Raw genomic sequence first — 72089 nt, 5'->3', positions numbered from 1 at the left:
TAGTTGACTGAAAGAACCATGAAGCTACTGAGCAAGTGAATAATACCTAGAGTTTCACTTCCCCACGCCATGATCTCATTAGGAGAGATGCCGCAGTGAAGGGCATGAAAAATTTTCACCATTTGGTGTTCTTTAACATGCACTAACATTGCACATTGCGCTGGCCTCAGCAGTTTTGTCTCAACTGAAATGTGACTGCCACTGCCGCTTAAACCCGCAACCTTGAGGTCAGGACCCGAGTACTGCAGCTACTGATCTGGCGTGGCGGGCAGTGTGCAAGTTAACAAAAGATTAATGATAAAGAGATTATATTGTATGAACGAGAGTGACTATCCATCTCATGGGGATACGTCTTTAAAGATGAGTGCACACGCAGCAATTAGGATGAAGATAAAGGTTTCACATTGTATAAGCCAGAGTAAACATTCACGTCATGACGATATGTCATTTAGAGACGAATGCGCACGTAGAAATCGGGTTAAAGATGAAGAAAGTACATTATAACCCAGAGCGACTACATATCTCGCGAAGATATGTTCTTTAAAGACGAATGCACACGTAGCAATTAGGTTAAAAATAAAGAGATTACATTATATAAGTCAGAGTGACTATCATGTCATGACGATATGTCATTTAAAGACGAATGCACACGTGGAAATTGGGTTAAGCATAAAGAGAGTACATTATAAAAGCCACAGTGACTATACATCTCACGAGGATATGTTCTTTAAAGACGGGTGAACACGTAGCAATTAGGTTAAGAATAAAGAGATCACATTATATGAGTCAAAGTGACTATCCATGTCACGACGATATGTCGTTTAAAGACGAATGCACACGTAGAAATCGGTTTAAGGATAAAAAGAGTACACTATATAAGCCAGAGTGAGTAATCATCTCATGAAGACGAATTTACACGTAGTGATTTCGTTAAGAATAAAAAGATTGCATTCCATAAGCCAGAGTGACTATTCATGTCATGACGATATGTCATTTAAAGACGAATGCACACGCAGCAATTCGGTTGAGAATAAAGAGAGTACTATATATAAGCTAGAGTGACTACCCATGTCACCAGTATATGTCGTTTAAAGACGAATGCACCCGTCGTAATTAGCTTAAAGATAAAGAGAGTACATTATATCAGCCAGAGTGACTATCTATCTCATGAGGATATGTCATATAAAGAGGAATGCACACATAGCAGTTAGGTTCAGAATAAAGAGACTAGATTCTATGAGCGAGAGTGACTATCCATGTCATGACGATATGTCATTAAAAGACACATGCACACGGAGAAATTGGGTTAAGGATAAAGAGAGTACACTATATGTGCCAGAGTGACTATCCATTTCATGAGGATATGTCATATAAAGACGAATGCACACGTGGAAATTAGGTTAAATATAAAGAGATTACATTAAAATAGCCTCCATGACTATCCATCTCATGAGGATACGTCATTTAAAGACGAATGCACACGTAGAAATCACGTTGAATATAAAGAGATTACATTATATAAGCCAGAGTAACGATCCATCTCATGAGGATACGTCACTAAAAGACGAATGCACACGTAGCAATTAGGTTAAAGATAAAGAGATTACATTATATAAGCCAGAGTGTGCATCCATCTCATAAGGATACGTCATTTAAAGACGAGTGCACACGTAGCGGTTGGATTAAAGATAAAGAGTTTACATTATATAAGCAAGAGTGAATATCCATCTGATGGCGATATGTCATTTAAAGATGAATGCACACGTAGCAATTAGATTAAAGATAAATAGATTACATTATATAAGCCACAGTAACTACCCATGTCACGAGGATATGTCGTTTAAAGACGAATGCACGTAGCAATTAGGTGAGTGTGCTAGATGTTTTTTATCTATTATTGAATACACATAGAGTTAATGATGTTTAGAGGAACTTGTTGGTGGCTGAGTTGCGCATATAACCATAAAGGGGATAACTGCGATACACACGTACAAACGAGACACATAGGAGCAGACTTGCAACTAATATTTATTTCAAACAGTCCACCTATAAGTACGTTTTGCAGAAACCATCACACATGCGCTTATCAGTAAGGTACCACCACAAAAATCTTCGATATCATAAGGTGTCACTTTAACCACACTCATCTCTAAATCTCATATCTAAGGTATGCATGATTACACTGAGGACTCACTGAAGCATTCACTTCCCTTCTTCCTATGTAGTACGTTTCACAAATTTCCCTTGTTCCATTGTCGTGGTAGTGGCTCAATACATTAACATCTTTCAGTTTCGGTTCGCCCTTGTACTCCTAGCTGTGGATGTTAGGTACCTGCTTGTATTTTCTTTAGTGAGAATTTATGTTTACGCGTGCGCACGTTCACACAACAACCGGTCTATTTAACATGACTCATCTGGGACTGAAAGTGTGGACTGAAACTGAAAGATGTTAAGATATCCAGCGGCTGGGGTGGTAATAGAGCATGGGAAATTTATGATACTTTCTACATAGGAAGAAGGGAAGTGAATGTGTCACTAAGTCATCAGTGTTTTTGCTTAACTCAGAGATGAGAATTATCGGTGAGCGTGGTTGAAGTGATGCTTTATGACTGCGAAGATTTTTGTGGTGGTACTATCTCATAAGCGCATGTGCGGTGACGGTTTCTTCGAAACGTATCTAAAGCTAGACTGTGAAATAAATCTCAGTTGCAAGTCTGCACCTGTGTGTGTGTGTGTGTCGCTTCTTTGAGTGTGGCACAGTTATCCCCTTGGTGTTACTGAACTCTATGAGCAGATTAAACTACCACCACGTGGTATCTCTCTGCTGAAACGCTGCGCTTTCGTAAATGGATCAATCGTCAATGTTATCACCAAAGCTTTTACAGATCCCGACATCCGGAAAATGATGGAACTTACAGCGGCTACTTTGTCCAGTTCACTGGCAAAGGGAGGTACGTCGTCACGGTTCACGTTTCGGGCGATGAGAGGACACGATTGGGCGATCCGTGGAGGCACTACTACCCCACCAATGTGATTGTAGAGTCATCTGGTAAGCAGCGCTCGTGCTCTCATTGAAGTATCTCGAAGCGCCCAAGGAAATCATAGTTTCGCTGCAAGAATCAAGAAATACATGGGATAGCAAAAAAAAACAAAATGCGGCACTAGCCTTCGTAAGCTGTAAGCTTTATGAAGTAATGTTTGCGTCTTAGCAACGGTTGCGTAAGTAAATCAATAAAGTGTGGGTTCACGCTAGTTGGTATTCCACGAGAACCCACTTCTAGAGCAAATTGTTTTACAAAACAGACGAAGCAGGAGCGGGCGCACACTTCCAAGTGAATTTATTATTGAAACGGGGCTTATCTTGGTATATATGACAAACTAAACCACCCATGTCACAAGTGTGCAGTAGGACAGTGCGTACCACATGACGCTTTCTCCAGATGTAGTGCCAAGAAGGCCATTTTCTTTTTTTTTTTTGTCAGCGAAACTTACGTTCTGCTCACGTATTTTTCCACCCTCCCGTTCATGTCTGCCCCTAAACTATTGTTGACACCTGAAACTGAAGAATACGAAGTGAAACACCATGACAAGTATGTTAACTCCAGGAAGAATGTGTTGTACAAGTTGCCACTCTCGTAAGGACGACCCTACGTTTAGTGAACAGCTCGGTGTGTACACCACGTGCACCCCGAACAGGGTGGAAAGGGGCACCGATAAAAGTTCGGCCATTTCATTAGATCAGTGTGGCATCAAGCAGTTATACGAACTCTGCGCTATTGTTTTCTATGACAATGATAAGCGCGCGTGAGAAACTGTGGAGGCGGTCTAAATGCAATGTGAAGGCAGCAACTGGCTCACCATGGCGTCTATTTTATTGGCAGCAAAGGAAATTGCCTTCTTGGAAAGGGCACTACAGTTAGGGAAGGGACTAGCAGATTCGTTCTGTCGTACAGCGCACCTGTTACATCAGTGTGTTTGTCATACATATATATATATATATATATATATATATATATATATATATATATATATATATACATATACATATATATATATATACATATACATATATATAAATATATATATATATATATATATATATATATATATATATATATATATATATATAAGATTCGCTTGGATACTAAATCCACTAAAATTTCATGCAAGAAGTAGGTGATCATTGCGTAACTCAGGCTTGCGACGACTTAATGCTTCCTTGGTGTCCGACCTGAACAAACACGACAAAACCTTGATGTAAGAAGACACGGTCGCTGCAGACAGTGACCCTACATTTGTGCTCTCTTTTAGCACTGAAAACAACACAGAAAACGTTATCAGCCATCCGATGACTCCTGCCACAGTAGGGTGCCCACTGCCTTCCCACGCTTACTCAGCCCACTACCAAGCGAGTCACAGTGCATGGCTGACATACTAATAACTTGACACAAGGTAAACCAGGGACAAACTATTTGCCAACTAGGTCAATTTGTCTCGTTATTACTACAAGTAACGAGTTGCTTTATAAACGTTATGGCGAAGCAGCACCAAAATGCGAGGCAGCGAACACAAAGATGGAGGCGGAAATGTTGTAGGCCCGTGTGCTCAGATTTTGGTGCACGTTAAAAAACCCCACGTGGTCAACATTTCCGGAGTTCTCCGCTACGGCGTCTCTCATATTCAAATGGTGGTTTTGGGACGTTAAACCCCACAAATTAATCAATCAATCAGCGAACACAAAGAGCACACAACGTGATTTACTGCGTGTGCGTTGCCCTCTCCAGTCTGAAAGACAAAATGGTCAGAAGAAAGGAAAGACGTTATAGACGCCGCCTATCACCAAAACGTGCACACAACTGCAAAAAAGCACAAAAACGTATGTGCGTAAGTTCAAAGACGAATCTATCAATCCAACACGCATGAGAGTCTACATTAAAGGTTAAAGCACATTATTTCTTCTTTGCACAAGCTTATCGAAGATTCGCTTCCACATGCGGAATCACTGTTATCACTTGCGTCAAGCATTAGTCGTGTGTTTTCATTCCTGCGAACGTACTAAACTACGCATTCATGGAATTTTGTGGTGCACCAAAATAAGGACAAATTACAAAGTGTGCCTCAGGGTAAATATCTATTGTGTGCCAATAATCTCTTGTTAACACTGTGGCCCGCCAGTCCAGCGCATACAATCGTCGCATCTTAAAGGGACCATATACACCACACTTGCAACGGCAATCAATGATTTAGTTGGTGATTTGCCAAACAATGTTTAGCCCATTTTGTCTATTATTGCACAAATTTTATCTGGCTTATTTTCAGCCGTAAAAACAACGTTCATGTCGTATCCAGCACCCACGTCCTTTAACCTGTGGGACACGCAATCAGTTCTCGGAGCACCTACGAAGACACATGTCCTTCATGGTTGACATTCGCGACGCGCTGAGTTGCAAACAAAAAAAAAGCACACGGTAGGCACCGGTAGGACACACACGAGCGCGAACTAATAGCTGTTTAGTTGTTCATAAGTCCACTAACCAGGTTTGGCAACTTTGAGCTGAAGAGCGCTATGCGTAGATGTGGTGTTCGCAATCACGTCTGCCAAAATTCGCAACGCCATGCGCCGCGGAAATGGGTTAATTTTCAAGATGAACGCTGCTCCCCCTTCCTTTAGCGAGCTCGCGCCCAGAGAATGAGTGCACGACGCGCGCGTATGAATGGCCCTACTTACGCAGCATTGCAGTGACGTTGGTCCTCTACGTAGACGACTGTGCTCTGGCGGGGCCAAAGGAGGCATGTGACATGGTGAAAAATATTTAACGTGACATGCCTAGTTTATGTAATTTGTTGCTCGAATAGAAAAATAAAACATTAGATAATAATGAGACGCAATAAAGGAATGTGCGCATTTTTGTTTTAATTTTTTCCCGTTATTCGCACGAGATGCGGGGCTAATGTGCCGGCGTTTCGCATGCGTACGTGTCCCCGCGGTCAGCGGATCGAGCAGACGACCGCCGTGGAGGAGGAGGAGGTAAAACTTTATTAGACCAAGGGATTTGGGCACTTACGTCCCAGGGTCCCCGCACGACCCCACTGCGCTTTGCGTTCATGAGTTCATGCAGTTCCATGACGTGGGCGGCCCGGTCAGTGGCGATTTTCTGCTTGGCCGGGTCCCTCGAGCGCAGCAAGGTCTCCCATTCCTCCCATGTGGTCAGTGGCTCCGGGCCCCGCGGGGGAGGGTCCGCCGGGCATTCCATGAGAATGTGGGTAAGGGTAGCGTGGGGGTGAGTGCATTGAGCACAGGACGGGGCGTACGCTCCCGGGTAAATGCGGGAAAGAAAATAGGGGGAGGGAAGGGTGCGGGTCTGAAGGCGACACCATAATATTTGGTGAAAATTTTTGAGGGATCGGTGGGGTGGTGGGTATAGCTGGCGTTCGGCGCGATATTACTGAGTGATCTCGTTGAAGGAATGCATGCGCTCCCTGGAAGAGCCCGACTCCGATTCCGCCGCCGCCCGGTTGATGAAACCTCGGGCGTGGTCATTGGCGGCTTCGTTGCCGGGATTCCCAGAGTGCGCAGGCACCCAGATCAGCTCCACATGGCGGGCCGAGTTTTTGATGGGCGAGCTGAGAATTCTGAAAGCGCTCTCGTGGACTCGTCCTCGCGCGAAATTTAGGATCGCGGTTTTCGAGTCGGAAAGGACGTATCGGGCATCAGTGTGTGCGAGGGCAAGCGCGATCGCCGCTTCTTCCGAGGATTCCGGGGTGGATGCAGGAGGAAGGTGGAAAGTTGCAATAGGTTGGAGTGTGCGATCAACGACTGCAACTGCCGCGTCGTCGCCCGTGCAAGCTGCATCCACCCATACGGTGTCCTCTTCAGAGCCGTAGTATTTGTGGAGAGCTTTTGCACGGGCCTTGCGGCGGGCCGAATGGTAGGTAACGTGGGTGTTTCTTGGGAGAGGTTTAACTATTATCTGTGTGTGTATGGGTCGGGGGATTGGTAGAAGTGTGGGGTCGGCTGCTGGTATGTGAATATTGAGGGTGTTAAGTATGTAGCGTCCGGTGAAAGTCTGAGCTAAACGAGTGTATTGCGCTCGTCTGTGGGCCTCAATGAGTTCGTGTGTGGTGTTATGGAGCCCAAGCTGAAAAGTGGTCTGTGTGTTAGGGGGGAGGTGTAAGGCCACCTTGTAGGCTTTACGAAGCATGGCATCCAGGGTGGCTATTTCTTCTTGTCGAAGTCGGAGATACGGGATTGTATAAAGGAAGCGGCTCAGTATGAAGGCATGAATGAGACGACACAAATTGTGTTCCTTCATGCCATAGTGTTTTCCAGAAACTCTGCGGACGAGGTGCGAGAGCGCATCCGTCACCCGCTTGAGTTTCCGGATAGTGAAAGTGTTACGGCCGTTATTTTGGATGTGAAGGCCCAAGATTCGGATTGTGTCGACCTCTGGGATAGGGCGCCCGTCCAGAGTAACGGTGATGGGGGCAGTGGGAAGAGTACGTGGTGAAGGGCGTATGAGAAGCAGCTCAGATTTTTCCGGGGAACAGGAGAGACCAATGCTTTGTGCGTGTTGTTGTGTAATGTTTGCGGCGGTTTGTAAGGTTTCCTCTATGTCGCCATCACTACCGTGGGTGGTCCACAGTGTGATGTCGTCTGCATAGAGGGTGTGGTGAAGGTGAGGGATATTGTGAAGAGCGCGGGCTAAGGGAATGAGTATGGCATTGAAGAGAAAAGGGGAAAGGACCGAACCTTGCGGAGTGCCTACACCACTGAGGGTATATGGAGGGGACGCATGGGGGCCCATATGAACCTCGGCCATGCGTCCTGATAGGAAGGCTTGTATGTAGGCGTACATACGAACGCCCACATTGAGAGGGGAGAGAGCCGCCATGATCGCTCGGTGTTCTACTCGATCAAAGGCCTTGGTTAAGTCCAGGGCCAAGACGGCTTTAGTATGAGCGGGGATGAGAGGATCAAGAATGCCGTGCGTCAGTTGAAGCATGGCATCTTGGGCGGAGAGACACGGGCGGAAGCCCACCATGCTGTGCGGGTATAGGTTGTGGTCGTGCATGTGTTGAGTCAGTCTGTTTAAAGCAACATGCTCGAGAAGCTTCCCGAGACACGATGTGAGTGAAATGGGGCGGAGGTTTGATATGGTAAGGGGTTTGTTAGGTTTAGGGATGAATACAATCTTGGCATGGCGCCAGGATTGCGGCAAGGTGCCTTCCTTCCAGCATTTATTAAAGTAATCTGTAATCTGTGCAATCGATTGATCATCCAGATTACGGAGCATGGAGCTAGTTATCCCGTCTTTCCCCGGTGCAGAGCTTGTTCGGATGTTCTGGAGGGCCATACGGACCTCTTGCTCCGATATGTCGTTATCCAGGGCTTCACTCGGGGCTCCCGTGTAGGGCGGGAGAGGGGAGGAGGTGCCGGGTGCCGTGTGTGTTGTGCGTAGTTGGTCCAGAAGGGTGTCAGGGGAAAGCGTAGAGTTGTGAAGTAGGCGGGTAATGTGATGTTGTGACGTTGTGCGTGAGTGTGTAGGGTCGATAAGGTGCCGTAGGAGGTGCCATGCGTACTTGGTAGAGAGGTTGCCGGCTATGCTGTTGCACACCTGACCCCAGTTGGAACGACACAACTCCTCGGCGTGCGCAGTTATTTGTGTCTGTAGCGTAGCCAGTCGGCGTTTTAACGTTCTGTTATGTTTCTGTCGTTTCCATCTCTCCAGTATGCTGTGGTGCGCCTCCCAGAGGTGGGCTAAGCGAGTGTCCAATGTAGGGGTGTTGGGTGGTGTGGTAATCTTTTGTGTGTGTGCGGTTATATCATCTAGGAGAGATGAGACCCAATGATCAATGTCTTGTATCGGGGTATTGGGGAGTTCCCGACGAGCGGATCGGATAGCGTCCCAGTGAATCAGATTGTGGGTGCGTAGTCGAGGTCTGTGTGGTGTGTGAGGTATTTGTATGGCGATAATATAATGGTCGCTTCCAAGTGTGTGTTGTGTACGAGACCATGAGATATCTTTGAGAGAACGGCTGAGTGTGAGGTCTGGACTAGTGTCCATTGTTACGCTATTGCCGATTCGGGTTGGTGTGAGAAAGTTGTTATGTGTAGTGAGGCGCAAGTCTTGAATGGTAGTCCAAAGCCTGCGACCCCGTGCTGTGGTGTACCGATAACCCCAGTCTGTATGCTGAGAGTTAAAATCGCCACCTATGAGTAGGGGGTTTCGGCCCACGATGCGGTGAATTCTCTGCAATAGCGCATCGAGAGTGGCCATGGCCTGGCGTGGGGTGTGGTAGATATTGGCTATAAAAATCGGAGGTGTGTTAAGTTTCGTGGAGATGAGTTCTATGAGGACGCACGGAGTGGAGGAGGTGATTGTGTGTTCTTGGTAAGTAAGGGTGCGATGAATAAGTGTGGACACTCGGGGAGTGTCAGTGGGGTCTGAGTGTACTGCATGGTAACTTGGAAGTTTGGCTTGGTGTTGCGTGTCCTGTAACAAAAGAAGTTTGGGTATGGCAGGGAGGGCAGGTATTAGGAGCTGCAGCGGTGCGCGCTTGCCCCGAAAGCCGCGGCAGTTCCATTGGATTAGTGATAGGTGGGTAGAAGTATCACGACCCGCCATATTGGAGCGTGGGCGGAGCTAGAATTGGTTGTTGTTGCTGTAGTGGAAGTGAAATAGAAGGAGCAGGTGTGTGTGAGATGTAGGTAGAAGACCCCTCATGTGATGAGCTGGTAGTTTCGAGCCTCTGAAGGCGGGTCTCAAATCGCGTAAACCTAGTTTCTAGAGTTTGGGTTAGGCGTGTGAATAGTGCATCCATCTGTTGCTCAAAACGAGTAGACAGCTGCTCGACTATCGTTGAAAATTTAGCTTCGATGCGCGCCTCCAACGCTACCAATTTGGCGTCAAATTTGGCTTCCAAGTTTCTTAGGTCAGCCTGATAATCGTCGACTGAGTCTGAGCTGCGTTTCTTTTTAAGGGGGGGTGAGGAGTGTGTGGCGGGGCTGTTGGGTGACTGCGCAGTGGGTGGGGTGACTTGTTCTGGGGACAGCTGTTGCGAAGGAGGTGAGGGGGGAGTAGGGCTTTGTGTTAGAAGGGTCGTGAGACGGCTTACCTCCACACGCAGGGCCCGGAGCTCCTGGTCGCGGGGGTCCGGGGCAGGCGGAGTGTTGGTTGCCGGTGGTCTGGTCCCATTGGGCGTCTTCAGCTTGTCCGCCCATGTAGGTTGGTCGGAACTCTTCGACTGCCCTTTTCGTTGGCCAGCATGTGGCTCAGAGCGTTTGGTGCTTGCACCGCGTAGTGAGTGGTCTACTCCTTCCTGTGATCGTGGTTCACGTGGTGACTTGGGCCTGGTTACTTTAGGTAGGTGCCGGTGCTTACACTCCCGGGTCCCCGACAGATGTGGGCCTTCGCAGATGATGCAGACTGGAGTACACGTTGGATTTGCCTCCTTCGGGTGCAATTGGCCACATCTGGGGCACCTGTGCGTCCTAGGTTGTATGCATACATCCGCGCGGTGTCCTATGGTCCGGCAGTTACTGCACGTCTCGACCCTTGGTGTATAGGGCGTGCACAGATGCAGTCCTCCACCATAAACAATCTTTCGTGGGACGGTGGCTTGTCCAAAGGTAATGAGAATCGATCGCGTGAGTCCCATTCGTCGAGCGTCTAGTATAGTTTCGTGGGGGTTGCGGGAGATCAAGTCCGCGAGTAGTTCTTGTGGTGATTCCTTCCAGTAGGCGTTTGTAATAACACCCCTGACTGAGCCATCGGGGGGTGCGATGTATGCCGTCATGGCATACTCATGCTTGTCGTAGGTGATGTGCTGTAGCTGCACAAGCTTGAGCGCGTCCTTTTCATTCACCGCAGACACTGTGCAAGTGTTATTGACAGGGTGAATCCGGAGGGTCAGCGTAGATGGGTCGGTCAGCGCAACGGCCTGCATGAGAGCGGTGAGGAGGTAGCGTGGCTGGAGCGTCGTAAGGTCAAGGCCTCCCTGGGAGCGGAACACCACTTTAAATCCGTCGGGTGGAAGGGGCGGTAGTTGCTTGATCTTTTGGGCGGTTGTATGGAGAACGCGCAGCTGCGTCGAAGAGCTCTGTAGCCCGGGAGTTGTGGCGGTCTGCGGAGTCTCGCGCGACTGGCTCGGCGTCTCTCGCACAGAAGGATCGGCGTACCGTGGCTCGCGTTTCGTGTTTCCCGGAGGTTTGCCTGGGCTCTGAGGACTTGGGTCCAGTCGCGAGGGTCATACTGGCTTGGGTCCATGTCCGTGCCTTGTACTCGAACCTCCATGCTGGCCTAAGGTGAGGAGGCTGCGGCGCGACGCGTCGCAAGGCCTAGCACGGCGGTGGCGCGACGGGGCCTGGTTTTTTGGGCCTGGTGGCCCTCCTGGGGCTCGCCGAAACCTCAAGAGGGGTTAGTGGAGAGCGCTCACCTGTATGAAGGCGTTCGTGTTGTTGAGAGCACTCGAGATACCAGCGATTGGCAATTTTCGCTGTCACGGTACGGAGCCGAAGCGAAGTGCTGCTGCACTCCAAGACCCCTAGCGGCCAATCCCGCCGTGGAACACTCCTACGCGTGTTTGCGCACTCGTTGTACTCGTATATTCTACCGCGTCTAAGCCAGCGTTTACAATCCATTCCGCATAAACAGGACACTCATAGACTGTCATACAATAATGCCTAGAGGGGAATCGGGCGCTAGTGTCTACGCGGGCTCGTTCAGCGGCACTTGTAGCCCCATGGTATAATGCCTGGAGTATACTTTTCTAGGCACTATATCCGTGGGAAATATGGGAAGTGCAGGCTTCGGATCCGCTTCGGATGAATCACGTTCTTTATATTATCGAAGTTCTTTTCCGAGTATAAAACAAAGCGATATGAAGTTGTATTTAATTAAAATTTGCTTCAAATATCCGTACGTCATTTTTATTGCGAAATTTGTTTGTGACCAGGCGGCAAAAGTGATACCTGGCCAAATTCATTCTAAAGGATATGCATCGCTTGCCATTGCGTTCCAGATTTGGCATCAAGGTTTAATGATTTACTTTTTACAACACTTGAAAACAAGCATGCTTCTTTTTCTCTAAAAATAAAGTGTGTATTCTATATTTATGGAAACAACAATACACTGTTATGTAAGAAACACGTATCGTTTCGTCTCCTGCGACGCTAGGTGCGTCTGTGCCAGCGGTCCCATTGGTCTGCCTCTCACGCACCTCTGGTTTTGCTGTGAAGTCGAGTCAGCGGAGCGTGACAGTGCGCCTACTGAGCTTCGTCATCGCTTTGCAGGAGATTTAAAACAGTTTAGGCAAGAAGTGCTCGCAAAAAACATTAACTCGAAGCAATATTTAAAACAAAGTAACTACTTCTAGGCTGCGCTGTTCCTGCATTCAGTTATGTCCTACCAACTTGCCCAAGCTTCCACGCTTCAATATTTTGCACTGGCATGAGACGCTACATCTATGCCCCGCAGCGAGTGAACGACGCTTCGTTCAAACTGTCAAATAGAACTCGTAAAGTTCCAACGTCCCAGAACATTAGGAGATCTAGTGGTCATCAGTTTTTTCGAACAACAAAGGCAATGTTTCAGCTTTTCTCCCCGCACTCCACTACCCGGGCTGCGCTAGAACGAAACTGAAACTGTAGAAGAAAGTCCACAGACAGTTCAATAGCTAACCCTATCCAATCCGAAGCCTGTACTTCCCAGAATTCCCATGGAGGTACACGATTGCAGCGCCAGATTCCTCTCTAGGTATTACTGTGTGAAACTCTATGCAGGCAGTAGGCCTCCAAACAACGCTGGTAAAAAAATTGGCAGATCCCACGTACAGTGGGAATCGATGATAAGAAAACAATGATAGCGCTGATATCAATATCAAATAATACACAAAATAATGGAAAAGAAAAAGCATGTTATATGGTGCCTTCGGGAGCATTTCGAGTACAAAGAAGAGGTATGCTTTAGTCTACTTTTGATTGGTAGGCGGAATATAGAACAGATCTATTATCAAATTTGTTTTTACACAGTCACTTTCTTTGTGAGGCGTCTGTGCAAGTATAGGTAGATCAGCGTCAGCTGAAATGATATTCATTTCCCACTCCCTCATGCAGGAGGAGGAGGAGGAGGAAAGAACTTTATTCAGAGTCCGGCGAGTAGATGGGGTGGGCGATTGGCCCCGCCTAGGTTACGGCCAGGAGTCCTTGAATCCTGGCGGCTTCCTCGGCCCGCTGGACGGCCCACATTTGGTCTTCGAGGACGGAACTGAGCATTGCGGCTTCCCAGCGCGCGCGAAGGCTGTCAGCAGAGGCCGCATACTTGTTATGAGTACTAATCCCTCTACATTCCCATAACATATGCTCCAGAGTGGCTCTGGAGTCGCAACGCTTCCACCTGTCCGTTTTGTATATATCAGGATATATTATGTGCGATAGCGCAGGATTCGGATATGTCCTAGTTTGTAACTGCCGCCATTTGACAGACTGTCTTTTTGTTAATTTTGGGTGAGGTGGCGGGAATATGCCCCTCTGTAATCTATAATGCTTTGTAATTTCATTGTATCTGGTCATTCTGTCTTCCCACTCCCACTCGTCTGCCACGCCGTAATCACCGGAGGAGGTTGGGGCGGCACTCGAGAGGGCAGCTCGGTCGGTGAGCCCTCGATCTGCGTCATGTACAGCCCCATTGTTGCTGTCCCCCGCGATGGCATGAGCAGGTGTCCATATAATATATGTATTTCTGGGGCTTGTTCGACACCCTCCTTTGAGAATACGTAGTGCCTCCGGGGAGATGCGGCCGTTGGCAAAGTTTCTCACTGCCGTTTGAGAGTCACTGACTATCACGGTTGCGTTTGTCTGAGCTACAGCGAGCGCTATGGCTACCTCTTCCGCTGTCTCGGTACTTGTGGTGCGTATCGTCGCGCATGTCATACAGCGTTTGTTGCTATCGATTACGGCTGCGGTAAACCCCCGTTTGCGCTTGTATCGAGCAGCGTCTACGAAAACTGCGTCCTTGTCATTACCGAACTTTTTTTGTATTTGTTTTGCTCTTGTCTCTCGTCTAGCTTTATTGTGTACGGGGTGCATGTTTTTTGGCAAGGGTGGTATCATCATTGTTTCCCTGGTCTCTTTTGGAATTTCCACCTTAACGCCGTGTTGCGTGTGATACGTTATACCTAGTCGCTCTAGAATATGTCTCCCTGCTCGTGTCTTAGAGAGACGTTCATATTGCGCCGTACGCTGCGCCTCAATAAGCTCATCTATTGTATTGTGCAGGCCTAGCTGTAACAGTTTGTCGGTGCCTGTGCTAATCGGTAGCCCTATAGCTAGTTTGAATATTTTTCGAATGAGGCAGTCTAGCTTGATCTTTTCCGCGACTTGCCATTTTAAGTATGGCGCTACGTATACTATTCTGCTAATCACGAATGCCTGTATCAACCTTATCGTGTTTTCCTCCCGCATGCCACTGTGCTCAGTTGCTATTCTTTTTATGAGTCTCATTATTTGGGCTGCAGTTGCATCCAGTCGCCTGAGGATTTCTCCATTGTTGCCCTTGGCTTCGATGGGCGGGCCCAGTATCCTGATCCTGTCGACTATGGGTATGGTTTTTCCATCGGCTGTTCTTAACTGTACTACTTCTCTATGAGCGAGATCTTGCAGGTAGTTGCCTGGTTTGCGACCTCTACGAGTAGGTCTGTACAGCAACAGCTCTGATTTTTCCGCAGAGCAGGCTAGCCCAGTACCTTCCAGATACCGCTCGACCGTTTCGACTGCTGTTTGAAGCGTTTCCTCTATTTCGCCATCACTACCACTTCTCACCCATAGGGTGATGTCATCTGCATATATAGTATGATTCAGTCCTTCGATTGCTTGGAGTTTGGTTGGCAGTCCAATTAGAGCCAGATTGAATAACATAGGTGATAATACCGAGCCTTGCGGCGTACCTGCACTGCCCATCTCAATTTCCTCTGAAACTAGGTCCCCTATCATGATCTTTGCCTTCCTTCCCGTCAGGAAATTACGCACGTAATTGTACGTCCGTTGTCCCAGATCTAGATCGTTTACCCTTTTTAGCACCGTTGCATGGGTTACATTATCAAAGGCCTTCTTGAGGTCTAACCCTAGAATGGCCTTTGTCGCTGTTCCCGGATTATCTATAATCTGATGTTTTAACTGTAGCATTGCGTCTTGCGTTGAGAGGTTCCTCCTGAACCCTATCATTGTGGGTGGAAGCGCATCCCGGTCCTCTAGATAGGTAGTTATCCTCTCCAGAATCACGTGCTCCATGAGTTTCCCCACGCAAGATGTGAGAGATATGGGTCTCAAGTCCGCAATCTGCACTCACTTGCCTGGCTTGGGTATTAACACGATTTTTGCCGTCTTCCATTGTTGCGGAATCTGTCCTGCCTTCCATGATTTGTTAATGAATTCAGTTAACTTAGTTATGGACTCGTCATCCAAATTGCGTAGCGTTTTGTTAGTTATGCCATCTGGTCCAGGTGCTGATCTAGTATTGAGTTTTTGCTAGACGGCCCTCACTTCTGCCTCCCCGATCTCGTTGTCTAAATCATCATTTGCTAGCCCTGTGTAATCAGGGTGTGTAACGGGAAGCGCTTGAGAGATGTATGTTTTCTTGATTTCATTCAGGAAATCCTGCTCTGTACCTTGATATCTTTGTATTAACCAATTAATATTGTGCCTTTCTGCCAACTTGTTTCCGTCCGGGTTTAACAAATGTCTAAGGATGGTCCACGTTTTCGCCATTCCTATCTGGTTGTCCATGTCATTGCACTTATCCTCCCACGGTTGTCTGCACAGCTGCTGGGCGTATTGCTCTATATCTCTGTTCAATTTAGCTATCTTTCTACGAAGTGTCCGGTTGTGCCTTTGGTTTTTCCACCTCCGTTGTAAACCTTCCTTAGCTTCCCACATGTGGAGAAGCTTATTGTCTACATACTCTAGCTGCGCCTCCGGTGGCACCGTTTGCGTAGCGGCCTCCACGTCTCGTTTTAACTTTTCGGTCCATTCCTCAATACTCCGTATCATTTCGTCGGGCTCCTCTCTGATGTTTCGGAACTTGTCCCAATCGACAAGTTTAAGTTGTCTGCCTTTTGCCTTCCGCGGCCCTGCCCTCACCGTTATTTCAAGTATAAAATGATCGCTTCCCAAGTCATGTTGCGTATTGGTCCATTGCGTGTCCAGTATATTTTTGGTGAACGTCAAATCTGGCGTGGTATCCGCGCAAACGCTAGTACCTGTTCTTGTAGGAATGGATGGATCGGTCACGAGCGTCAGGCCCTCCTCCTGTGCGTCCAACCACAAGTTCCTGCCTTTCTGGGTTTCGATCCTGTATCCCCATGCACCATGTGGGGCGTTGAAATCTCCTCCAATCACTAGCGCCCGGTTGCCCGTTATAGCGAGGGTTTTTCGAAACAGCGTGCGGAATTTGTGCTTTCTGCATTTAGGACTGCTGTAAATATTCAATACGAAAAGACTGTCCTCTGTTTTTCGCGTGGGTATGAGTTCGAGGAGAATGTGATTTATTGCCTTGATTTCCGTGTCATGTTGCACCACCGCGTGATTTCGCTTAACCAACGTTGCTAATACCTTTGTCTCCCCATCAGCACTTCCGAATGACTTATATCCCGACAGTTTGACCAGCCCGTGCGTTTCTTGCACCATTATAACATCCGGGGTGCTGGTGTCTTTAAGATGTTGTTGCAAAATGTATCGTTTTCGATTATATCCTCGACAATTCCATTGCCAAATCGTGTAGCTATTTTGTCTGTCCATGGCGGCGTTACAGGCTCTCTAATTCCTCGGTGGGCACCGATGTCCTAGCGTACGGTTTAAAAGACGTCTTAACTGGGCCCCCACCACTTGACTGCGATCCCCATATTGCTAGCTTGGCGTCGAATTCAGCCACCATTTGCTGCACTTTCTGCAATATCGTCTTGCCTAGCTCCTCAATTTTGGCCTCTATGTTTCCCTCAAATCTAACTCCCTCATGCAAAAAAAAATTATTTAAAGTCAGCGTTTGTTTTGCCCTAACTTTTCCTCGGTCCTCATATTTGAATGCTGAGAAGTTCTGTTATCATGTCTTACGAAACCACCTTTGTATTTTCGCGCTTCCAATAGAGATAGTATTGCGCATCGCCTGATCTACATTTATATGGAAAATTTTTTTGTGCGTGAAGCCACCTACTCCCTTCGTGGCAATAACATTCCGCATCTTTTCCTAAGGATCTCACCTGTTCTGTCACCTCCTTGCAGCGAGGCTGTAATCAAGAGCAAATGCTGGCTTTGTGGTTTAGTTGGTCAAGTGATCAGTGAATGTTACTCTTCGTGTAATGGGGACTATGCATAAAACTATAACCAGTGTGTTATTCTTCCCCTGTATACCACCCTGCAAAAGGCTCCGAACTCGGCATTTGTTAGATTCTTTCCTCATAAACTAGGATGAAGGTATCTGACTTTAGGTCGTACTGAGCACTGGTACTGGAATGTTTCTCAACATAGTCTACTAGGTTTGGGGATGCGTAAAATGTTGCCATCTACAACGTATTAGTGGCGCTTCTTTAGGAAGAGTTTCAAAAACTTCCATTTACCTTTCAGGCCATTTCGCGGGCTTTTGTTTCCACTTCAGGAATATAATTCTTGAGACTTTGGGCTCCATTTAAAACTGGGTTTCAAATGCAGCCGCTTTAATACATATACACGAGGAATGCTGTGATGCTGAACCTGCCTCTCTTAAGGTTCATGTAGTGCTCCCAGTTGACGTTCTCTTGAATAGCAACAACCTATTTCAACATGAGGCACAATCTGTCATGTTTTTTTTTAACTCCTTATATACAATCCAAGATTTTTCTTTGAGGTTTCGAGTGCAACATTTTCATGAAGAGCGTAAATCGACACCTGCTCATTACATCTACAAATTCAGGAATCCCAATGAGCTGTTTATAGAATCGTGCATTCTTTCATGCCGTTTCCGCTAAAAGCAATGCATCAATAAACTGACGTAAAAAAGGAGTTCTTGCGTAATTTGAGGTTCATCGTAAAGGCAAATGTCGGACCAACTTGGTCGAATGAAACAGCAGTAGGTATAACGCCTTCTCTTCACTACAATAACATTTAGCAGTTACTAATTATAGCACAAACATTATAGAATACCACACGCAATCTGATAACTAAGCTAATTCAAATTTCTTCATATCTTAAGTGAATGTAATCTTTTATCACTTTATTAGGTAACTGTAACTTTTCGGCTCCAACTCATTTGGTTTATTCGGGATAATCATGGAATGAAGATCAAACAATAGCGAATAAATTATCTCAGTGGAGCGCTACAGAATTTTCCGGAATCAATAAGGGCTTCCTCGAAGCAGTACTTGTGGCAGCAGCCTCCCATGACACACTGATTTTGATGTGTGGGGTTTAACGTTCCAAAACCACCATATGATTATGAGAGCCGCTATAGCGGAGGGCTTCGGAAATTTGGGCCACCTGCGGTTCTTTAACGTGCACCCAAATCTGGGCACACACCCAGATTTTGTAATGTGATCCAGTCCACTGAATGTGTGCTTTTTACGGCTATTCGTATTATGACAATAGTAATGGGGGAAGACGATATTGCTGTGCGCTCTCGTAGCATAATTAGTCGTAGCATCATTTGCTTTACTGTGCGTGATGCAAACATTGGGTGTTAGGTTTGATTACATAAAAAACTAAGGATGCATGTATGAATTTACTCAGCCGAATTATTAGGACGACTCGGTGTCCAAGAAAACAAATTTTACTGAAAAACACCTTAACTTCAAAAACTTCGTTATTGGTGCATATTGTCACGGGGCGTCTTCGTAACCGGAATTCACAAAAGACGAGAATGTGAAAGCCAAGCTTATTTATTATTTGGGTGAACTAGTGCCTCGTACAAAAAAAAAACAAGCCAAAGCAAACTGGCAGGCACATGCACGGCTGCTGCCGAGCGGAAAGAACAACCTGCAGCTTATGTGCTAACAGTTTTCAGGCTCAGTGTAGGTACACAAGACATGCGCTCCCGTGTCATAAGAAATATATTACCCTCCCCAATACGATGGGCTCATAGAGAGTCTAAAGCTTATCTCCCCCTGCTATAAGCTAAGTAAATCACGTAACGGCTGTAGTTTGATGGCTCAAGGTGCGAAATCTGGCGTGTCACGTGACAATTTGGGGCCGAATTCACAAAGCTTTCTTTTGGCTACGCATTTTCTTAGCCAAAAAGTTCTCTTATCTGGAGGGATTACTATAGCGCGGGTACGAATTTAACTTTTTCGGCACTTAAGAGGGTGAGGAAGACACACGATAGCCGATGAAACGACAAGGAAAGAAAGAAGTGTGTGCCGATAATATCAAAGTAGCACGCAAAGCGTCTAGCATCGAGAGTATACGATGATAGCCAATGATTTGCTGCATCCAAGTTTAAGTTCCCCGAGCGTCTGCTACAGCGCTTACGGGATGCCGCGTACGTTGCAATAGACATTTTGGTGTGTTGTGAAAGCCAAGCACTCGCCGTTCATCAACGACTGTAGCTAAAAAAGAATTTGCTCGATGGCCTTAAGGCCATCGAGCAATCCTTGCACTATCTCACCAAGTATAAGTAAACAACACTCCAGGTGCACCACATCAATGAAACCACGCATAAATCGATGCATGCAATGTTTGAAAATGTGCCTCAAATGTCTTCCCCTGTTTAACGCGACCAGTTACCTTACATTTTAATGAAGCTGCGCTGCTACTCAACTAATCCGGTGTAATCGAGCACGCTATAGTGGTGAAGGTAAGGGTGTTTTGTACCTAGACGTAAAAGGTTGCCTTTCTTACAATATTCTTATTACAAGACACAGGAGCAACTTTTGTGCCTGCGGACAAATTGTGCAGAAATAGAGAACAGCAGTAATCAAATCAAGTTGTGAGTGGTATTTCGCTGGTTTCATGCACATCAGCATTTTTATAATGCCGAAATGCGAGAACGTGCATACGCTTACGCTTAGACATGTGTCTACGTAAAACGAGGGAGACTCGTCGGGAGGTGTCTCAGTGCTATTGCTTTTCACAAAACACGGTGCAAATATTTCGTCGAGCGTTGTTTGAGTGATCAAACAAAGCAAAAGACGTGTATACGAGTCTTAAAGTCGAGAGACGTTATCACACGTGCAAAAAGGACGGAAAAAAAGTGAAAGAGAGACTCGTTTCGTCTCCACGAAAGCTTGAAATCGATAGATAATAAAGACAATTTTCTGGCCCAGCAGCCGTCAAGAAAAGTTTCCGCAAAGCAGCGTCGGATGCTTGGAGAGCATAAAAAAGTGGAGTACGCATTTTATGGGAGCGACAGCCACACATAAAGCGAGATGAAGTGCGACTGTCTTTAGATGTGACAAAATCAATGCTAACTAGGGAAGTTGTGAGTTAATGAGCCAAATCTTCCTTAAATAACGATAAAGGAAACAAACTGAGTATTCATCTAGTGAAAGTGACACTAGTGACAGTGAATTCATAATAGTTGATTAGCGTTGTCGCCGGCCGATATATATTTCTATTTTTTTATTTATACTTGGCAAACTATGAGAAGGTAGCGTGCGTTAGAGCCGGCTATCCCAACATCATGACAGCAATGTACAAGATAAATAGTGCTTGGTTATACAGTCACACGTGGCGGTTTCTATCTTCTAGTAGCCTTGGGCAAACGCATTACAACTATTTTTTCTATTTTTGACCAAGTTTCACCACACGTTTTTGCATTTGGCGTCATTCGAAGCATTGAAGATCTATCAGCAATATAATGAATGCAAGCAGTGCTGCAATGGACGAGCGGTTACAGCACTCAGCTACGCTCTAGGAGGTTCTGGGTTCGATCCGCAGTGTCACCGAGCACTTTTTTTTAAGAGGTTGCCCGGCCTAAGATCATGCGTTGCAGCGGGTACTAATTTTTTTTTAGAAAGTGGCTTTTGCGCTTTCTTTTTTCACTCCCCTTTTGACCCAAAAGCGCTATGCCGTGCTCCTTCATTACATAACTCAGGGTTCATAATTTTTCCTTCCATCCTCTCTTATCGCAAAAGTGCCCAGTGCTGAAATACCAAAATCATGCCTGGTATATTACTTTTTACGTGTTTGGATATTCGACCAGCGATCAGTCGTCACGGTGTTTTGAAGAAAATGTCCACGTGCAGCGAGCTAATTGCTTGCGGCCAAGTTGACTGCTTTTGTCGGAACACATTTTCGTGCTAATTTGGTGGGCATCATTACATGCAGCAAGGCCAAAGAGCACGGACAGTTAGAGAAGACACAAACAGAGTGATTAGTTTGTGTCTTCTCTCCCGCTATCTGTCATGCTGCGCGATTCAGTGTAATGTCGTTAACAATAATTAAAAATTAACTATAGCAGGTAATCGAGTTCTGCTGAAAGGTTCCCCTCTTGTCCAGAACGGAACAGAACAATGACAATTTGATTTGTGTCATAGAGAGATACTCTGCTTTTGGTTACTACAATAAATGTTTAAACCAAAGTTTATTTTTTATTAACAACAGTTCCAGTACAGATGTAAGGTGCATGGACAAAATTCGTGTATTCAGCTTGACTAGGTTTGTGACATTATAGTATTTACCAACCGGCATTACAATATGCATAAATATCACACACATGTACAACGACGGGTGATAGCTTGCTTATTCTGATTAAAAATGATATGTTGAAATCGACATGTTCGACCAACGCAATGTGTACAAGATATCCCATGTAGAGTAGCTATGATCTAAACTAATCTTCGCTGGTTGGTTCCGTTTTACCCCGTTTCTTGCTCATGACTGTACGTTGGCAAATGAAACATTTTTTTAATGCACATATTTTGTGTGAGGTTACATTTATTTTTATGCAGTAAAAAACAAATTTAAACGTATAATGGCTCAGAAGAAAAAGAACTAGAAAGAAATTCAGCTAAATCAGTACCAAACTTACCCATCAATGATAAAGAAATTATCATTTAAAAGATACATACATACATACACACATACATACATACATACATACATACATACATACATACATACATACATACATACATACATACATACATACATACATACATACATACATACATACATACATACATACATACATACATACATACATACATACATACATACATACATGCATGCATGCATACATACATACATACATACATACATACATACATACATACATACATACATACATACATACATACATACATACATACATACATACATACATACATACACAGATACACACATACATACATACATACATACATACATACATACATACATACATACATACATACATACATACATACATACATACATACATACATACATACATACATACATACATACATACATACATACATACATACATACATACATACATACATACATACATACATACATACATACATACATACATACATACATACATACATACATACATACATACATACATACATACATACATACATACATACATACACTGAGGTGTAAATATTAGGATGAATGGCTATAAAACAACGATTCTAATACACTCATTTTGAATATGCAGAAATGAACTTACAAGAGAAATCCACCAGCACTGTTATGTCTGAACTCGGTGTTACTTCAACCATCTCGGAAAAGCTTGATGCATAGTTTCTGCTGCTGCCCAATGACAAGCAGTTGTTTAAACAAACACAAGAATAAAGCCCTTGAAAATGTCATGCTAAAGAAAAAAGCTGTGCACCAATATTTCGTACATGTCTGCAATATTACTCTGTTTATTTACATAGCTTGGCTCATACACAACACACTAACAAAGCATGTTAGGACACATGGCTGAAAAGCGGCACAGTGCAAAGAAATTCTTGACAATACATGAATAATACAATTCTAAGCTACTACACTCCTTGGTGCAAACAGTGCTTATATTCACAACTATAGACCCTACTTCGTTCCCTGAAAACACTCCTCTAAATGACTTCAAAGTTTGCACATCAACACATTTCCCATACAGCTGTCTGTTCGTCTGCTTGAAAAAAATTCATTTCACTGGTGGGTAAAGGCTGTACACTAATTATGTGAGGTGATGCTCAAGTGCACTGCATGTAGGTCTTGCTACATATGTGGCAAGACTTGCAGTGACATATATACTATGCCACTGCAAAGTAATTATGTGCCATTTGCATGAAACAGGGACCACAATAAAAACATAACATTTACTTTCACACAGTTCAAAAAATGTCAATAAATTTCCATAGAGTTTTCACAGCACATCTGAGGATAGTAATATTGGTTGTAAACACATTGTTACTTCCACTAATAAACTATTTTAAGATGCCAGCTTCAATATTAGAGTATACCAGTACCTTTGTAAGGCTAAACGATTGTACAGGCACCTAGAAAAAGATAAGTAAATGCATGCTATAGCTACATATAAATAAAAATAACTACTTTTATTTTTAGTCTGAGTAGAGCTGCATAGATGATAAGTCACTTGCATTACATTACGAACAAACCTATGCGAGGAAAGTATACATTGAAAAAGTTTCACTTACACAGTAGGAACAGATATATAGACTGTTGAGGGACGAACAGGCAGTGGGATAACAATACACAAGCACTAAAATCTACTGTTAAGATATACTAGGAGTAGTGATGATCCTCTTCCTTCCAAATACAATAATTCACATAGATTCACTTCCCAGAGCTTATACACTCATGGCATCATTGGTGCTATACCAATGAGTGTACACTGAAGGATTACATTGACTAAGTTCAAGATTACCGCATCCAAGGCTTTACTTCTTGTACTACAAAGAATGCAAACACCGTTACCATTGTCGACCATGGATGCTGTGATTTATGACAGGTAAATGCAGAGACACACAGGCACTTAACACGCATGTTAAAAACTTCAGCTCAAAAATAATTGCCCACTAACACTACATCAGCCTTTAAATTAGTGTCATAGTTTGGCATCTTCCATGCAAAATTTAAATAATTTGGAATGCAAGCAAACGAACTGCTGAATAATGCACTGCTAAGACGTTAAGCTGCAGCTGTGCAGAATGTTACTACGTATACAATTCAAACTGCTCCTGACATCACAATGTGCTCTTTCTGCTGTAGTAAACTTTGAGCAGGAGAACAGTCACTGGCAGTCCCTTTATACTTGTTGGTCTTCTGTGCTCTGTTCTTGATACACTGAACATGACCGTGGAGCACCGAACCCCTTGTTACTGCTGGAACTTAGAAAAATACAGATCATTGTTACAACCATGCTACATGCAAGAGTGTATAGTTGTCAATTATGTGCTCATATTTACAGATATTGTATTTTCAGAAGCCAATGACAAGCCTCAACACACACACGCACAAACAGTGAAGGCTGAAAATATATTTAATATGATACAAGAGCAAAGCTACAATGTTATAGTTGAAGGCATGAAACTTCTGCCAGCCATAAAAAGCCAATAAAGTTTCTTCTATTTTGACTTTACACTAGGTGCGAGAAGCAGACCACAAATAAGTTCACTAAGAAACACAAGTTAGACTGCATTACAACACAACAGCCAATGTTCATAACTTTAAGGCTGTCTAACATAGCCAGCTCACCATACTGCGTAAAGGAGCAAATGGGCAGTCTAGAAGACACAAAGCACTTGTGGATTATGAGTGTGCTTGTTGGTGACATCTATTATTTTAAAAGAAGAAAACCTTTCAAAAATGCACTTCATCAGGGGAAATAATCATACGCAACAAACACAATGGGCTCCTATAGGTGCCACCAACACTCACCATTATTGTTGATACCAGTCTCTTCCTGGATGGATATGCTGCGTCCTGCACAGAACACCAAAGGAGTGCTCCATGACTTGGCTTTTATGTGTGCTGGCTGCATCGCACTGCTGCTGAAGTAGGCTAGCCACAGACAGATGAGTAGCCATGGCTTTGAAACACACTGAACGTCACGTTTAGAGATCAACACTGCATACTTAGGTCAGGTACAATTTGTAGAAAAATATATATCAATATGCAATCATGGAGAACACGTTCAGCTGAAACACAACAAGCCACATCACTGAGAGAGAAAAAGCTACATGAAGTAAAAGATGCAGTTACTGGCCGTATGTCGTCTGAGGCTTGTTCAATAGGTCTTTCTCCTTGCCAGTATTGAACAGCCAGGCGATTTTCATCCACTCGCTATTTCCTTCCAGAACACACGATTCACAGAGGGAGTCACAAGCTCGAGAGCTCAATAAGGAATCAAAGTATTTGTGCTCGTTTAAAAGCACCAGCTTTTGAGTTTCAGATGATTGGAGTTTCATTCATAAGCTGCAGGCTTTCAACTTTCAACATTCTCGATTATCTTGCTATTTAATTCTATAAATGTTGAATAAGAATTATGTGTGAGAATAATACAGGTATTCACTGCAAGCAACCATGTTTGGGTTTTCAATTTGTGCACAGTAAGTGGTGTTCACTTAATCGTATGTATTAAAGAAAAACTAACCTTGCAGCCAGCCGTTAGGCAGTTTTGTGCCCTCGAAGCTCTCAAGCAGACCGCAGGCCTTCCAGATGAGGCTGCCATGCATGCTTCCAGGCCACATCCGCTGAATGATAACAGTCCCAGCAGTGACATAGACTTGCACAGTTAAGGAGCACGTGTCCTTCCTATTTTTGTACAGGTGCTCTGAGTCATGATAAGGATTGATGTGCTATTGTGTGCAACCGATGCATCACAGGACCTTAACAAGCCAATCTCTGCGATCTGTTAAGAGCCAAAAACGAGATATTTAAAAACAATCAATAAAAGCACTCACTTCTAATACTTCTTTGACGAAGCTATCACTTCGTCAAAGTGACCAAAATCTGCTATAATCACTTTGAAATAAACTGAAGCTTCATGTAAAATTTACGTACTGCAATATATATGTCCTAGTGAAGTATAGCGCTACCACAGTGGTAATCGTCTATAGAACTAATCTTCTAAAATAACATAAATTTCTTAAGTGCTACCTGGCTTCTGGAAAATAAATTAAAATTAACTTTCCAACTATCAAACGTGGTAAATCGACAGGCCCAACCTCATATTCAAACAAGAGCTCACTTGTATCAAATCACCAAATCTTCTGATGTATTTGCTCCATAATATATGTGTGTATATAACAGTAGTAGTAAATTTTTCATGCTTCAACTTACCATAGGGAAACATTACATCTGATGGGCTCAAAAACTTGCACATGTTATAGTACTGCATGAATTATAGTACCGGTGAAATTTAGTTCTGCAAGGTGAACTCACTGATGGCAGCATTTAATAACCGTCGGTGTCATGAGGAACCAAGTGTGCTCTACGGCCAACAGGCAAAGGACATCAGCAGGCTGGAAACTGCCGATGACAACAATGAAGGGCTGGCCAGGCGTGCACGTCCATTGGTGAAGTGTAAGAACTCGCCATGACCGGCTATTGTCAAGGCTCTAGTGCCGTGCAAAACGATGGCCAGACGAACTCGGAAACCTGTAGTTTGGCGGTATTGGCCTACAACTTCATCCAAAGCAAGGCACCGGTGAAATCTTAGCTCTTTATGGGGGCCGGAGGGAAGCTTAAAGTTCACGGGCTCTCGCTGCCACATAGAACTCTCAAGTTCTTACCGAAGAACAGTCTAGGCGCGCTGCCAAAGTAACACGATCTACTACAGAATGTAGCATCTCGCAGCTTTGGTTCATCACATCCCAGCGCTAGGACTATGGTTATTACAAAAAGGAGAAGTGACGAGTTAACAAACAAAAGCGCCAAGCTCCACCACCACAACGTCGACGGGCAAAACAGTTATGAACGCTGTCTTTGAATTTTCGGTCACACGAGCACAGCTTGTTCACAAGTCTTGGAACGTCAACACAGCACCACTGTTCCCAACGAACATCGCTTCACTCCCGAACACTAGATTTCTCTCAAGAAAATAGAAGCGTACGGGTTAACCAGTGGCGAAGCAAGAACCGAACACAGCGCGTAGTTCATACGTTTCCGTACGTACTTGGGGTCACTCAAGTAACGGGCCAAAACGCTGGCAATCCGAAATGTCGCACAGCACCCAACAGAGACACTGGAAAGTCAAGCAAACGAACTGTTACCGGCACACAAACACACATTGCAGGCTTCTCGAGTGCTAGTTGCCGTCGATACACCGACGCCGATCCCCGCTTGATAACCACACCGACGCACAGGCTTCGCTGCACTTCACCGTACACCATTGCACTGCCGCACTTTCCGCTGTGATTACACGCACTGAAAGAGCTGTCGTAATCCCAACGCATCCGGCCGAACGCTGAAGTAACTCATGCGAGAAGCGTTTGCTGAAAGTCGCTCCGATATGCTGTTTACGACGCCATGTTGGTTTCGACAACTGCGCAGCACGTAAGAGAGCTCTTAGAAAGTACTTGCGCTATTTTCACGGCGTGAAAAAATTTTCTCTTATGTGCGAGGGGGGTAATATGACGAACACGACAGGCGTGCCAGATGAAAGAATTGTTTTGGCAACGTCACGGAGTGAGCTGATGTAGAGGGTATTGCTTCACAACCAATCACAAGCTGTGCCCGTAGGCCAAGCCGTCGTCTGCTCGCGTTTGTCGTCTGCTTCGATCAGAGCATGCGATAGGACATTCGCCTTCGCAACGCTATTATTCTCAGGTGAACTGGTCGCTGCGTCGCACAAAATACATGTCAGTGGCTCGCTCTACCTTTGAATGATGTTCGTGCGCCAAGATAAATGGCTGGTAATTGACGCAGGGATGAATTCAGCCAAGGTTTGCTCCAGAATCGTGAGGGTTTGCATATTTTCGGTGTCATACAAAGTTACTAGGGTCGTTTTATTCCAACTGCTGGCCATATTATCACGGTCCACATCGGTGTCTGAACAGTGAAGGTGAAATGCATGATTTGTTTGTAGTTCCATGCGTAATCACGCGCACCCCTAATATGCTTCGGTTTACAAAGTACGCTTTGTTCCAGATCGTCCCAAAGTGTATCGACAGCTGTATTTCAGAGATCGCACCCATTGGACAGTTAGAGCCAATGAAAGTACACTAGAGCACAAGCTTTATGAACCACTCACTAAAATCTTCCTCTCATTTTAATTTCCAATAGCGTGCAAGAAATGTGCTTCCATTAACCCCTTTGGTGGTAATTTCCACCTATGAGGCAAGGATCTCGAGTCGCACTTTTCATTGGATGAGATGGGGCGCAACACAGCAACATAACAAATAAGGTTGATCCTATGCCATGCCGTGTTCGAATGCGCCGACCATTCACGTATCACATTGGTTTTCATCCAACCACAAATCTTACATGCATAATTTTACGCCATTGACGCCCATTAGAATTCTTCAATTACTGCGACTTCGAAGTTATTGGACGACGGTGGTTGTTAACACCATCCACTGCGTACAAGGGAAACAACACACGAAACTCAAAGCGCCGAAAGAAATAAAAATGCACCAGCAGTCATCAGGCAGCCCTTCATGGGCGTGAAATAACTCAAAACCAGCCAGGGAACCAAAGTATACCGCCGCGGCGGCAGGGTCTAAGTAGCCACATTGTTCCTAAGAGAGATCCGGACCACTCTTAGGATTTTCTCTCAGCCACGCTGTTTTTACGCACAATTTTGCTTCGTGAATCCTCTTACGAGCACTTTTCGGTGACGTAAGCAAATATAGCAGCTGCATCACCATCGCTGACATGTTCCCGAGCAGTCACAGCGCGCTTTATTGCAGCGGCCGATGGGACAACGATGGCCTCTTACGACGTTTTTTCGTTTCGTGAATCGACTTACGCAACAAAATTTCTCTTGCGCAAAAATGTTTTCGTAAGTGAGTTTTGTGAATCCGGCCCCTGTTTCTGAAAAATGTGACCTGTTCACTAATAAAAATGATGTGAAGTATAGACCTTTTCACTCGAGGCATTCTGGGAGCCACCGTAGTCCTCTCTGAGCTGTTGTTAGCGCGCGTGAGCCCCCACCCCCTCCCCCAAAATGCACTGGTGAGGCTGTCACGTTGGCTTTCGTACTCTCGTGCAACAGCCCTGAAAGAATGAAATGCTCCTCTCCGTAAAAACTTTCATATTGGCAAACTGTAACAGGATTTAAGTGACTTGTAAGAAAGGTAAGACATATCACTTTTATTGCTGGCGATTGTTCCGTGCTTTTGACATGGCTTGAGAGTAAGCAACGATACCGATCCACCATCAGCAGTAACAAGGTGAAGGGTTCCTACACGTAACACCCCGAGCACATGAAGAACAGGCGCACAGGACAAAGCTGAACTTACAAATATAGTTCATTATTGGAAGGTAATTCTTAAATAACTGGTCGCAAAAGGATGCCATATGATACAAACGTGCTCCACATCGGCGATATTATGTAATTTTGACTTGAGTTTAACACGTGCACAGAAAGGGAAAGTTATAAATTCCTCATAGAGCTTGTTGTAGACCAAGTTGGTAATTTTATACCATGCGGATTTTCGCGCTCACGAAGACGAACACCTGTAAAACAATAAGACGAAGGTCGAATGTCATGAAGGCGAATGTCGGACCAAATAGTTCATAGGCGATACCACAGACAGCGAATGCATCGCCCTTCTTCTTAATTTGAAACGTTTAGCGAATTTCCTTTCCAGTTCCCTGTCAAGACATAAATAATTTCAATTTGATTGTTGTTACGCGCTAGAACCCTTTACCTTGTCATCACATACCATTTGGCGCAGAGATCATCATCAGCAGCAGCCTCACTACACCCACTGCAGGGAAAATGCATCTCTCGTGATTTGCAGATCAAGACAGTCTTGCGCTTTTTGCTACCTCGTTATACCTGCAAACTTTTTCATCTTATCGGCCCGCCGAACCTTCTGTTTACCCTTCACTCTGCTTTCTTCTTGTCTCTAAAAGTTACACCTATCTCTTTCCATCACTCGCTGAGACATCCTCAGTTTAAGCTTAACCCATTTTGTAAACATGCGGGTTTGTTCTATGTAGATAAGAACCAACAAGTTGCAGCTGTTGTATGCCTTCCTCTTGTGGGTCAGTGGCAGATTACCATTCATGATTTGAGAATGCTTGCCGAATGTGATCCAGCCCATCCTTATCCTGCCAGTTATTTCACTCTCATGGTTCAGCTCCGCGTTTACTACCTGTTGTAAGTAGACATATTCGTTTAAAACTTGCAGCATCTCTCCACCTATCACAAAGTTTTGTTTTCTGTCGAGACTGCTGCACATTACTCTAGTTTCTTCCATATTAATTTTCAGACCTAATCTACTTTCCTTGTCTGGTTCAGAATTTATGAGCTGTAATTCTTCTCATCAAGGCAATGTCATCAGTGAATCACGGGTTAACCAAATACTCTCTATTTACTCTCATCATTAACTCTTCCCTATCTAGAGCCCTGAAAAGCTCCTGTGAAAACGTGGAGAATATATTGGACAGATCGTGTCTCCCAGCTTTACACTTCACTTTTTTGGGATTCTGCCACTTTTTTTATGGAGACCTCTGTGGCTGTGGATGCACTATAGATTCCTTCCAGTATGTTTGTGTAGGGTTCATCATTGCATTGACTCCGTAGTGCCTGCATTACTGCTTATGTCTCGACTAAGTCAGACGCTTTCTCGTAACCAATGAAAACTATGTGTAGGGGTTGGTTGTAGTCCACGCATTTCTCTATTACCTGATTGATAGTATGAATATGGTCTATTCTAGAGTAGCCTGTATGAAATCCTGCTTGGTCCTTTGGCTGAATAAATTCTAATGTTGCCTTAATTCTATCAGCTATTATTTTTGCGCATTGTTTGTACAGAACGAAAAGTAAGCTAATTAGCTCACTGTTCCAGAAACGCACACTGTTAAACAGCTTCATAATATAATTGAGGAAAAGACCAACTACAAAGACGAACTTGACAACACAAGCTGTGATTGACAAATTGTCGCTTTATTCAAGCGAAAAAAACAAGAAAATGAAAAAAGAGAGAAAAACATGCGCGCTGAACCAATACAAGTGACGAAAAACTACACTTGTAACAAGATTACGTCTTGTCCAATTACGTGAGCCCGCAATCAGGTAGTGAAAGCAATGGGGGTGCTAAGAAACGCACCAGTACTTTAGCAGAGAGCGAATGCTTCGCATATCTCTATTATGCGAGACTCCGTGTGTGAATAAACAGTGGTCAGGCGGCTTTGTGCTTCGTGTTTGGCGCTACTGCAACAAGAACGCAAATGAACTGGCCCAAGCATCCCTTTTGCTGCTGGCAAGTGGCACAACCAATAGTATTTCATGTTCATCGCAATAAGAAGTAAGTTTGAAACTGACGCATAGCAACTGAGCTCTAGCACTCCGAATGTTTTTACTCGTCTTCTGGACACAACTCACTGCTGTGCAAGTTCACCGAGACACCGCATAGATCCGCAAAATTGGTGAGGCAGGGCTGTGGAACATTTTCGGCCATGTTCTTCGACACAAACAGCAGGCACCCTAAGAAAAGGTAAGTCATGTGTTCAACGCATATGAATGAGAGCCTACAGTGTACACGTTCCTAAAGGGACACAAAGCAAAAACGTTTTACAGCGAAAGCTGTTATGAGACCACAACAATGCACATGGGCGCCGCCATAGTCCTCCATAACCACTACCGCACCAAATAAAAAAATAGTTAATAAATAAAAACATCAAGGCACAGTGGGATTCAAACCCAGTTTTCTTGCGGTCCAGCCCAAAATTCTACCGCAAAGACATACTGATTCTTTTCTTTTATTACCTGGTTTTGGTAACCAAACATAACTCATAAGACCCTGATAGTAAAAACACAAACAGAACAACGCACATAACGTCACCCTTAACTACCAGCGTGATGGTGATATCAAGTTGAGTTAATATCAAATTGGGAGGCTATACACTCGGGAGCCTGTCGGATGGCTCTGGGAAAACTTTGTAAATAGACAGAAGCTAGTTTTTCTTTTTCATTAGTAGGCTCGTGTTGGCCCCATATTTCGTCGAAATGTTGACCCGCCATTCTCGACCTCAACAAAGAATGGAGGCCCAGGAGCATGATGGCATCATAAGGCACCCCGTCGTCATTGCCGATGTCCAGAAACCAAGTTCTATGCGGATCCAACGGAACGCCTTTTTTTGGTGGCTCTCTGCAAGACGTCTAAAAAATGCACGTCCTACCAACAATGTAAAAAACATCATCTATGGTTCCAGGGGACTTGTGTGCCCCATGAGAAAAAAGCATTACTTTTACTGCAAAAACACCCGCACTGGCAGTGTGCCGGAATGAATTTTTCTAGAATAAGTCTTAGTTCTCAGCTGAACCTGTATTTTTTTTACTGTTTTTAACACATTGCTGCTTGGGCCTCCATTGCACAAAAACTAATAGAGCGGCACTGGGAAGACATTGTGACACAATGCAAAATACTTATAGTTTCACAATCAACAAGCATTGTTTAGAAGCTCTTACAGAACAAAATCTTATTCTGGAAACTATTTTTTGATAAAACGCACAAATATCTGCTTCGGTAGCCCCAACGTATTCAGGGAGACATCTACCTAGTCGTAATTCACACAGTGTACGTAAGAAGGGATCCGTGACGTCTCCAAAAAACCTGTCAACTTGCGGCCGCAAAAGAAGTGATCAAATTTAAGGCACCTGTTTCTAACCCACTGATACAAGTTAGTATGGCTGCACCAATGCCACTCGGAAGCCCACAAAAATACGGCGAAGACACTGTAAAACGGCTGCACAATAGTTCGAGAGCAGTGCAGCACCCGCATGACGTTGCAGAACTTGATTATGAAGAACACGTTACATACAGTGGCTCTGGCAAATTTTGACAAGCCTACTCCCCTCCACATCTCAGCTTTCTCCTGCGTATTTCTCTCTTAATCTTGACAATATCGGGCACTGTCTCGACACGCATCGAGCGAGATGCCTAAGTACTTGCCCGGATTTGTCATTCAGAGCCCGTTTGCAAAAAGGTGGGGTTTTGTGTGCCATGACCCGTGCCAGGGCCCAAGACACATGGGCCAGTTAACTCCACTACTTGTAAGATGGCTAAAATTGCAGACATTGTCTACAGCCTCTTCAATACTGCGTTGGTTCTTTGAAAAAATGGCCACAACATCAACATAAGCAAGCAGTTTGACAAAACCACGCCGATGCTTGAAACTTCGTTGTAAGCTAGCCTTGGGCAAGCTTGATGCCGGTTAAAGAATCACGTTAGTGTGAGTAACAAAGCGTTTAAGCACAGCAAACGAACAACCAGGCGTCACGCAAATCGAATTCCGTAACAAGTGGGTAGTGATATCCTACATGACATTACAAAAGCTTGTTCTTGATCACCTATTAGCTGTGGGGCATACATATATCCGGCTTGATTCGTCATCGTTGCCAGCCGCTACATGAAAAAATTTGCACAAAATTCCTTGCAAGTGTGTAAAGGATACTACGCTTGTCCAAAGAACGACGGAGGATAGCATAGCGCATACCGGCCTACTACACAAAAATGATGGTTATTGACGGCATAGTGGGTACCCAGAAAGTTAGCTTGTAGCAGTTACCCAAAGCGTGCTTAGAAAAGGCTCTGAAAGGCCGCTACTCCAGCCCTCGCTAAGAGTGTTCTGCACGTTCCACGCAGGATGGTGTTAGTATTTGTGAAGCACAATTCTACATTCCTGAAAGAGCCACTATTGCTACTAGATGACTCAAGGAAAGCGAACAAACGCGCGAAAAGAAAACATGACGCAGAAAACATTTCTGGCGTCTACTGTGTCGAACATGGTTTGTAATTAGTAAAAGTGATGTACATTGTCATATGTGGGGCTCATATACCTACCAAACAAAATTTGAGAAAATTTGATCGAACCAATGTTTCGAAAATACGAAAAATACATTCTGAATACAGTGACATCGCATGGAGAATTCGGCGCGAAATTCAAAAATTACTCTTCAATCTTCATTTTTTCTCTAATGTTGAACTTATGTGATAAAACTTGTGGCATTAGAGTCCTCCTAGCACAGTTCATCAACCCAAACCGAGTGACTGTTCCACTGTGCTCTCTTTAATGGCACAAATATAGGTTCGGTATGTTTTACTGAGAGCCCATCAGGAGGTCACATGAAAATTGTTAATTACCTACAGAAATCAAGCACCCTATCACAATCGCATATTGTTAGAACGAATTCCCGCCGATGATTCTGGTGAAACTCCAATTATTTCATAATAAACACAATTTTCTCAAGATTTTAATGCCAGCCAGAAAGTTAAACTATACGAGTGGTGTGAAGTCTATATTGCAGAGTAAAGACTTCTTTGTTCCTTCTGTAATAACCAAATAAAGTACACCGCGTAAACAACTTTGAAAAAACGAAGCTCGGCATTAACGTTTTACTCATAAAGAGCGCCTATTCACACTAGCTTTCTTTATTTATTTGTATGTTCATGAAATACAGAATAAAGCTGCGCGAGATGTGGTTTGCGCACCTACGCGCAGTGGTTACAGGGCTCCGTAAACCGCCGTAATATAGAATTTGGCTGGTTCTGCTGCCGCTTAAAATGTGTGAGTGGTGGTAGTGAAAGACTTGTTCGTTTGAAGGCCAAGCAATAAAATACTATATAAAAAATTTTAAAAGCAGTGTTAAATTGTGTGGCGTAGTGTGCCGCTTGGTATGAAACTTTATTTTGCTGAAGTATTTTGCTGGAGATTGGTCAGGCATAACACGGCACATCGCCTGCTGCACGGAATGACAGAAAATCATTTCAGTCTGCTTACTGGCGACTAATCTCAGTTCCGGTTTGCCAGAGCTCCGAAAGCGACAGGCCACAGTGTTAAATAACTCCGAGTAGGGTGTGAAGCGTTGCACAGAACTGTCACAGAACTGCCTGCTTTGTCTTATTTTAAAGACTTTTGCGGACCTTCGACGGAAAATTAATGGTCTGTCTGTCTGTCTGTCTGTCTGTCTGTCTGTCTGTCTGTCTGTCTGTCTGTCTGTCTGTCTGTCTGTCTGTCTGTCTGTCCGTCTGTCTGTACATTTGTCTGTTTGTCCGCCCTAACGATACCTGAAACGGAACCAAATGGCCAACCCCATCCGCAGCGCCCACCAATATTGCTCAAGGTTTAGCGTTCATAGTTGTGCGATTGTCAATTAAAAAAAATTGGCAGATCCCACGTACAGTAGGAATCGAAGATATGTTAAGCACGAATGATAAATGTTGATACGTCACCTTAAAATCAGTACAACGTTACAAGGTAGAGCTAAATTATGCCGTACAAGACTTCCGTGTCATGATTATCATGTTTGGATGTGTCGTTTACCTTCGTCATCTATTCACATCACATGATACCGAATTTAGTATATGTGGAGCTAGCGAAACGGCCCCGAGCACGCTATGAGCGTGGTATGTTGTCATATTCTTACATGACACGCATGTCAAGATTATCATGTTTGCACCAGTCCTATATTTCGCCATCCATTGATGTCGCGTAACACCAAATTTGGTATATGTGGAGCTAGCAAAACGGCCGCGAGCGCATCATGAAGGGCCCAGTATACTCCAATGTAGCGTTGACGCACGGGTACATTGGGCACACCAACGCTACCTTAGTGAAACCCGAAAACTCTATAGTATAACGCCAGGCGCGACCAGCGTCCGCCGGCGCGGCACGACGGCAACCCATGCGAAATGCGAAATGCAGGATTTCGCACCAATGCGTTACCCAGACAACACCGCGTCTCCCTCTCTTCGTGACGGAGGGACGCCGGATGCGTGCCACTGGCGTGGCAACGCTGGCGTGACGTAACCAAATGAACACCGGTGAGGACGCGCACCACGTCATGTCGAAATATATTGGCACCGTCACTGTGGCATGTAGTCAAGTTCTCACATGACACGCATCTCATGATTATTATGTTTGCAGCAGTCACATACCTTCGTCATCCATTGGTGTCGCTTAATACCTACTTTGGCATATGTGAAGCTGGCGAAATGGCCGCGAGCGCGTCATCAGTGTGGCATGTAGTCCTGTCGGTAGGTGAGACGCAGTCGTGAATATCATGTTTAGATGAGTCATTTACTTATGTCGTCCATTCACGCCACGTAATAGAGTTTCGTACATGTGAAGCTAGAGAAATGACTGCAAGCGCATCATGAGCGTGGCATGTAGTCATGTTGTGACATGACGCGCATCTCATAATTGTCATGTTTGCTCCAATCGCATACTTTTGTCATCCATTCACGTACTGTAATATCTGACTTGGTATATCAGATGCCTGTGAAACGGCCGCGAGCGCATCATGAGCGCTGAATGTAGTCTTATTACATGACACGCAGGTCATGATTTCCATGTTAACCCTGCCGCGGTGGTCTAGTGGCTAAGGTACTCGGCTGCTGACCCGCAGGTCGCGGGTTCAGATCACGGCTGCGGCGGCTGCATTTCCGATGGAGGCGGAAATGTCGTAGGCCCGTGTGCTCAGATTTGGGTGCACATTAAAGAACCCCAGGTGGTCAAAATTTCCGGAGCCCTCCACTACGGCGTCTCTCATAATCATATGGTGCTTTTGGGACGTTAAACCCCACAAATTAAAACTAGTTAAACTCACGTCACGGACATGAGTTGGTGTCTTCCAGGTAAGTGGGGCAAAGATTTGGGGTAGAAAATTTGAAAAGGCTCGGCATGGGGAGGAAGTGAAGTCCACAATCGGTCGGAGGGGGACGTCAGGCTTGTGAATTTTCGGTAGTCCATAAAAACTCGGTGCGGATTCGTTACGGCAGATTAGTCGCAGGTAAAGTGTTCTGAGATCCGGGTAATGCTTGAAAGTTTCCGTGAGTAGCTTGTTTAGCTGTGTCTGGGTTTGCTTCGTTGGTTCCTTTACTAGCTGCGTGTATGCGTCCCCTTCTAAAAGAGCTGAAACATTCCGATCGTAGTCCCCACTGTCCAACACCACCGTCGAATTGCCCTTGTCGGCGGGCAAGATGACAATGCTTCAATCCCGTCGTAGTTCCCGAAGTGTCTGGTTCTCCTCTATTGTCAAGTTTTTTTTTCTTTGTGACGGTAATTTCGAAAGAATGCCAATTGATTTCAGCCTAATTTCTTCTCTGGCGCCCGGCTCACGCTTTGGACGGCTTCCTCTACAGGTGCGACGAGTTTCGGTAGACGGCGCGTCGTTGACATGTTACAGTGATGTCCTTTTGCCAGGACAGAAGTTTCCCGATCAGTGAGTGGACGAGATGAAAGATTGGTGACGACTTAAATATCAAACGCTCTCTCGGAACCCTTCCCCCAATGTATTCACACGGACTGCGCTCCACGGCAAAACGAGATAGAGAGAGGGGGGGGGGGGTCATTAGCCACCCCGCGAGCGCTTTGAAGACGACGCTGCTAGTAGCCTCCGAAGTCACCCCTGAGGAAGGAACCCAGTCGGTTCCCAAACGTCGGGTTCCTTCAAAACTTTTAATTGGAGTCTAAATCATCTCTTAGTTTCATATCCAACCAGACAGACTTCTGTCGAATGTTTACTTTCAAGCCAATCAGCCAAGACTTCGGATACGATACAATGCATCTGGTCAAGCACTACATACGCAATAAGGAAGGCATCTCAGTCCTCAAGACTCATCTCGACGTCAGCCGCACCTGCAAAGAAAAGACAGTTGTACCCCAAAGCCTCCGCCTAAAACGACCTGTCCGACCCCTGAGGGCTTGAAAGTCGTCACGAGAGCCGAACAACGACTGATCAACGCGAGCCTTCATGAAATAACGCCCCTCTGCGGAAAAAAAACTGGACCTGTTCTTCGCCAAGCGTCAACTTGAGCACCGCATCCCTGAGTTGATGTCTGCGGTCGACGCGTTCACAAATCCGTTGCGGCACCGACGGCAAAAAAAGCACCTGACCACTCAGGATAAGAAACTCTCCAACCTGTTGGACCGGAGTTCCACCCAAAGCACCCGAAATTTCAGGTTTGTCACCAATCTTTCATCTCGTCCACTCACTGATCGGGAAACTTCTGTCCTGGCAAAGGGACATGACTATACCACGTCAACCACGCCCCGTCTGCCGAAACTCGCCGCGGCTGTAGAGGAAGCCGTCCAAAGCGTGAGGCCGGGCGCCAGAGAAGAAATTAGGGTGAAATCAATTGGGATCCTTTCGAAATTACCGTCACAAAAAGAAACCTTGACCATGGAGGAGAACCGGACACTTCGGCAACTCCGACGGGATCGAAGCATTGTCATCTTGCCCGCCGACAAGGGCAATTCGACGGTGGTGTTGGACAGCGGGGACTACGATCGGAATGTTCCAGCTCTTTTAGAAGGGGACGCATACACGCAGCTAGTAAAGGACCCAACGAAGCAAACCCAGACACAGCTAAACAAGCTACTCGCAGAAATTTTCAGGCATTACTCGGATCTCAGAACACTTTACCTGCGACTAATCTGCCGTAACGGATCCACACCGAGTTTTTATGGACTATTGAAAGTTCACAAGCCTGACGTCCCCCTCCGACCGATTGTGGACTTCACTTCCTCCCCATGCCGAGCCCTTTCAAATTTTCTACACCAAATCTTCGCCCCACTTACCTGGAAGACACCAACTCATGTCCGTGACGCCAGCCACTTCGTGCAGTTAGCGTCATATGTAAGCATTGGTGATGACGCGAGCATGGTCTCATTTGACGTCATTTCAGTGTTCACCAACGTGCCGGTTCCCTTAGCTGTCTCCGCTGCCCGTGCTGCACTTGAGGAGGACGTAAGCCTGAGTGAAAGGACTCCTTTGGCGGTTGACGAGCTTTGTCGTCTACTGGAGTTCTCCTTTCCAGTACGTAGTTCTCTACAAAGAAACTATTTTCAGACAGAACAGTCGAACCGCAATGGGAGCTTTCATCTCCGTCGCGATAGCAAACCTGACTATAGAGTACATAAAAGAGAAAGCACTCAGCTCCTTCTCGCCGCGACCCAAGCTTTTTTGCGTTATATGGACGATTGTTTTTGCATCATTAAGAAGCCTGAAATTAAAAACTTCAGACAACACCTAAATTCCGCGCACCCAGCCATGCAATTCACGACCGAATGTGAAGGCGACCACTGCCTGCCTTTTCTCGACGTCCAGGTGGCAAGAAAGCGCAACGGCCTGGAGTTCTCCATTCATAGGAATCAAACAAACACTGGCGGCTACCTTCAATTCAATTCTTCCCACCCCGCCTGCCACAAGGTCTGGGTTGTGACCATGCTACTCGAGAGAGCTAGAACTTATTCTCTAATGACACCGAGAGAAATAAAGAGGAGACGCGCGTAATTGCTGACCTAAAAAATGGATATCCAAAAAACTTCGTTCGAGCCACGACCCGCCACGCAGAGCAACAGAGGATACGAAAACAACAATCAACCTCAATTGGCAGCCCCCTGAAACGCGTACCGGTGCCATACGTTCAGGGAACCAGCGAGATGTTAGCGCGGATCTTCAAGAAGGAAGGAGTTTACATCGCGCACGTGCCTCCGTGTACGCTGGGCCACCTCCTCCCACGCGCGAAAGACGAGCCGACAATAGACAGGCGCCCCGGTGTCGTTTACGAAATTCCGTGTGCCGAGTGCCCCTTGTTGTATATCGGCGAGACGAAAAACCTACCGGAACGACTGAAGCAAGACGCCAACAATGGGTGGAATTTCTACAAAGAGCGCAGCGCAGTCACCGAACATGCTGAAACGTTGGATGACAAAATAAATTTCGAAGCGATGGCCATCCTTGAAAGCGAGCTGAACTGGAGGAGAAGGTTGTTACTCGAGTCGTCGCACATACAGAGGACAGCCCATAATATCAACCGCTCTCTCGGAACCCTTCCCCCAGTGTGGTGGTGGTGGTAGTGGTTCGTAAGGAAAAGGAAGGAGGCACCTAATTTCTGTCTGCCTATAGGCGACACGTCGCAGTGCCTTTTAGGGGTGGGGGGAAGGAGGGATAAAAAGAATAGAAGGAAATAGGTGAAGAAATAGAGAGGCAAGCGACAGAAAATAGAAGGAGATAGGAAAGTGGGGATCCGGTCAAAGCAGTCCAAAGGCGGGGCACCACAATGCGAGAGCTGCACGGCGTCAGGAGACCGCGGAGGGCGAACCAGTCGGCGGGAGCTACGCTGGCGTCGGAGATCGCGAGGGCACGACCGTCCAGCTTGAAATCCTGCGAGCGAATCCCCCCCAGTGTATTCACACGGACTGCGCTCCACGGCAAAACGAGAGAGAGAGGGGGGGTCATTAGCCACCCCGCGAGAGCTTTGCAGACGACGCTGCTAGTAGCCTCCGCAGTCAGCCCTGAGGAAGGAATCAAGTCAGTTCCGAAACGCTTCAAAACTTTTGGTTGGAGTCTAAATCATCTCGCAGTTTCATACCCAACCAGACAGACTTCTGTCGAATGTTTACTCTCATGTTTTGAACCTATCATGTTGCTTTTTTTACATTCTTGTTTTACAATTCCGCAAACGGAACACTGTTGACCTCTACGTCAATGGAATCGCTATAACACAAAAGTGTGTGTGTGCGTGTGCGTGCGCGCGCGTGTATGTGTGTGTGTGTGTGTGTGTGTGTGTGTGTGTGTGTGTGTGTGTGTGTGTGTGTGTGTGTGTGTGTGTGTGTGTGTGTGTGTGTGTGTGTGTGTGTGTGTGTGTGTGTGTTTGTGTGTGTGTGTGTGTGTGTGATATGATCGCATGCAATTGTACGACGTCATTACTGTGTTGTAATTGCGTCATAGGAGTGGATATTGGTATATCAAATGTTCCTTTATAAATTTAAACTTTTGTTTTGACGTGTGACCCTTAATAACTGTTATACACAATCTGCGACAAAAAGAAACTTGACAATGCATCATAGTAAAAGATAGTAAATGGAATATTCTTACTGTCACTACCACCGTAAGGGCCTTTCACAATGCAACATGTCTTATAATCCGTGAATAAATACTGAGCTTCAAACGTGTCTTCTGGGTCTGAAAATATAGAAATCAAACACTTTTTGAAATATCGGCAATATGTTTCAAAATAGTCTAATATCGAGCCTAATTATTGATCACTTGGTTAACAATCACAACGCATCCCTGTTTCATTTTGTGTGCGCGCATTTATGTCACTTCATTCGTATACCGTGGAATTCGTACGAACTCTTTAACCGATAACAAAACCTTCATTCAGATGGTGCAAAAATGAATTATTGCTGGCCAAAACGGCATCTTCAGTCACAGCGCAAATGACGCAGCTGCATGTAATACACATACTTTTCTGCGGCATTCACCAGCAATGAAAATTAAACAGCTATTCATAACCTCCTTTTTAAGTTGTTTCGTTGCGTACCTATCTCGTTACGACTACTTACTATTGAGGATATCTTAAAGAATGAAGTTGGATGAAAACAACCATGTTTTACAAGGCAACACAAGTTCATTTATCACATGAATACGAAAGGTTCACTATAGGTTGTCGCGGATTACAAGAAGCAATGATTTAGGCTTAAATTCTCTTCGGCCCTGCCACGGTGGTCTAGTGGCTAAGGTACTTGGCTGCTGACCCGCCGGTTGAATCGCGGCTGCGGCGACTGCATTTTCGATGGAGGCGAAAATGCTGTGAGCCCGTGTGCTCATATGTTGGCGCACGTTAAAGAACCTCAGGTGGTCGAAACTTTCGGCGTCCTCCACTATGGCGTCTCTCATAATCGTATGGTATTTTTGGGACGTTAAACCCCTCATATCAAATAAATTCTCTTCGTGCTTCATTTTTTCTTTATTTCTTCATTATCAGACCGTACCAAATATCAGAGCTTCCCACCTTTCCACACCACCTTCGACTTGGAACTCGGTTATGGTGACAGTAGTCCTTTTTGCCTTCCTTGCCGGAAATATAGCGGGCTTGATCTGCCAAGCCAAGACAGCTTATACAGCCTGGTCTTTGCATGTTAGAATTTAATTAACAGCGCTAATCGCATGTTAGGCTACTTACACCGCAAATTTTGTTGCGCACCGATCTCATTGAAAACACTGTTATACAAAACATTAGTTAGTTCCAAACTGGAATACGCAGCTTCAATTTGGGACCCCAGCTGCGAAACTCTCATTAAAATCATTAGCACTTGTCCAGAACAACGCCGCTCGTTTCATTCTTTACAATTACAGCAGAACAGATAGCGTTACACCCATGAAAAATTCCTTGCAGTTACCTCATCTGGCTACCCGTCGCAAACACAGTAGGCTCTCCTTGTTCCATAAAATTCATTACCACAACTCTATTCTACGCACAGCTCTCATTTCCGCACCTTCGTATGTCTCATCCCGCACTGACCACCCTCACAAAGTAGGCATTATGGCGTGCCTCACTAATACTTGTTTTCAGTCATTCATTCCTCGTACATCGAACCAACGGAACCACCTTCCCGGACTAATTGCTGGCATTCAAGATAATGAACGCTTCCGCACTGCATTATTAACAATGTAACAGATGTTAAGTGTTTATGTATAGTTGTTGCTGCTGTACTTTATTTCTTTGTTGTATTGCTCCCCCTACATGAACCCCCACTCCCCTCTTTAATGTCCTTAGCCTTGAGGGTAAAATAAATAAATAAATAAACCGGCTACAGCCTTATTTGTTTATCACAGGCACTACATTTTGGTGATGCCATTCGCCGCTAATTATGGCGATAAGTGAACATTCAAGGTCTATCCCCGTATTGTTCTTCTACAAACATTATTTACATAGGCAAAGCCATGACCGGTGTAGACGTTTCCTTCAGACTGCATCATCACCACAAGTTTGCAATGAAAGATAGACCTCAATCGTATAGCGCGCTAGTGGACCAATCCTATGGAAAGTGATTAAAATCAGAAAGTCCTCGAACAAACCAAAATCAACGTAAGGAAGACTGAAATAAATAAATTGTAGCAATGCCTCCGAACTCTGCAATGTGTCGAACTCTCGAGTATCTTTTTGTGGGGCTACCCAAAAAGTGGCGTCGTCACTTTTCGAAGCAAGTGGCACAGTTTTTGTTTTTGTCGTTAACTAATACGGCAGGTGCAGTGTCAAAAAGAGTTCATGCACGAACACTTTCCACAAGCACGTCAATGACATCTGAGGGGCTGCTATGATGGCTTTCACTTAGCGATAACGTTGAAGTCCTGGCCTTGGGGCCGGCGACGACTGTTTTCCCGCTCACGAGGTGCCAAACTTGGCTGCATGGGGGACAGGGAACAACGTCATGGAGACGGCGACCTTCGAGGAGACGGAGCTGGCGAGACGGCGGTGGCATAGACGGTGGTTATTCGTGATAGGGACGGCAGAGCTGGTCAGCAACAGGCGAAGAGATGGGAGCCGGCTGTACGTGAAAGCAATAACTTGCTACGTGACCGGCGTAACTGCAGCCAAAGCTGATGGACTGGTTGTCGGGTGAGCGCCATCGGTTCGCCGGGGTAGGTCTCACCCATGTTGCAAGAGCCGATGGACGGAACGGTGGCAGGAAAGGCTGCATGGCGGACTCAAGCTGAGGCATTGGGGTTGCGTCGACATACTTAGCAGGCATACCCGCTGCAAAGGACGTGCCCTGAACAGCTTGAGCGAAATTCTTTTTCTGTAGGCATTGTATTTTAATGCTATGTATGTAAAACATAACACAGCATTCAGTTAACGTGTGGCTATTTTGAACCAATCATTCAGAATACATCGTCGTGGCACTGAAGTTGGGTACGTAAGCACGATGCATCGCTGTCGTTTTTTCCCCATGCAGTGTACTTCTATTTCACGCATTATAAGTCTCCAACACAGCCTTCTATAACGCAGTCATGCTAAGCCTTCTGCGCAGCACTTCCTGGCGTATGTAAACAAGCGCTGCAGACATTTAAGCCTGAAACGCTTTTGATTAACAGCGAAGTTGTTTATGCTAGCCATAATGTGTGCGGCTGATGGATGTGCGCTATGTCACCAAAGCGAAAACATTCATAATATACCACAGACACTGGTAAATACCACCAATCTCCACAAGTAGACTGAAACTGAACCAGGTAGCAGTTAACCCGATAAAAGGCTGCAAAGTGACGGCGGCAAGCCGAAGGCCCAGACTATATACAACGAGAAAACATCAGAAAACCCGAAAGCCAACGCTGACTATGTGAAGATGCCGAAGTGACGGAAAGCCTACGCTAACGATGACGTATCGCTAGATTTCAGAGTCCTTTGAATGTACTGTTTCAGTGCAAAACTCTGTGTCTGATGTTTGGACACCCTTACCGTGTCCGGGACTGCATGTGGCTTTGCTGAAACCACTACGCACTGAAAATGAACGTAGAAAGAACCTAGCATCACTTAGCTAAAGCCTAACAATGACTTAGCATGCTAGAAACAACCTGAGTTAGCTGGTTTAGGTCTAGAAAGAAATGAGTATTACTCTTCATAATTGTCCATTCCTACTGGTTTAAGCCTAGCCTGGCTTAGTGCTAACTTAACAAATTTTTACAACTCCCGTTTTCGGCGACCTTCAAGCGAGGTCAGACCAAAAGAGCGAGGCCTTATGCGTGCAGTGAAACAAAAACCGGGAACCGTTCATATACTTCAAAATGCGGTCTCTCGCCCATTATCATTCGCTTAAGATCCTATTGTTGAAGTCTATTGTTAAGCTACATAGCTAGTGCTTCAGGTTACTGAAGATTTGTTCATAATACCACTTATGCTGTAATTGTGATACGCTGATGTTTGGCTTACTATTTCTAACAGGCAAGTTTCAAAGGTGTCTCACACTTGACTACTATCTGTTCACGCTGTATCCGAGTCAACCGTGCTCGAAAGTGGCGCGGATAATTATCACATGCGAGAGATGGCCACGCTGGGTCATTATCCGCGTCAATGGTTTTTGGTAAGGACAAGACTTCTATAAGGCCTATTTCAAATCAGTTTCATTCCACCAGCTCAGTAAGATTTCAGGCTTTCGTCTCACTGAGGCTGCATGTGATAACCAGGGATCTGTCTCAAGCAGTCATAGAAGTGAGAGAGCGTTCATATGGACAAATGCACACCTTCGTTTGTTGTGGCAAGGCAGCGTGGGCTGCGTCCATATGAAAATGCGCTATTCCCAAAATATTATTGCGGTTAGTGTAAAAAAAAATTATAAGGTTCCTCTGAAACTCAAAATTTTACTTACCGTTGTCCAAATAAAAGGTTATTGTGTCCGGGGTGGTACCGGGGCTGATGTTAAAGGAGACATTTTTTCTGGAATGAAGTGAAATGTCCTAAATGTCATGTACTTCACAAAATATTTAGGCAAAAAACAAAATACCTTATTTTCGATAGCGACTGTTAACAACACTCAGAATTCTCGTCGTATTGTATGTTACATTTTCATGGCCAAGGAAAGCTGATATTCAAGGGATCTATTTTTTTTTCGACCCAATAATTTTAGAAACAGACAATAATACCAAGAAGTATATAACTAGAGAAGTTATTTGCAGTAAATATGATATATATGTGATTAAAAAATTGGGCGACCAAATGATGTTTCGCTAGAAGGGATCGAACCTGTGACCTTGGAATAACGGGTCCGACGCGGAACAAACTGTGCCCTAGAGCCGTCATTACACTGTCACCTTTATTGGTTTTATATGGTCATTTAAACTTGAGAGGTCATATAAGTGCCGGTAGTAGCCATGACGGGTGGGTGTGGCTACTTTCAATTCTTTTCCACGGCCCTAAATTTCCACTTTCCTTCATTTATAGCAAGCTTTGTGTTCTGGAAGACTTGATGTCTTCAGGTAGTTCAAAGAATTATTTGTGAGCTGCTAACTAGCAATAAGAACACGTGTTATTTGATGCCACCAGGCACAAAAATAGTGTTTCACATTAGCCGTCACGGCTACTGTAGGTGCTGCTCAACATATACATGCCGTGTTGTACACCGGCAGTTTCCGCCCCTGTAACTCAGTTGGTAGAGCATCGGACACATTATTCTAAGTTTCCAGGTTCTGTCTCTGTTATCGGTAAGTTGTCTCTTCATACTGTTTTCTTTCCTCACAATTATATCATAACTACCAAAAGAATTGGGCATCCTTAAGCTTCGCGTTTAAGATTTAAACGAGATAGTGATGTCTTGTCCCTAGTGCGTACTCAACCACTTAGTGCATGCTTTTTATGGCATGATGTAACTCGAGAAGATTAAATTGTGGATTAAAAGGTATAGTGTAATGAATAAAGTTGGAAGTTACTTGTGTCAATGAATTTTTCGCCCATGTCTGCATTTTGTGTAATATGTAGCAGTTTTAATTCACTAGCAATTATGCGCATCAAATCTTTTCGAACTTGCTATGCATCCACCATGATAATGTGCAGTAACGTGTGTACCCCTCGAAATGGGTTGATGGCTTTAAACCAAGCAGCTGGGGTGATACTTACATGTTTCGACGCCCGCTGACAATTCACGCTTGCACCATGCAACATCACTACGATATTACTTTACCCGTACATATGTTGAGCAGCGCCGATAGTAGCCATGACGGCGAATTTGAAACACCAATTTACTGCTTGTTGGTGTCAAGCAAGACGTTTCTCTATTACTATGTGGCAGCTGACCAATAATCCTTCGCGCACGACCGGAAGGCATCAAGTCTTCCCGAAGAAAACCCTCACTATACACGAAATAAAAGTGGAACTTTAGAATTATGGAAAGGAGTAGAAAGTAGCCAGACCCAACCGTTGCACGTTAAAGAACCTCAGGTGGTAAAAATTTCTGGAGCCCTCCACTACGGCATCTCTCATAATCATATCGTGGTTTTGGGACGTTAAACTTGACAAATCAATCAGTCAGTCAATCGAATCAACACCCACCCATCTTGGCTACTACCAGTGCTAATATGCCCTCTCAAGTTTAAATGAACATATATATTCAAGAAATGTGACGAGGGGATGATGGCCGCTGGCGTAGAGTTTGTGCAGCGTCGGACACGTTATTTCAAGGTCAATAGGGTATTTTCATACCATAAGCAATATTTTCACTGCATTTACAAGAATGAATGAAAAAAAAACTTTATTTGAAGTCCGGCAGTTTCCTCCAGGCGAGGGGGGGGGGGGGGGGGGGGAGATGGGACTAACCCCTGTCTCTTCCGTTATCCAAACCTATACCCGACGGATGCGTGTAAAGCGTGCGGCGAAATGGCCACAATGCGGTACATGCTTTGGGTGCGTACCGGAAAAGTTAATGTCACTGCTGCCGCTCCCTTTGCGACTCATGTGAGGCAGGGACAAACTCCGAGGAATTTACAAGAACAGAAAGTTATTTTAACTGTATCTTCAAGCTGAGACGTGGCTGTGCGATTGAACACCTGCTTCACACGCAAAACGGCCCTGGCTTGATTTCATATCAGACCCGGAAATTTTCACAATTTGTTTTGTTTGCAACACATTCAATTTTGCGAAAGGGCACAAAATGACAATCTTTAGCTCACCACTAACGATGCCGACGCCATCACCAGCTCTAGAGTTTCTGCAAAAACGAGCTCTTTAGCGCTTTCCCGTTATATGTCCCCCTACTTTCGTTGGTATTTTTGTCTATTAATTGTCATTAGTGTTTTCATCACTGGTCAAGCCAAATTACATTTGCATGATTTTGCTCATATCAGGCATAAACGTGTATTCTTAGAAAAAATATCCTAGATAAGCCTATAATAAACTCGTAAAACGAATCTGACTTTCCTTACTTTTCTGTACCATGGTGGCCTTTGAATAAGAACACAAATGTCGCCTTTTTTGGATCCTCTTGGTACTCTGTGCGTACAGCTTCCACGCACTCGAATACGCCATCAGCGTTGATATCAGAGACACCCAACACGTCATCAAGATGAGCATACATCTAGAATGTAAGAACAACATTACAATCAATCACGTAATATTAGGATGCAAAACATTGAAGAATAGGCGCAGCGATAGGACGGTGGGCGAGTAATCAAACACCTATTTGACCAGTTTTTGTTTCCCGCAGTTATCGGATTCTGCATTGACCAAACGTCAACATTCAACGCGGCAGTTTAGGTCATGTGCAATAAGGACGTAGGAAAACATTTGTGATAGTGCGAACAACGATGGTGTGTCTGCTCGTACTGTGAGTCTGGGGATGCCGCCTTTCGCACCACAAAACTATGGCACCTACACTGTTACGCGTAACACCGGGGTGCTCTTTTCTTTTACAGGCAGCAGTACTGTCATGTGCCTCATTGTGCCTATATCCCTGCCACGTTATAGTTCAACAGCATCCAAAAAAACTGTAATACAAGCGAACATTGGTATTTCTATTTCGGAGACGGCAACGTTGGTGGAACTGTTTCTAGTTCTCTCAGTAGTTCCGGGGCAGGCCTTGCACTGCGAGGTGGTTCCTGGCAGCTAAGCTTCAGTGGACATTTAGGCAACATTACCCATAACATTGCCCACGTGAACGAGTCATGGCTTAAATAGCGGAAGGGAACATTAACAACTAGTCAACTATGTCTAGCAATGATTCGCAAGATCTCCCAAAAATTAGCCGCTCATATTGATTATATATCTCTATAGGGTAGCTGCAGTCAATATTACGCAGCACTAACCAATACTTACACTTGCGTGATACAGTTCACTGCTATGCAACAAATGCGCCCTTGTAAGCAAGTGCTAGGTATCCCTTGCTCACAGTGAACAATACCAAGTGATCTGCGGGTAAATAGCGCAAAAACAAACAGACAGTGTAAAAGAAGGACACAAACAGAGCGCTGACTTTTATGTGAGAATTTTTTTTTTGAATAAACACCAAACAGCCCCGCCGCGGTGGTCTAGTGGCTAAGGTACTCGGCTGCTGACCCGCAGGTCGCGGGTTCGAATCCCGGCTGCGGCGGCTGCATTTCCGATGGAGGCGGAAATGTTGTAGGCCCGTGTGCTCAGATTTGGGTGCACGTTAAAGAACCCCAGGTGGTCGAAATTTCCGGAGCCCTCCACTACGGCGTCTCTCATAATCATATAGTGGTTTTGGGACGTTAAACCCCACATATCAGTCAATAAACACCAAACATTTTCATTTTTCGCGCATGCTCTCACAAACCAAAAACTGCATACACTTGTGTGTAGACACGAGGCAGCTTATCTTAGCAACGACAGCGGTTGAATTACTCTAAAAATGATATTTCTTAGCATGGAGGGCAATTGACGGCTGACTGACGCAGTTTGGCCCCACCTATTGAATTCTGTGGGCATCGAATAATTCATTTGTCAGCTGATCATGGTAGCGGAAAAGAACCGTCCTTCTCGAAAAATCTGCAGTGCACCTGAAATTGCGGCAGTGCATGGCCAAATTTGTCAAAGCCACAATACTCCGCGGGAGTTTTAGTGCTGTCTCATCTCGAGTTTACCCCCAGCCCCGTCTGACCAATATAAACGCTTCCGCACGCGAAGGGTATGTTGTATACAACTCCAATAGCACATGGTAGGAGCATAATCTTGTGCCTAAATGGAGCATGCATTATTCATCAACGGGCTGCTTTCGGCACGTTCCCTCACCACCGTGCCAACATTGCCGACCATATATCCGCGAAAACCACTTCAATACCACGAAGTTAACCCACAATCTTAAGCCCATGCGGCAGTTAGTGAACGCAAGGTAAAATGACGAATTTCCCCTTTCCTTTTCTTTGCCTGGTGCTTTGTTACCTCACTCTTCGAATTTTGCATAAGCTTATCGAAAGCCAGCAACACCTTCGGGATAACTAGCTCCTTTTGGCCTTAGTACTTGTGATTGTACGCCAGCGGGCATCTTATGATCACATAACGTAGTCGTTGCACACTTCAAGGGCGAAAAGGTGATACTGTTTTTTTTTTATGATTTTTAATGCAGCAGAAGCGAAAGAAAGCGGGGGCTAGGAACTGCGATGATGAAATTGCCAGCCTACTTGTTTTTCATTAAAGGATATGCTCTGCTCTAAGTACTGCAACGAACCTTGCGACAAAATTTCATATGTATATCTGAACCAAGAGCTGCTTGAAGATTTTGAGAATGTTAATAGCGTTGTTCCTGATGTTGCTCCTAGCCCCGCCGCGGTGGTCTAGTGACTAAGGTACTCGGCTGCTGACCCGCAGGTCGCGGGATTGAATGCCGGCTGCGGCGGCTGCATTTCCGATGGAGGCGGAAATATAGTAGGCCCGTGTGCTGAGATTTGGGTGCACGTTAAAGACCCTTAGGTGGTCGAAATTACCGGAGCCCTCCACTACGGCGTCTCTCATAACCATATGGTGGTTTTGGGACGTTAAACCTTACGCATCAATCAATGTTGCTCCTATACACGAACCTGATATAGTCTTATGTGATTCTTAAAGAGAAAAGAAGAGAAAAGTGAGCCCTGTAACTGTCTGCATCTGAGTGCGGCACCTCAACAGTAGCTCACAAGGAATGGGGTAAGGATGGATTAAAAGGATAGTATTAAAAGGTAAATAGATGAGGAGAGGAAGAAGAGAGCGAGGCGCAGGTACTGTGAACGACAGAAAACGACGGAAGTAAAGAGGGGATAGGAAAGATGGACACGGTTGCAGGAGTCCGATGACGGGGCATCATTCGGTGAGAGCTCTTGTCGGCGTCAGGAGATGGCGTAGAGGGGAGCCCAGTCGGCCAGAGCTGCGCTGTCGACGGAGATCGCGGGGGCACAACCGGTCGGCACGAAATCCCGTGAGCGAGTCCCAACTGATATAGTCATCTATGGACCTGTAAACCTGTGATGATATCGAAGTGGCTCTCGCGGCCAAGAACAAGGTTGGTAATGTTTGCGCGTGGTGCGTAAACGTGCCGACAACGGCGCGTTGGCAAATAATGCATGCTTCATGAACACAAGAGTACGTTCATACCATGTGCCATTCCAGTTGTATACAAGATACCATTTGCGTGTGGAAGCTTTCATATTGGTCGTACGGGCAGTGTGTAAAATAGAGACTGAAGGAGCACAAAAATTTCTTAAGGGGCATTATGCCCATTGTGGAATTTTAGTTGGTTTTAGGGACACACTTGGCCATGCACTGCCGGGACTGCGAGTGCACTGCAAATTTTTTGATACGGAGGTTTCTTTTTGGATACCGAAACCAGCTTACAAAAGAAATATTCGAAACCACGAAAATCAAAACGCACTGGCAAAACTGCGTAAGTAAGCCGTCAATTGCCAATCACCCTTCATGATAATGAAATATGACCATTTCAACCGTTATCGTTGCTAAAATAAGCCACTTCATGTCCACACAGAATTGTTTACAGTTCTGCCTTGTGAGAGCATGCGTGAAAAAATATATCCTGGTAGTGCTTTTTCATTAAATTTTCTCAGTTGAAATTCAGCGCTTGTATGGCACGTTTTCTTCTTTTACTGTGTCTTCGCATTTTTTTTTTCGGGAGGGGGGGGGGGGGGAGTTTACCTCGACGAGCTGTGAATCGTTGTGTAGTTTCCCAGTTTTCGATTCTTCTCAATATCAAGTGATTGTGAAGTACGAGGTCATTAAATGGTGCCCTTTCACATGAAAGGTCACAATGGGCACTCGGGTACCGCTCTTTCCGAGCGCACTCGCTACGTGAAGGCTCCATAACGCTGCTGACCAGTCTTTCTTGCTCAAGTAAATGAAACGATCCTGGGCGAAGTTGAATAGCAGTTTAGCAGCGCTTAGCGGAAAATTTTCAACTTTGTCAATTGCTACACAGGAACGACATTTTACTTTTTTGCATGTCGCGGGCATCTGCCAATATTAACTAACACATGGAAACTCTCTTCGAATGCTTTGCAAACTACAATACCACTTTTTATTGCAATTGGTTGCCCAGCACTGTTGCTTCAAAAGTTCGTTAGGTAGACATGTTCAGTTACACAAGTAGAACACAAAATATGTTTCATCCATCCATGATAGGCATCAGTATACACGAAAGTGAAACATGCCTTCACAGAAGTAGATGAACGTTAATGGCTTTTTGAGAGCGTCAACAACATGTATAAGTGCTTCTCAGCTATAGCCCGATTTCAAGTGGATGCACGCACGTTAAAGGAGCCCTGCACACTTGTAGGGCATGGTCAGAAAACGCTGCCGATAGGTAGTGGAAGCTCCCGACAAGACTCGAGCCATATATTATAGGGCAGCACGCGGCTTGGAATTCACAAAAATTATCAAAGTTAGCTAAAAATAGCTTTCTCTTTTCTCGACAAATCACAATAAGCCCAAAAATTACACGTAGCAAGCCCATCTATCAGCCATTGGCTTATTTGAACATGGCGCGCTTAGTTGTTACAGAGGTGGCCGCGAGAGGTCATCACTTGTCCACGTTTGCGCGCACGATCGCACTGATAAATCCGCGTATTCGAAGCAACAAAAAGGAAAAGTTCTAAAGGTCATGAGGCGCGAGTGATTTTTTTGTTTTCCCCTACCATCCTTTCCTGTTTAGCTTCCAGCGCTTTGATCGGTTCGAGAAAAGAGAGAACGCGAGTGCAGCGTGTCACAAATCTTTGTAACTCCACTCATACTGGACGGATTCTTGAGTTTTTGTGGCGCTGAATTTGGGAGGTAATACGTTTTTCCAGTGAATTAATTCCATGCTTACTCAAAACGGGTAATTTAGAGACCGCAAGTGGCCGAAATTTCTGGAGCCCTCCGCTACGGCACCACTCTTATTCATATAATTATTCGTTTAGGGACGTGGAACCCCACACATTTTAACTTTGAAGTGTGGCAGTTCGGGCTAGTTGGTATGGCAGGACGATAGTTATAGCGCGAGAACAGTGCTCGTCTCCATCTTGTCCCTTTGTCATCGTTCTGTTCTCGCGCTATATTTATCCCCACATATCGGTTGAAAGTGGATGCACCCAAGTTGACGCTTAGTGTCACATACCCATTCCAACGATACATCCCGACATCATTGTCGGGATGAAAAAGCCGTTATAGTATAGCTTTTGCAGTTAGTGCTGCCAGATGAAAGAAGGCCATGCGAAAGCCAGAACAGCAAGGCTTATTGGACGTTGAACTTCAGCTAAGGTTGCCATACTGCGGTAAATCAGAGAGCTATAGAACACTGCGGCTGCACTAGAGCGATACGTAACGCGCGTCGTGTCTATCCTCTAGGCCGACCACAATTTCTCTTCCGACAAGAGTAAGCGCGAAACGCGTAGATACAGCCAGGTGAGGCAGGAGTGTGTCGTAGAGCTATTTCTGGTAATGATGTGGGCCATTATTCAGGCCAAAAATTACATTTTTGTTACAGCTGTACGCCTCAAAATTTCCTGCATAGCAGACGAACGCCAAAACACGTGAATGCGTCTGTCATCGGCACATCACAGATGATTTTTATGAGCATGTCTGTCTATGCAGAGCAAAGGCTGCATTGAAAAATAATGGCGTAGACAGAGGTCACTGAAAAAATATTTTTGTAATAATAAAATCTATCATATATTCTTTGCTCATTACACTTACACCATATTTTTAAATATTATTTTATTTGTAATACACAGCGATTGCTTCTCCTTTGAATGAAAGTTGGCTTCTCACTTTGAAGCATGCTCCCTGCAAACATAGTCACGCTTCAATCGCAACACATATAATTTCCCATGATGATGTCGTGGTCAGTACCTTCTCAACTTCTTTCTGCCAGATTCTTTCGAAACATATGCGAATAGACGTTGGCCATCGTATCAGCCAAGGTGCGCTCGGTCGTTACTGAGGCCGCCGCGGGAGCGCGAGACTTGGCGACGTGTGCACGCGAGATGGAACTGAAAAGCCACGCACTCAATCAAACGAAAAAGTAGGGAAAATGGTCAGGGTTTCGAGGCACTAGTGACTATTTTTCGCTTCGGGCCATCCCCCGCTGCTTAGAATCCATCACTTGCATCCATCACTAGCATCCATCACGTCGGGACGAGAGAATAGAGAGTGCACTTGCAGCATGCGACAAATCTTTGAACTCCGCTCGTGCTAATCGAATTCTGAAAATTTTTGTGGTGCTCAACTTATGAGGCAATAAGCTCCTTTAGTGAATCAATTCCATGGCTACTTGGGAAAGTGTTGCAACGCCCCTTTGAAGGGGTCATCACACTCAAGTTTCGACCACCATCTGGGTTGTGTGGGTAGATTGTAGTACGTTCGAAGACAAGCTGGCGAAACTTGAGCGAATTTTGTCGAGCTGTTAATTTATAACCGATTATTTTTCTAAACGAGTGATAGGCTTCAGAATCGGGCAAAACTGACGCGCTCGCCAGTCATGATGTCATTAACCACTTGCTGGACGAGCTGCTGCGTGGTCTGCAATTCAGGGGACGTTCATGTTCCGTGGTCAGCTGCGCTAGTAATCGAATTTTTTCTTCGTTGTTCAGCTTGCCAATGCAACTGAATGACTTCTAGGGGTTGTAACAATGCCACCGCGTCATCCATGTAGCGATGGTTCTAGCAGCAAGCAATCTTGGAGGTCATAAAGTGCCCTGTGAAGTGCAACGCGTATGCCGTTTTCCGCTACGGGTACATATTTTATTGAAACTCCTCGCAGGCAGTACGATGGTTGAGCGTCACACTTGCTATTTTTTACGGCAACCGAATACAATCGACAGAGTTCAAGCAAAGATTCGGCCAGCATGTATATAGTGAGTAACCCTAGGGCCGCATTGACATGCCGTTCGCTTCAGCTTATACTCACATATGCCGCACGCACCAACCGATGGAAAACTAGCAGTCCCGACGCACGGCATTGCTAGAGCCACATAATTACTAAGGTCAGCTCCTAAAGTCGTGCATTCACGAATGCTAGCCAACAAAAATCTGTACGCTTTGCCAATTCCACGGTACTAAGTAACACTTGCTCGCAAAATGCAGCGTCGCCAGACCCCGTATCCCAACCTTGCCTTTCAATCTGACACGCTTGAAATAAAGCTATTTATCATTGCGGAAAGCTGTATTGAACGTCTGCCACAACGGCGAAGTCATTGGCATCTTGGTTCACACCATCTTCGACGCCTTTTTCGTCTCTTCGGCTCGTGGCGAGGGAGTCGAAGTCAAAAGGCACAACGTACACGACGTCTTCGCCATATATGGTGATGGTACCAGTAACACATCGCAACACTTGCAATTCTCTGACACGTCAGGGCCACGTGACAAGGAACACTAGCAACACTCACCGCGTGCGGAAGGTGCTGTTTAGTAGCAGATGACGACACTCCTCCTTCGGCTTGTGACGTCACGCACACCATGACAAAATGGCAGTCGACGGCGGTGGGCAGAGTTTGCAGCCGATTACTCCTACGCCTTATTTTAGACTGAAATACTTTGTTTGCAGTCGAGTTTTCACACGTTTACAAGCTTATTTGACCCGCTGCCTTCGTTTTTCGCCGAAAACCGTCCATTGTTGCGTGAGCATGTCATGACCGCTTTAAGCAGTATAGTATTCTCAGAGGACAGCAAACAATTTACTATACCCAAGTGTGCCTAGCCAGGTGACACGGAGTTTACTCGCGTTCAGTTTGGACCCAATAAAGTAGTTTCATCTGCTCACCTGGAATGCATCTGGTACATCGCGGCGTTGAGTTTCGTACGCTTCTTTTGCACTGGTATATTTCTGAAGCGAAGCCAATAGTACAGTGGTCGTTGCGATGAACAGCAGTGTTCCCATGATTCGGTAGTTGCTTTGTTCAGTACAACCAAGATTCAATGCAGGAAATCAGCCCGACTGTTCAGTCCTATAGCATTTATATATATTTAACCCAGACAAAGTTCATTATACTACCCTAATTTTCCATGTAAAAAAGCAAGTGGAAGTAGTTGACCCGACCACTGACGTAAGCCTGACAAACGAAACCAGAATAAGTGACAAATAGAGCATTTTTCTCATTATCTTTGTGCAGACGTCACAGCAGAAAACGTATTACCTCTCTGCTTTAATTACGTACGGAGGAAAATGCAAAGCTGCAATCCGGCTTGAATGTCAATGATGGACACGTGCTATGTGAAAGGAATAGCTATAGTGGTCCATATTTAAAAGTATACATGTACATATATACTTTCAAATATACAACAGTTGATATTCTTTTTCATATAATGTGTCGGACAATGACATTCAAGCCAGAACGTCAGTGCGGCAAAGTAATTTGCACTCACTTCTGAAAGATAATGAGAAAAGTGCTGTTTGTGTTATACATATATATATATATATATATATATATATATATATATATATATATATATATATATATATATATATATATGTACATACTTATATATATATATATATATATATATATATATATATTGACGCGTGTCTACATGTGGACGATAACGATGATGGGGGGATTTAGTGGACACGAGTTAGTGGGCCTCTAGCTTCTCTCGAGGCCGAAGAAGACGATCTTGTGGCTCAGCTGTTGAGCACACGCTGCTTTCGTCGTAACAAGATGTATCTGTGTTTTATTCGCGTTGTACCGCGACACTGGTGGAGGAGCTGGGCCGCAACCCTGCCTGATGCTCCACACGCCCGCTGGGAGCCGTTCATCGAGTCGAAACGCATTGTCACCTCTAGAAACACTGGTGCATCACTCCAGTCGACGGTTGCGAGGCCTCGCGCCAGAGCTGACTCACTCGCGGGAACCTGCTAGGCACCGCACACCTCAACCAATGGCCAACGCAAGCCCGCAACAGGTGCCCCAAGGCAGCTTTCCAACACACCCACCTCAGGTGACCCTCTTTCAACCCCTCGTTCCCGATCGCTTTAGTGGCGGTGCCCATGAAGACGTTCACGACTGGCTGGACCACTACGAGCGTGTTGCCAAGGTAAATCAGTGGTCGGAACAGGAAAAGCTTTCACGTGCCTATTTCTACCATGACGACGGTGCTCGTACTTGGTATGAGAATAGAGAAGGCAATCTGTCAGCTTGGCCCGACTTTCGACAGAAGTTCGTCGATACCTTCGCCAATATCGATAGAAGGGACCGTGCGCAGCAGTTATTGGAGCTACGGGTTCAAAAACCCAACGAAACCGTTGCAATGTTTGCCGAGGACATGACTCGTCTCTTTCAACGAGCTAACCCACACACGACGGAAGACAAAAAGTTGAGTTACCTCATGCGCGGTGTCAAGGAACAGCTTTTTGCCGGGCTACTGCGCAACCCTCCAAGTACCGTGGTTGACTTCATTAAGGAAGCTACGGCTATCGAGTGGGCGCTTCATAAACGCTGAAGGCAATATGACCGCATGTCCTGCAATGTCCCAATCAACGCTAATGCCATGACATCTGAGAATCAGACCTTCTTACGAGAGTTGATTAGGGAGATAGTTCGCGAAGAACTGCAGAGGTTGCGGAATCCGCTTGCTGAAAATCCCATCGCGTCGATCGCTGAAGTCGTACGCGATGAAATCCACCAAGCGTTGTCTACGGCTAGTCCTGATGCTCAGCAGCGTCCTATGAGCTACGCTGCTGCTCTCCGACTTCCACCACCCGCTATGCCGACGCTGTACCACCAGGTGCCGATGGCCCCTTCGTATCCGCCGCAAGAGCAGACACCGCATCAACCGCCCACGCTACAGCCATACAACCAGCCGTCCACAGCCACCCCATGGGCATCGACGCGTCCACCGACCCGGAAAACAGATGCATGGCGCACAGTGGACAGACGTCCACTATGCTTTCACTGCGGAGGTGCAGGACATATTGCGCGTCATTGCTGGCATCCAGGTGATTCATTCCGCCCTCATCGACCTTGGTTTGACGGTCGACGTGCCAACGACGAATACACTCCGCGCCGTGACGACACCTCTTTCTATGGAGCCCGTTCTCACTTTTAGGACGGCTCTACCACTGCAGAGGAGGCAATGCCTGCTAACCCTCCTGGTCCGAGACGTCGATCCCGCTCTCCGTCCCCCGCGCGTTCGCCTTTGTCGCACCGCCGCACCTACGCGGACCTTAATACAAGAAGGTCACCTAGCCCGCACCGGGGAAACTGAGGGCGGCGACCTCCAGGGGCAAGGTTGCAGGCCATAAAGATGACGACAAGAAGCCCCCACAGCATGACGTCATATAGCCAATAAGCCGTGAAAACGATGAAATTGTTACTGCTGACCTTAGTGTTCTTCTTGACGGCCAGAAAGTAACAGCTTTAGTCGACACTGGTGCTGACTTTTCCATTATCAGTCAGGACCTCGCCGACAGCCTCAGAAAAGTGAAGACGCCGTGGACGGGCCCTCATATAAGAACAGCGGGAGGCCAGTTATTGATGCCCTCGGGAAGATGTACCGCGAGAATTGACATCGGAGGTTCTCCTTTCACTGCGTCGTTCGTCGTTATCACCGCATGCTGCAGAGACGTAATCCTTGGCATGGACTTTTTACGGAAATATGGTGCCGTCATCAACATACCAGAGAGCTTGATTACGTTTTGCAACAGTTCGGGCTTACCCAATTCTTCAGAGGTGCGACCAAACCAACTGCGTCTTACTGATGACGATGTGGTTCTCCCTCCGAGGTCATGCACGCTTGTTTTTGTGGCCGCCGCTGCTCAGTTTGACGCCGAAGGAGTTGCAGACCAAATAAGCTCGCTGCTCTTCACCCACGGTATTTCTGTCGCACGAGGTATCGTCGGAGTTGCTGCTGGACGCACGGACTTGCTGCTGACCAATTTTAGTGCTGAGCGCCGGCACCTTCCTAAAGGCACGGCTGTCGCTTACTTCGACGATATCGTCGAAGGCTACTTGGAGGTAGTCGATGAGTCGCTAAATTCTCATTCAGCACCTGTTCTGGACGTTAGCACTACTTTGCCGAAAGACGACCGATGCAGACTCTTTGAGCTACTGGCCAAATTTCAAGACTGCTTTTCAACAACATCAAGAGTTGGCCGCACGCCTCTAACCAGGCACCGAATAATTACCGAGGAAACGGCGAGACCTGTTCACCAGAACCCTTATCGCGTGGCTCCAAAACAACGTGAAGCGATACAACAGCAGGTAGACAGAATGCTTGAAGATGACGTCATTCAGCCTTCACAAAGCCCCTGGGCGTCGCCTGTAGTCCTCGTTAAGAAAAAGGACGGCAGCCTGCGCTTCTGTGTGGATTACCGGAAGCTAAATCAGGTGACCAAGAAAGACGTATATCCACTACCGCGTATAGACGACTCTCTCGACAGACTTCGACACGCTCGATACTTCTCTTCAATGGACTTGCGGAGTGGATATTGGCAAATCGAGGTGGACCCGAGAGACCACGAGAAGACCACTTTTGTGACACCAGATGGGTTATGTGAATTTAAGGTCTTGCCATTTGGTTTGTGCTCAGCCCCTGCTACCTTTCAAAGACTCATGGACACCCTGCTTTCTGGGTTGAAGTGGAAAACATGCTTAGTATATCTGGACGACGTCATAGTGTTTTCCGCGACATTTGACGAGCACCTTGAAAGACTTGAGGTGGTCTTACGAGCCATAAAGTCCGCGGGCCTGACGTTGAAGCCTGAGAAGTGCCACTTTTGCTACGAAGAGCTGCGATTTCTTGGTCATGTTGTCAGTCATGCTGGTGTTCGTCCCGATCCTGAAAAAATCGCAGCCGTAGAACAGTTCCCTATGCCGACCGATAAAAAGGTTGTCAGACGCTTTCTCGGCCTCTGCGCATATTATCGACGATTTATCGCGGACTTCGCACGAATAGCATCACCGCTAACTCGCCTCACGAGAGAAGACGTCACCTTTAAGTGGAATAACGAAGAGGACGCTGCTTTTAACGATCTTCGCCAGCGACTACAAACACCCCCATTTCTTGCCCACTTCGACGAGAGAGCCCCTACGATGCTTCACACCGATGCTAGCAATGTTGGTCTGGGAGCTGTGCTTGTGCAGCAGCAAGAGGGCACAGAAAGGGTAATCGCTTACGCAAGCAGAACGTTGACACGCGCTGAGGCAAATTACTCCACGACTGAGAAGGAATGTCTCGCCGTGGTATGGGCGATTACAAAATTTCGTCCGTAGTTATATGGTCGCCCCTTCAAAGTAATTAGCGACCACCACTCACTGTGTTGTTTAACTAATCTTAAAGACCCTACCGGCCGATTAGCGCGTTGGAGTCTCAGGCTGCAGGAATTCGATATGGCAGTCGTACATAAGTCAAGGAAGCGACATATGGACGCCGACTGTTTGTCCCGTTCACCCATTGAGTCGGCAACCCTACCCGAGGAGGAGGAAACATCATTTCTCGGTGTCCTCGACACGACCACCATTGCGCAGCAACAACGAGACGACGCTGAGTTGCTTGGCTTAATTACCTGCTTGGATGGCAGATCTCGGAAGCCGCCAAGAGTTTTTGCAAGAGCGTTGTCATCATTTTGTTTACGTGGCGGAGTACTCTTAAAAAAAATTTTTCGTCGACGGGATCTGCCCATCTACTCGTCGTCCCAGCAGCCCTTCGCACCGAAGTACTGAAAGCATGCCACAACGAGGTTACCTCTGGCCACTTGGGTTACACAAGAACGTTGGCCAGGGTACAGCAAATGTATTACTGGCCAAGACTAACCACAGCCGTGAAGCACCACGTTCGTACCTGTCTCGACTGCCAGCGACGCAAGTCACCGCCAACTAAACCAGCTGGCCTCCTGCAATCCGTACAGGTCCCAACGACTCCATTCCACCAGATCGGCATGGACATTTTGGGCCCACTCCCCACTTCTACTGCAGGCAACCGATGGGTTATCGTCGCGACGGATTATTTGACTCGTTATGTCGATACAAAGGCTATCCAGAGAGGTACAGCAGCGGAGGTGGCAAGATTTTTTATCGAGAATATTGTACTGAGGCATGGTGCACCAACCGTTGTAATCACAGACAGAGGAACCGCATTTACAGCAGCTCTTTTGGACCATGTTTTGATGCTGAGTGGAACAACGCATCGTAAGACCACCGCATACCACCCGCAAACGAACGGGCTGACAGAGCGTCTAAACAAAACCATTGAAAACATGCTTTCGATGTACGTAGATGTCGAACACAAAAATTGGGATACAATCTTGCCTTACATAACGTATGCATACAACACGGCCAAGCAAGAAACGACCCGCATGACACCGTTCAGCCTCGTTCATGGACGGGAAGTCCGAACCATGTTAGATGCAATGTTACCGCACGAAGGCGACGACATCGTCCCGGACGCCGACACGTATACGGAACGCGCAGAAGAAGCTAGGCAACTTGCACGTTTACGGATCAGCCAGCAGCAAGACTACGATGCAGGCCGCTACAATGCTCACCGCAGAACAGTCGTCTACCAAACTGGCGAAAAGTATGGGTTTGGACGCCCGTACGAAAACGAGGACTTTCCGAAAAACTCCTAAGAAGATACTTTGGACCGTACCTAGTTGTGCGACGACTGAGCGATGTCACTTACGAAGATGTTCCCGACTGTTCGTATAGTACAAGGCGTCGCCAGCACCATCCTGAACTCGTTCACGTAGTCCGCATGGAACCTTACGTCAGCGAGTGATTGCGTGATACTTTACTTTAGAAAAAAAACTGCATTACAGACAGCGCATCGTGGCGATACTCTTTGAGAGAGAGGCAAATGACGCGTGTCTACATGTGGACGATAACGATGATGGGACATTTAGTGGGTACGAGGTAGTGGGCCTGTAGCTTCTCTCGAGGCCGAAGAAGACGATCTTGTGGCTCAGCTGTTGAGCACACGCTGATTTCGTCGTCCCAAGTGTATCTGTGTTTTATTCGCGTTGTACCGCGACAATATATATATATATATATATATATATATATATATATATATATATATATATATATATATATATATATATATATATATATATATATATATATATATTAATGGGGTCATGACATGGATGAAGGAAGAAAAGTAGAATAATAAACTCTTTATTCTTCGGGACGAACTTGAGGGCACCTTAAGGAAAGACAGATTACAGCGAGACACTGGCACTGGTAGCGGCGAGCAGAGCGTCGGCTGTCGATCAATTGACAAGTGGTAAAGCGTGTCGGAATACCCTCTTCATCGAATCTTCCATCGTTCCATCGTTATCACTGCCGGCGACGTAGGTTCTCGAATAATCTGTATCGTTCACGAAATGGGCGTAATCTTAACAAAACCACCCACTACAGCCTCGAAGCCTCTCGAACATCGCATGCGTGGTTCGCGCTGAACGTAGTGTTACGGATTGATAACAAAACTTGAGGAAAGGAACGTGGCATAGCCCCCCTCTAAATAAGCATTGTCCCGATGCTTTAAAAAGACTAATGTACAACAATAAAGACAGTAAACACACACACAAACAAAAAAACGCAGTCCTCAAGTTCGCGCATGATTTGGTTTGTGGCGCACGACATGTACGACTTCAAGTCGAGCACGGCGCCGTTGAGAGTTCGCAATGTCATCGGGAACAACCTCGTAGTCGAGTGGGCCGAGACGTCAAACTACTCTGTACGGTGCGAAGTACCGTCGCAGAAGTTTTTCACTGAGTCTACGATGGCGTATTGGCGTCCATATATAGACACGGTCACCAGACTGGTACTCCACGAAGCTTTGTCGAAGATTGTAGTGGCGGCTGTCGGTCGCCTGCTGATTCTTGATGCTCAGGCGAGCGAGTTGACGAGCTTCTTCCGAGCGCTGAAGGTAGAGGTGACTTTGAGGTTTTCTTCATCAGCGACGTCTGGCAGCCTGGCGTCAAGCGTCGTTGTCGAGTTCCTTACGTAGACCAACTTGTATGGCGACATCTGCGTCGTCTCTTGCACTGTGGTGTTGTATGCGAAGCTCGCGTATGGAAGAATCGCTTCCCACGTTTTGTGTTCGACGTCAACGTACTTGGACAGCATGTCGGCGATAGTGTTGTTTAGCCGCTCAGTAAGGTCATTGGTCTATGGACGCTAGGCGGTGGTGCGGCAATGATTTGTCTCGCTGTACGCCAGGATCACCTGCGTTAGGTCCACCGTAAAGGCCGTGCCTTTGTCGGTGAGATGAGGGCCTCCGGCGTGGCGTGACGTAGAACGATGTTTTCAGTAAAGTACTTGGCTACCTCAGATGCAGTGCCCCTCTGTAGGGCCCCTGTCTTGTCATAGCCAGGGTAACTGTATATGGTCCCTACGGGACCAGAGTAGCGCATGTCTGCCATCTTATTTGGCTAGCAACCAGCTATGCGGCGAAGTCACCCTCTGTTTTTGCAGACGACACCCTTGCCGCGTTTTTTTTACGTGTTGCATATTGACATACTACCTTGGTTTGCACCCTCCCGTGTACTCAGATTTGGGTGCACGTTAAAGAACCCCAGGTGGTCGAAATTTCCGGAGCCCTCCACTACGGCGTCTCTCATAATCATATGGTGGTTTTGGGACGTTAAACCCCACATATCAATCAATCAATCAATTGGTTTGCACCCTTCATGCACTTTTTGCATTGCTTGAAGGTCGCTTTTCCGCCCAATTGTTAACATAGTGCGATGTAAGAGCTGACTAAATAGCATGGTAAAAAAAACGACGCTCTTGCTCAGCGTGTGGCGAAAAGTGCAGAGCAAACATTATCAACTTTTGGGCCTTTCAACATTCACATTTCGGGCATTTTCGAGATTTTTGACCAGATAACGAGCGGGAACATTAAGTATTCACGTTACACTGGTGAAATATGCGAAATTTGTTGACCTTGATGGTACATAAAATAGCCCGTTTAGTCTCGGCGAATATAACTAAATGAAGAGATATTCCTGAGGTATTTGAAGTGCATAAAAGCACAAAGGTGCACCCTTTGTACAATTCGCCTTGTGTGGCGCACGGTTGTTACTTCACTGTTCTAAGACAATTTATTTCACACGTAAACGCAAGTTCTTAATTTCTTACCTGATATGCACCCTACATTAAGTAAGTTTAAAATACGACTTTCACTTTTGGCGTAGCTTTGCAGTATGGTTCTCTGCTGCCACCCGAAAGCCTTGAGTTCAGCTCCCAAAAAGGACAGATATGTTTTTGTGTGTGTTTTTTTTATTTCACGCAATAGTGATTACGGACACGGATGGTGGGCAACATCTACGGCACTGCGATTGACCCTTGGGATTTCATAAGAGCTTCCGCTGTAGAATTCAGCGACTTCAACAACCGTGCCCTTGTAGCTACGTCAGTGACGAATAAATATATTTCCTTTGCATGAAGGTGGGTAATCGGGCTTCCTTTGAACAGATATAAATGCGCAACAAATAACAATGCAGTTCTCTTTTAGCATGTACGCCACAAACGAAGGAGCACTCAGCAGCTAGTAATACATCTCTTACCAGTTTACCCAGTCATTGTAACATTCCGATGACTGTGATGGTAGAACTACAGACATGGTGCGCACAGAGCTGATCCACAGTGATCCGCACGCATTCATGAACCGCATTCAGAAAACGCGCGAGGACCAGCAGGATTTGCTTCAAACTTGACTGGCGATGAATCGCACTGATGCAGCGGTGGCGTCGAAAAACACGAAATTGGCCTGAGCGTAAGCTTCACCGGAATGCATGGTTTGCTGGCGGCGCCGACAACGTTGGAAAACAGTTGCGCAACTCTGGTCCTGTAGGGACCATATGCAGTTACTCTGGGCATAGCGCGGGAGGTAGTCGGTGGCGACGATGATCCATTTGTTTCCTGCAGTCGAGGCAGGAAATGGTCCTAGTAGGTCCATTTGCTGGAATGGTCTGCGTCGTGGCTCGATGGGCTGTAGAAGTCTAGCTGGCCTAGTCAGTGGTGTCTTCCGTCACTGAGGATCTCGGCAAGTCTTCACATAACGGGCTACGTCGGAGGCAAGACGAGGCCAGTAATAATTTCCCTGTATTCTGGTGAGCATACACAAAACACCCAGGTGTCCAGCCGTGGGGACGTCGTGCAGGGCCTGGAGTACTTCTGGTCGCAATGCGAAAGGCACGACAGGAAGGTACTTTTCTCGACGTGTTGAGAAGTTCTTCTTTTGGAGAACACCGTTTTGCACAATAAACGACGTCAGTGGTCGCTTGAATACCCTCAGGACAACGGCAGGACTGTTTCCGAGGTATTCCATAAGGCCCCTGAGTTACGGATCAGCTCGTTGTCGTTCAGCGAAGTCGTCGGCACTTACGGTTCCTAAGAAGCAGTCATCATCCCGGTCATCCGGCAGTGGTGCGTCGACGGAGGCACGAGAGAGGCAATCGGCGTCAGAGTGCTTTCTTCCGGACTTGTAAGCGACGGTAATGTCGAATTTTCGCCGTCTCAGACTCCATCTTACGAGACGACGCGAAGGGTCTGTCAAGTTTGCCAGCCAACACAAGGCGTGTGGTCGCTCACAACTTTGCAGGGCCTGCCGTAAAGGTAGGGGCGAAACTTTGAGGTAGCCAAAATGATGGTAAGGCACTCCTTTTTGTTGCAGAGTAGTTGGCCTCCGCCTTTGATAGCGATCGGCTGGCACAGCTGATGACCCTTTTCTGTCCATCAGTCCTCTGCACAAGAACGGCGCTGAGTCCTATTCTGCTTGCATTGGTATTAATTTCTATTTCGGCGAATTCATCGAAATGCGCAAACAACGGAGGCGTCTGCAGGCGTTGTTTTAGTTCTTTAGATGCTTCCTGCTGTGGTGTTTCCCACTTGAATTCCACATTAGACCTAGTGAGTTTAGTGAGTGGCTCCGCGATCCGGGCAAAGTTTTCGACGAACCACCTGAAATTGGCGAAGAGGCCGAGAAATTGACGGACGGCTTTCTTGTCGGCAGGTGGAGGAAATGCAGCGATGGCACTTGTCTTCTGTGGGTCGGGCCGTACACAGGACTTGCTTATCACGGGGCCGAAGCATGTGAGATTTTCGTACGCGAAGCGGCACTACTCTGTCTTGAGGGTGAGTCTGGAGGTATTGATTGCTTGAAGTACAGCTTCAAGGCGCCAGAGATGATTGTCGAAGCTTGGGAAAAACACGACGAGATTGTCCAACTACACGAGGCAAGTCTGCCACTTAAATTCAGTCAGTACGGTATCCATAACGCGTTGGAAAGTTGCGGGGGCCGAGCAAAGACCCAACGGCATTACCTTAAATTCAAAAAGGCCGTTGGGTGTTATAAAGGCTGTCTTTTCTTGGTCTGTCTCGTCAACTTCAATTTGCCAATAGCCAGTCATGAGTTCCATTGACGAAAAATACCTCGCGTTGTGGTGTATCAAGTGTAGTCTATCCGTGGGAGAGCATACACATCCTTCTTCGTGATTTTGTTCAGGTGACCACAGTCGACGCAGAAGCGCAAGGTGCCACCCTTCTTGTTCCTTAGCACCACAGGTGACGCCCACGGACTCTTGGAAGGTTGTATGATGTCGTGCAACATTTCATCGACTTGCTTTTTATTGCCTCCCGCTCTCGCGTCGAAACTATGTGCGGGCTCTGACGGAGTGGTCTGGTACTCTTCTCGGTTAGGATGCGATGTTTTGCTACTGGTGTCTGCCGAATTTTCGACAACGATGAAAAGCAGACCTCGTATTACCGGAGCAGGCTTTTCAGTCGTTTTTGATTAGGCATCATTAGAGTCGCATTGATGTTGAAATTCCTGCGGAGACCTCGATTCATCGAAGTAGGTTCAGTACATTCCGCGAGGGCGATAACGTTGCTGGCTTCGACAATTTCTTCGAAATAGGCCATTCTCATGCCTTTGCTCACGTGTTTGTACTCGTTGCTAAGGTTCGTGAGCATCACCATTGCTTTCCCCCTCTCAACTCAACTATTCCTCTTGCGACACAAATCTCGTGGTTGATCAACAGCTGCTGGTCGCTTTCAATGACGCCTTGCATGCATGCTGATTTCTGAGAGGCGACGCTAATGTTGATGCTGGATCGAGGGGAAACGGTGAATTATTCTTCCAGTACATTCAAGGACTGCTTCCCGGGTGATGTGTGCGGCAATAGGGCTTGTTGTGTTGATAGCGGTATCGACTTGCATCTCAGATCGATGACTGCGCCATGAAGGCCTAAGAAGTCCATACTAAGGATCACATCTCTTGAGCCCCGCTGTAGTACTACGAAGCTCTCGGGGTAAATCTGGTTGTTAACGCAGACTCTCGCTGTGCGGATTCCCTCCGGCGTTGCCAGGGGGCGTCCAGCTGTTCTTAATTCAAGGCCTTCCCAGGCGTGCTTGACTTTCTTGAACTTCGTAGCAAATGCTCCACTGATGACCGAATAGTCGGCTCTGGTGTCGACGAGAGCTGTTACAGTGTGGCCTTCGATGAGAACGTCGAGGTCATTAGTTCCTCGTCTCGCGTTTCAGTTAAGTCATGGCGTCGCGTCACGGCTACATCGGCTTGTTCCGCTGCTTTCATGTTGCGTCGTCAGGTCGTCATCAGTACACGGGGATTCGTCATCAGGGCTTTGCCTGGTTCGCGTGGTGTTCGGAAAGTACCGTAGTGGTGTCGTCGTCGTGGGATCTTCAGTAGTTCGTCACACAGTAACCGTGCCTTCAGCGGTTGGTACCCTTAGTTTCTCAGATAAGAACTAGGAGACCGGCACCGGGTTGGACCAGTGTACGGCCGGTGGTAAGGCGACATGTAGTGGCCGGGTGATGGCGAACGGAAAGTTCCTCGAGTTGTCCACTGCGCTGCTGTGAGGTAGTCGGCGATGTCATGGGGTCTTGGCAGCCGCTGTAGACGCGGCGTGTCTACAGCGAAACTACGCAGTCCCATCTGACGGTACTCCATGGCAGCGACGGTAGGTGTGGCTTGTTTCTCCGCAGTGGTAGCAGAGAGGTTGGTGGTTGGGGACGCGCCACAGGTCTGGTTTCCTCGGAGCGTTGCACTGGCCGGTGGGTGGATGGTATGGCGTCGGCGGCGGAAGTGGCTAGCGATGGAACTGTGATGATGCGGCCTCTTGATGTGGGCGTGGCGGGGGAGCGTAGCGTCGGGTTGCAGCAGCGTATCTCATCGCTTGCGGGTGAGGCTGCAGAGTTTCGGAAACTCCAAGCGATTGCGGAATTTTTTTTTTTTTGCGGACAGTGTCGGCACTCCAATCCACTTTGGGCTGCGACGAAGGCAACAGGCTCCGTAGCTCCACCCGTACGATCTATCGGATCGTCTCACGCAGGTCACCCGTGCTGAGGGCATGGGCTTCAGCATAGTTGGCTGTTTACGAGCGACGGTCATACTGCCTTGTGCGCTTCTCAAGCACCTTCTATATTGTCGTGGCCTCGGTGAGGTATTCGTCAACAGTCTTAAGCGGGTTGAGAACAAGTCCCGCAAACAACTCTTGCTTCACACCCCGCCTGAGGAAGCGGAGCTTCTTGTCCACAGCGATGGCATGATCGGTGTGCTGAAACCATTTTGTCATCTCTTCCGTGAAGATAGTGACATTTTCGTTTGGCATCTGTACCCAGGTTTGCATCGAAGCAGCGGCCCTTTCTTTGTGGGCGACGCTCGTGAAAATTTTCAGGAATGCGCCGCGAAAGAGATCTCAAGAATAAAGTGCAAACTCCCAATTCTCGAACCAGGTCCTCGCCGTGCCTTCCAGGTAGAAGTAGACGCGTTGCAGCTTTTCTTCAGGGTCCCACTGGTTCAAGGCTGCTACTCGGTCATACGTCTCCAGCCAGGTCTCTGGTTCTTCGAATGAAGATCCATGGAAGATGGGTGGCTCCTTTGGCTGATGCATTACGATCATGGCCGGCGTTGGTGAAGGGGCTGTCATAGTTGATGCAATAGTGGTGGTGGCTTTCGGCTTCCGACTGTTATTGGGTAGAACCCCGTACTCCACAGGTAGCCCTTGTTGCCGGCGGCTTGCTCGCAGGTCGTAGTTGGCGGGTATGTTTGGTTTACGGTTGTGGCTTGGCTCTCAAGTGAAGGGGGCGTTCGGTACATGAACAGGAAGCGCCTCTACCAGATGTCCCGAGGTCGGGACGTGGATGAAGGGAGAAAACTGCAGGTCGAATAATAAACTGTTTATTCGGGCCAAACTTGTGGCCACGTAAAAGGAAAGTTAGATTACAGTGAGACACTGGCACTGGTAGCGGCGAGTAGAGCGTCGGCTGTCGATCAACTGACAAGCGGTGAAGCGTGTCAAAATTTATACCCTTTTCATTGAATACTCTAGCGTTAATGCTAGCGGTGATATAGGTTCTCGAATAATTTGTATTGTTTACTAAGTGAGCGTGATTTGAACAAAACGGTACACTACAGCCTCGAAGCCTCTCGAACACTGCAGGCGCGGTTTGCGCTGAACGTAGTGTAACGGGGTGATAACAAATCTTGAGAAAAGGAACGTGCCAATATATATATATATATATATATATATATATATATATATATATATATATATATATATATATATATATATATATATATATATATATATATATATATATATGTGTGTGTGTGTGTGTGTGTGTGTGTGTGTGTGTGTGTGTGTGTGTGTGTGTGTGTGAGGAAGATAAGTGTATACCTAAGGGCTCGTTTTTCCGTGTTTTGACACAATATTTATGAGAGCATCGAAAGCATTATTCGAAGGTCGTAGGTTCGATTCCTGCTCACGGCAAGTTATTTTTTCACCCACTTTTCTTTTTTCTTATATACATTACATTGGTTCTACTAACATCCCCTATACATTCCTTGGCATTATTGTCTGTTAGATCGCATATATATATATATATATATATATATATATATATATATATATATATATATATATATATATATATATATATATATATATATATATATATATATATATATATATATGGTGGGGTGATATTCAATGGATCCGGTGGAAAATGCAGTATAAAAAGAGGTCGACAAACGTGCGAAAAAACACAAGTTTTACTAACGTTTCGGCAGGTGGGCCTGCCTTCGTCGGAGTGAATGGTTACACATGGCACACAGGGCACATATATAAGCCGCTTCTTTGCGTATCACACGGCTAAGTCATTATCAGTAGTATAGGAAACAAGATTATATATCACCAAAGGTACGTGGCTATAGTGTATATACAGCTGAAAACGCGTATCATTATACAATAGTGAATTGGCACGTATTAGATACCCTACACCTTGTGTGGAATGAAACAGGTCAGCAAAATAACAAACTGCGCACGCAGTAGCTCACTTGGTCATACGTTCTGCGGGATAAACACAGCCTAAAAACATTCAGTAAGCCTTTAAAAAAGAAAAAGAAATTTAGAGAGATAAACAAAATCACAAAGCAGGCAGAGCAAAATGAATGCGAGTAAATGGTGAAGCGACAAAGGCCACCTACATTATGTAGGTAATATTTGACAATAGGCCAACATCGTGCGAAGAATATACACTTGTCAGTAAAACAAAAAAAAGCGATTTACTAAGGCAATGTGCAAGTAAGCGTACCCGGGCTCTCGTTCATGCCGGCAGATAGTGTTTTGAATTTATGAATTAAAAATGACTCTTTTACTTCGCGTTCATGGTGTGATTTAAAACCCGATTCCAGTATTGTAGCTATCATGTTACTGAATGAATGACCTGCTATATATATATATATATATATATATATATATATATATATATATATATATATATATATATATGCAGGCATGGTGGTTGAGTGGCCGTAGCGTTGCATCTAGTCCAGTATATCCTCCGTGAGCGGTCACAGCGTGCTTTATTTCGACGTTTCGGCCTAGAGTCTGGCCTTCATCAGGCACCGATCCTGATGAAGGCCAGACTCTAGGCCGAAACGTCGAAATAAACCACGTTGTGACCGCTCACGGAGGATCTACTGGACTATATATATATATATATATATATATATATATATATATATATATATATATATATATATATATATATATATATATATATATATATATATATATATATATATATATATATATATATATAGGCAGGCATGGCGGTTGAGTGGCCGTAGCGTTGCATATAGTCAAGTATATCCTCCGTGAGCTGTCACAACATGGTTTATGTCGACATTTCGGTCTAGAGTCTGGCCTTCATCAGGATTGAGGCCTCATGAGGATTCATCAGGATTGATTCATCAGGATTCATCAATTTATTCATGAGGATTCAATCCTGATGAAGGTCACACTCTAGGCTGAAACGTCAAAATAAACTACGTTGTGACCACTCACGGTCACAACCAACCTAAAGATGAGACGAACTGGGGAGCTGATTGAAGAAGGCACTGTAGCAGCTAAATCACAAGCAGCTAAGCAGTAAGCAGGTTCGAAACGTTTTCTCGCGGTGTTTTGGAAAAGCGAGCTCTATGTGCCCCTGCAAACATTTCAAACATAAAAGGCTTAAGAACAGGCCGCCAATGAGGAACACAAGATTATTTATGAAAAAAAGTTATCGGTGTTTGCGAGGGGGTAGAAATAGCGAAGTCTTTGTGGTAGCGTCCATAACGAGGAAGAGAGCACTAGATCAGAAAGCAATACTCAAACAAACAATTATTAGCTGGCTGACAGAGCTTGTCACAATGTTACGGCGAAGAAGACCTAGCTTCTCGTTCCCTTGGTCACTTGTGGACGTGAAACGCACTGTCCACTACAGCTGACAACCTCCAACTGAGATGGTAAGCTGTAGTTCAATTGTCTCTTACGTCAAAGAGGCGAGAAAGAGGCCGAACGAGAGATCATTGGCATTGATTTCCTCTGTCGGTCATTTTGTTGTGTCGTACGCAATAATCAGCAATATAGGTGTGCTCCAGAGCTTGTGCAATAAACTCTGCAGCGATGTTGCATAGCAACGTTGCCTCCGTCCAGGGGCTAAAGCGGTCAATACAAGTGAGCATAAGACATTGGTTCGCATACGGTGGTAGCTGAACCATTATGTTGACGTGAACATAGCCAAAACGAATGTATGGTCGTGAAACAAAAGTCATCATGCTTTTAATATGTCTGTTGACCTTTGCGCACTGGCACTGATTACTGTTACGACTCGCACCACCGCCGACACTGTTGCGTAGCGCGCTGAGGTCACAGACTGCCAAGGTTCTTCCGTAGTGTGCTTCTCAGCTCGCGGCTGCTTCTGCGCAGAGCTGATTGACGAGCGGACAAGACGACGGTGAGTTAAGGGTAGATTCAT

General features: G+C 45.8%; 1 protein-coding gene across 1 annotated transcript; it reads right to left on the bottom strand.

Moving 5' to 3' along the window:
• Positions 1 to 31407: 31407 nt before the first annotated feature.
• LOC119174197 (uncharacterized) lies at positions 31408 to 55767 on the bottom strand. The gene is made up of 5 exons (XM_037425022.2): positions 55586 to 55767; positions 47775 to 47926; positions 45230 to 45297; positions 40959 to 41045; positions 31408 to 31559 (listed from the first exon to the last, which is right to left on the bottom strand). Exons 1-5 carry the CDS (start codon positions 55700 to 55702, stop codon positions 31432 to 31434), a joined length of 552 nt encoding a protein of 183 aa, XP_037280919.2. The 5' UTR covers positions 55703 to 55767; the 3' UTR covers positions 31408 to 31431.
• Between the last annotated feature and the right edge of the window lie 16322 nt (positions 55768 to 72089).

The sequence above is a fragment of the Rhipicephalus microplus genome, chromosome 5, assembly GCF_043290135.1.
Source record: "Rhipicephalus microplus isolate Deutch F79 chromosome 5, USDA_Rmic, whole genome shotgun sequence".
Classification (NCBI taxonomy): Eukaryota; Metazoa; Arthropoda; class Arachnida; order Ixodida; family Ixodidae; genus Rhipicephalus; species Rhipicephalus microplus.
Note: the sequence above shows the minus strand (reverse complement) of the source record. Positions and strands in the feature narration are given on the sequence as shown.

Excerpts from the sequence above, each read along its gene's own strand:
- LOC119174197 (XM_037425022.2), bottom strand. The coding sequence starts at position 55,702 with ATGGGAACACTGCTGTTCATCGCAACGACCACTGTACTATTGGCTTCG. Across the intron at positions 47,927-55,585 it reads ATGTACCAGATGCATTCCAG|ATGTATGCTCATCTTGATGA; the intron begins GTGAGCAGATGA and ends CTTACATTCTAG. Across the intron at positions 31,560-40,958 it reads CCCTTACGGTGGTAGTGACA|GGTGCCTGCTGTTTGTGTCG; the intron begins GTAAGAATATTC and ends ACCTTTTCTTAG.